The 71,370-nt window shown below is 36.5% G+C and overlaps 5 protein-coding genes, 1 long non-coding RNA gene and 2 pseudogenes across 10 annotated transcripts in view; 3 read left to right on the top strand and 5 right to left on the bottom strand.

Annotated features, from left to right (window-relative positions):
* LOC147542930 (putative inactive receptor kinase At1g27190 pseudogene) overlaps positions 1-1,263 on the bottom strand; it is a 4,545-nt pseudogene extending 3,282 nt beyond the window's left edge. Inside the window, exon 1 of the transcript XR_015223187.1 lies at positions 1,199-1,263. The product of XR_015223187.1 is annotated as a putative inactive receptor kinase At1g27190 pseudogene, transcript variant X1 (transcript). The remainder of the gene's footprint in view (positions 1-1,198) is intronic.
* A 13,626-nt stretch (positions 1,264-14,889) lies between these two features.
* LOC147542929 (putative inactive receptor kinase At1g27190 pseudogene) lies at positions 14,890-17,336 on the bottom strand (annotated as a pseudogene). The gene has a single exon (XR_015239780.1). The product of XR_015239780.1 is annotated as a putative inactive receptor kinase At1g27190 pseudogene (transcript).
* A 9,924-nt stretch (positions 17,337-27,260) lies between these two features.
* LOC147542928 (transcription factor MYB1R1-like) lies at positions 27,261-29,559 on the bottom strand. The gene is made up of 3 exons (XM_086636305.1): positions 28,818-29,559; positions 28,495-28,703; positions 27,261-27,838 (listed from the first exon to the last, which is right to left on the bottom strand). The coding sequence occupies exons 1-3, from the start codon at positions 29,122-29,124 to the stop codon at positions 27,425-27,427; spliced, it is 930 nt and encodes a 309-aa protein (XP_086492431.1). The 5' UTR covers positions 29,125-29,559; the 3' UTR covers positions 27,261-27,424.
* Positions 29,560-35,313: 5,754 nt separating this feature from the next.
* On the bottom strand, positions 35,314-36,482 carry LOC147542927 (uncharacterized). The gene is made up of 3 exons (XR_015224223.1): positions 36,223-36,482; positions 35,969-36,120; positions 35,314-35,894 (listed from the first exon to the last, which is right to left on the bottom strand). It is a non-coding gene; the product is annotated as an uncharacterized LOC147542927 (long non-coding RNA).
* A 1,280-nt stretch (positions 36,483-37,762) lies between these two features.
* Positions 37,763-42,840, bottom strand: PTAC2 (plastid transcriptionally active 2). Of its 2 annotated transcripts, none has more exons than XM_086673500.1 (4): positions 40,448-42,840; positions 39,118-39,432; positions 38,908-39,015; positions 37,763-38,445 (listed from the first exon to the last, which is right to left on the bottom strand). In XM_086673500.1, exons 1-4 carry the CDS (start codon positions 42,322-42,324, stop codon positions 38,115-38,117), a joined length of 2,631 nt encoding a protein of 876 aa, XP_086529626.1. In that variant the 5' UTR covers positions 42,325-42,840; the 3' UTR covers positions 37,763-38,114. The 2 variants fall into 2 exon arrangements, with proteins under 2 accessions (XP_086529626.1, XP_086529625.1); XM_086673499.1 differs by having other exon boundaries at positions 37,763-38,442; positions 40,448-42,609.
* Positions 42,841-49,974: 7,134 nt separating this feature from the next.
* On the top strand, positions 49,975-58,125 carry LOC147542925 (uncharacterized). The gene is made up of 5 exons (XM_086636730.1): positions 49,975-50,049; positions 53,490-54,078; positions 54,193-54,369; positions 55,395-56,762; positions 57,754-58,125. The coding sequence occupies exons 2-5, from the start codon at positions 54,064-54,066 to the stop codon at positions 57,787-57,789; spliced, it is 1,596 nt and encodes a 531-aa protein (XP_086492856.1). The 5' UTR covers positions 49,975-50,049; positions 53,490-54,063; the 3' UTR covers positions 57,790-58,125.
* A 2,635-nt stretch (positions 58,126-60,760) lies between these two features.
* LOC147542924 (Putative membrane lipoprotein) lies at positions 60,761-61,766 on the top strand. The gene has a single exon (XM_086635146.1). It carries the CDS (start codon positions 61,023-61,025, stop codon positions 61,638-61,640), a length of 618 nt encoding a protein of 205 aa, XP_086491272.1. The 5' UTR covers positions 60,761-61,022; the 3' UTR covers positions 61,641-61,766.
* A 6,181-nt stretch (positions 61,767-67,947) lies between these two features.
* The window catches only part of CCB4 (cofactor assembly of complex C), a 3,734-nt gene continuing 311 nt past the window's right edge, over positions 67,948-71,370 (top strand). The window contains exons 1-8 of one of the 2 annotated variants that reach the window (XR_015223686.1): positions 67,948-68,153; positions 68,228-68,415; positions 69,596-69,695; positions 69,813-69,886; positions 70,122-70,306; positions 70,425-70,495; positions 70,941-71,024; positions 71,171-71,322. Coding sequence is in view for 1 of the 2 variants with exons in the window: in XM_086636336.1 (XP_086492462.1) it covers positions 68,037-68,153; positions 68,228-68,415; positions 69,596-69,695; positions 69,813-69,886; positions 70,122-70,306; positions 70,425-70,495; positions 70,941-71,024; positions 71,171-71,257 (906 nt within the window). In the remaining variant the exon portion in view is untranslated. Of the gene's footprint in view, positions 68,154-68,227; positions 68,416-69,595; positions 69,696-69,812; positions 69,887-70,121; positions 70,307-70,424; positions 70,496-70,940; positions 71,025-71,170 lie in introns of both variants that reach the window. The other variant, XM_086636336.1, reaches the window with a different exon arrangement.

Below are 71,370 nucleotides of genomic sequence, written 5' to 3'. Positions count from 1 at the left end.
CGGAACTTTGATAAAGAGTTAAGTCTAGTAGATAACCAGATACAAAGGTAATCATCAAAAAGTGAGCAGTGAGATTAAAAACAAAAACAACATGGCAAAGGTGGAGATTGATGTTCGAAATTTTGTGTCGTCCATGATCGAAAGGTAAGTTGATACTTATATTAAATCTCTTATATGATAAACGATATGAACTCATAAGCCACAAGGTTAATCGATGGATCCAAATAAATCTAATTTGATTCCGGGAGTTGTAAACTTTTTGGGTGCAGTAATGGAAGTTGGTAGGGTGATATCGAAGGTTGAATTTATGTTTAGTTGAGATCGAGGAGATGTGTGAACCTAGGGTTAGGTCATTGGTTATTATGATAGGGATGAAAAAAACTGCTATTTGATGAGCTCTAAGCTCATCCACTATCGATGCACTGCTAATCGCTAAAAGAGGAAATAAAGTAGCCCTGCAAGACTGATTTAAAGGATATTTATGAGTCGAGATAGAGGTGTTGAAAGATTGAAAGAGAAAGACTTCAAGTTGGTAGCGAGATGTGGTGTTTGTTCTCTGTTGGCTAAAGATGTTTAATGAACCAGATCCGAGAACAGTGTTTCTATGGTTCGTATATAATAGTTGGAAGAAGAGAGAGATAATAAAGACAATAAAATTAAGAAAGTTAAAATTAGATTGACAACCCTTCATGACTGAATCATTGAGGCACACTTTAACCCACGAGGAGATTAAGCATAAGAAAGTTTAATAGGTGTAAAGTTGAGAAATTCTTCCCTGATTTCTAGATCCGTGCCAACTCCAACCGCCGATTCTAGAGTCTCACTGTTGCTGGTGATGCTTTGTTCTTGTCCTTTGTATTAGTTTTTTGTGAGATTTGATGATAAGTCTGAGTGGGTAGAGCTTTGATTTGGTGTTTTATGGATTTATTGAGGTATGCAGTGAGTAAAAGGTTAGTTGCATGTGAGATTTAGTGGTAGTATTGGTGGGATTTGGTGGATGTTTTAGTGGATTAGGGTTTCAATTTGGGGGAAAAGAGGGGGAGTTGATCTTCTGTTGTAGTACTAGGGTTTTTAGATTGCAGAATGGGAATCTCATTTCAAACTAGTTCTAATAAAAATGAAATTGCAGGTGGAATTCGAAAATCCACTGAGAAATTAAGAATTTTATGTTCTTGTCGGTGTCCCATTTATATCTTACTTCTTATTGGGGAGAACATTTATAGACAAAATCTCTAGTAGGGCATTTAAAAAATATTTTAGAGTTCGTTTGTTACGTCAGAAAATAGGTTGAGAAAATCGATTTTCCACTGTTTGATTGGTCTCAAAGTAGTGTGAAACTTAATTTTTGATGGAAAACGAAAGTGGGAAAATGTCTCAATTTTTTCCCCACGAAACAGATGTGAAAAGGGTTTTCTTACCCTTGACTTCACTTTTTACGACCCTCTTCCCATCTCTCTACCCATCTCCTCTCTTTCTCTCTCTCTTCCCGTTTAACCCTCTCTGTGAAGATCTGATTTCCAATCTATAGTGCTCCATCTGATTTTAACACTACCACAAAGAGAAAAAGATTAAACAGAGAAGCTGAAGAGAGAGTGAAAAAGCGTAAATGGTAGAGCGAAGCTTTAGTGTTTCAAGGAGCCATTAATTAGACGAATTATGAAAACCTCATCTATAAATTCCATTTCAACCGTAAAAAAATTAAATGGAGGAACAAAAACATCTTCTACTTCAACTAATAAATCCATAATAACAACAAATCTCTTCTTTCTCTCTTTAAACCTTTATCCATATTGATTTCTTGGATTGAAATACATTATTATATAAGAAATTAGGGTTAGGTTTTCTTCTGCTAATTGCACTCATATTTTATTCTTCTTCTTAAGATAATCATAAACCCAATTCGTATTTATATAAAAAGTGCATAACTGTAATGGAGGACTTCTTTGTTTCTTCAATCAGTGCCTTCACAAATTCTATAGAAACGAAGAGAGGGAAAGAGAGAGAGATAAAAATAGAGGACTTCTTACTGTTTTCAAAGATAAAAATGGATGAAAGATATGAAAATGGATGAGAGAGATAAAAATTCAGGAGAGAGTTAAAAACGGAGAAATAGGAGAATTATGAATTTGAGTTTTCAGCAAACCATATTGGGTTAAATTGACCCAAAGTTTCTAAAGTCACCAGACTTTTCCAACAACCATTCGAAAAACTAAAAAACTTGAGTTTTAAATAAGAAAGTCACTTTCTTTCCCATGAGAAAAAAATTCATTTTTACAACAAATCTTTTCTCACGCATCAAACGGACCCTTAAGAACTTTGAGGATAGTTATTCATAGACAAAATGTCTTTATAGACATTTCAAGACAGTAAGTTTGTAGACGAAATGTTTTAGAGACATTTGGTTCATAGGCAAAATGTCTTATAGACATTTGCTCCATAGATAAAATTTCCTGGAGACATTTCAAAATATTGAATTAGACAAAATATTTATATTATTAATATTACTATTATATAATCATTGAAGGAAATTGGTGGACATTTATTAATCATTATTGTCTAATCATATGAAATAATATATTGTACTAATAACAAAAAATATATTTTTCGACTTTTGTAGACATCTGTAGAAATCTGTGGAATTGATGAACAATTGGTAGACATTTATTATTTTAATATTATCAGTATTTTCTAATCATATGAAATGATATATTTATACTAATATTTCAAAAAAAAAAAATTATTTTTGTAGACATCCGTGGGTATCTATGGACAATTGGTGGACATTTATTATTTTAATTTATCAATATTGTCTATCATATAATATATTTGTACTAATATTTCAAGAATATATTTTTCAATGTTTATAGACATCTGTGGATATTTGTGAACATTAATGGACAATTGATCGATATTTATTATTTTAATATTATAATTATTGCTTAATCATATGAAGTAATATATTTGTTCTCACATTCTAAATATATATTTCTCGACTTTCGTAGAGATTTGTGAATATTGATGGACATTTGGTAAATATTTATTATTGTATATTATTATTATTATTATTATTGTCTTATCATAAGAAAGGACAAATTTCTATTAATATTTCAAAATCATATTTTTTTTCTTTTGTAGACAACTGTGGAGATTGATGGACAATTAGTGGATATTTATTATTTAATACAATATAATATAATATAATAATATAGTAATATAATAATAATAATAATAATAATAATATAATATAATACTAATAATATTGTAATATAGTTATATAATAATAAGATAACATTAAAATAATATAATAATATAATAACATACAATATAGTAATATAATAATTTTGTTATATTATTATATATTATTAATCTAATTTGATAATAATAATTATTTTTATTATTCTTCCTTACTGAAAAGTCCAAGTGTCCTTAAGTGTCTTCCATATTTTCAGAAACATTATCTCTCCAAAACCCTTCAAATTTAACTAAAATGTCCTTAAATGTCTACGAAACCAATTTGTCTTAAAATGTCTGTAACTTCATGTCTCAAATGAATAACAGAGACATTGAGAGACATTTGAAATGTCTTAAACGAATAACACAGACATTAGAAATGTCTCAAACGAATAACAGAAACATTTTAGGACATTTGGAATGTCTCAAACGAACTATAGAGACATTTGAAATGTCCCAAACGAATAACACAGACATTTGAGGACATTTAAAATGTCCCTAACCAATAAAACAGACATTAAGGGGGTGGTAGTGGTTCAGGACATTGGAGGACACTCAGAGACAAAATGTTCCAGAGACATTTCAAGACATTTCGGGATATTTGTCTGTAGACAAAATGTCTTTATGGACATTTCAAGATATTTGATTCATAGACAAAATGTCTCAGAGACATTTCAAGACATTTGGTTCATGGACAAAATGTCCTGGGGGCATTTTAACATATTGAATCCATGGACAAAATGTTTAGTAGATATTATTATTATTATTATTATTATTATTATTATTATTATTATTATTATTATTATTATTATTATTATTATTATTATTATTATCTTATCATTGAAGGATAATTGGTAGACATTTATTATTTTAATATTATCATTATTGTCAAACCATATGAAATAATATATTTGTACTCATATTTCAATAATATATTTTTCGACTTTTGTGGATATCTGAGGACATTGATGGCAATTGGTAGACATTTATTATTTTAATGTTATCATTGTGTCTAATCATATGAAATAATATATTTGCACTACTACTTTGAAAATAAATTTTTCGACTTTCGTAGACATCCGTGAATATCTGTGGACATTGATGGCAATTGGTAGACATTTATTATTTTAATGTTATCATTATTGTCTAATCATATGAAATAATATATTTGCACTACTACTTTGAAAATATATTTTTCGACTTTCGTAAACATCCGTGAATATCTGCGGACGTTGATAGATATTTAGTTGATATTTATTCTTTATATATTATTACTGTCTTACCATATGAAATAAAAAAAATTAAATAATATTTTTGGATATATATTTTTCGACTTTCGTAGACATCCGTAGATATCTGTGGACATTGATGGACAATTAGTAAATATTTATTATTTAATATAGTTAATATAATATTAATATAATAATATAATATAATATAATAATACAATAATATAGTAATATAATAATAAGATAATATTATAATAATATGATTTGATAATAATAATTATTTTTATTACCTTCCTTACTCAAATGTATAATAATAATAATAGTAATAATAATAATAATATAATTATAATAATATAATAATTATAATAATAATACAATAATATAATAATATAATAATAAGATAATATTATTATGATATGATTTGATAATAATAATTATTTTTATTATCTTCCTTACTCAAATGTCCCCAAGTGTCCATAAGTGTCTTCCATATTTTGAGAGACATTTTCTCTCCAAAAGCTCTCCAAATTTACATTAAAATGTCTCCAAAATCAATTTGTCTTGAAATGTCCCTAATCTCGTGTCCCAAACGAAAAACACAGACATTTGGGGACATTTGAAATGTCCCCAACCAATAACACAGACATTTGGGGAGATTTGAAATGTCTCCAACCAATAACACAGACATTTGGGGACATTTCAAATGTCCCCAACCAATAACACGGACATTGGGAGACTTTCATGTCCCCCAATGTCCCCAACCACTACCCCGCCTAAGGGACAAGAAATGTCCACCAGTGTCCTCAACCACTACTGCCCTCTTATAATTCGTGATTTAGTAAGGCAGAAGTACCGAAAGCACGGATCACGGTAACCTACATAATTCACTTAGGTGTTAAGAGATATACAAGACCAAGTCATATGGAAGTTGAAATTCAAATATTTTCACCCGGATAATTTGGAAGTTTGAATTAGTTGACAAATTCAAACTTCAACTGAATATCTTATTGTTGTTATTCACTTGTTTTGTAAATCTGAATAGTATCAAAATCTATTGTATCATGAATTTTAAATCAATGAAAAACAATTATCTACACTAGGTATCTTGTTTCTTAAAATTTCATTAGAGACCTCTTCTGAACAATAATTCGATGTGTCTTCTGATAATTAGAACTTTTAGTCATTGTTACTCCAATCATGGGAGGGAATCTACGTTGGTTTTATGTCCAACTCAGTCAGAAATTTATGCCCCCTATGTGTGAGATACAATATAAAGAGTTTGGAATCATCGTCAACTGATATGTCTTCAGAAGACAAGTGTTGGAGGCACAATCAATTTACAATTGATAGAGGCGGTTACATTTTCACAATAACATCGAAGATAATGCACAAAGAAAGGGCGAACGAGAGGTCTCGTTCAAAACAAGGTTTGAGTTTATCGATTTCTTAGAGAAGCCGAAGTTTGAGGTCTTGTTTTTTAAGAAACAGGGTTACCTCCTTCTGATAAAGAAATCGAGATTTTTCTGAAAAAGACAATTTTCAGCTTAAAGCCGGTAACGAGAAACTGAGAAGAAAGGATAAAAAATGAGAGAACAGTGAAATTTTAGTTAGACATTTGGAAGAAGAAGAGATCAAAAAGGAAAAGAAAATTGACCTTGATGATGACTATGATATTGGATGAGGAAGTAAAAATAAAGGTAAAAGAGTAATCGTGGCTTTTGACGAAGACAATAAAATCACGTAAAATAATCATAAGGTCATCTCTTTGTGATACCATGTGAAATTAATAAACTTGCAATCAATAACAACGAAGAACAATAGAGAGACTGATTTTGATAAGAAAAAAGTAGTCTTTGTTGATCTCTTTAATGAGTATATATTATAGCTTACATTGAAGTTCGTACATGAAAGAATGGTCGCAGATATTTACAGAACTACTAAGAGTTATTTACAGAGATGGCTATTTGTAGATACACTTTTAGTGTTTACAAATCCTTTGACTTTATCACAACTTATTAGGTATTTAGAATTGAACCCTATTTTAGAAATAAGTTCTTCCCTCCATGTAAAATCCTTCATCCATATTCTTCCCTCCAGAAATTCTTAAAACCATTCCAACTTTTCATATTTCTCTCAGGAAAAAAAAATTTACCCTCAAATACTAGTTAACTTCTAGAACCAAATGATGAGATATCAGAGGCAAAGGTAAGATTCTTTTTCTTTTTACTCTCCTTGCTTATTTGCTTAAGTTTTCAAAGAAATCTTGTTATAGATTTAGAAATTTACTGATCATAAGTTTCTCTTTAATGTTATAGATTTATCTTGATGTATTAGGGTTTTATGGCTTCTTGTAGTTAGTCTGATTATATTATGATTTTTATCTTCTTTCTCTCGAAATCTTGAATCATATATACCAATGAAAGTAGATTTCTCTTTAGGTATGATTTTACTAGTTTTAACTATGGTTTCATGGCTTCTTTTACTAAGTATTAGAGTTCCCTAGTCGGATTTTGAGAATGATTAAATATTTTGGTTGAAATTCATGGAAGAAGATGAGATTTTTTTTGCCATACTTTTTGTTAGTTTTTGCCAAAAAAAAATCGGTTTAAATTTGGTGGTTCCTGCCGAAAATCTATCTTTTTTTTATTCCCGTATTTTGCTTATAGTTTTTGTTGTTTTTCACCGAAAATTTTAAATATCTTTCTGGTTAAAATTTATTTGTTGTTCATAGTTTATATTCAATCCTATGTTATAGATCGAATTTCTTACTTATTATTTTATACAGAGGAACGAAACTCGAAACCCCTCTTACTAATTTGGGAAAAACAAATAAAAAAGTACTAGTTGAAAGAGAGAGACCAACACAGTCTTATTTGAGGAAGAAAGGTAAAAAACAACGACTTTAACAAGAAGCTACATTACAAACATTAGAGTAAACCCCGCCACCAGCTTTAGAGGAAGTCGTACCACCAATTCGAGAGGAAGAAGTCATAACACCAACTTTAGAGAAGGAAGTCATAACACAAACTTTGGAGGAGGAAGCTGCACCTTTGCCATCTTCTGCCCACACTTCCTCGACAATTGATGAAGATAATGAAGACAATGAACGTGAAGATATATTAGTAAGCAAAATGGTTGCAGATGGTAGAATTTTTGTAAAATCATAGACATAAAGAAAGGCGAAACAAGTCTTTCTATATTTTAGTAATTTTCTAAGACTTTTGGTGGTTCTAAACTTTTGGGGTTATAAGACAAAAGTGGGCTTTCCTATTTTTTTGTTATCAAATCTAAATATGTTTGTGATTGTATTATACTCTAACTAAATCACCATTACTTAGAATAATAACCTATTGATCTAACAATCCTAGTGTAAATAATCATGTCAAAATTTTTGCCATAAAACGGGGAAAACAACCATAAATTTGCATAAAGAACGACTTAACTAAACGTAAATGTTGAAAAAATAATTGTGGAACTGACCGAAAATGTTGAAAAAGTACACATAAAACTGACCGAAGTTTTGTGAGAAATTTTTTGGTACCGAATTTGTTTGATAAAAACGTTACCGAAATGTTCATCGTTCTAAGCATTATTTGACCGAAATTTTGGTCGTTCATAAAAGCGAGGAAAAAATTTTGACCTAAAATCTGAGTTCTTTTTTAATATAATCACCACAAATTAGTTTATCTTACCTCCAAAGTTATGTCTTCGCTTAGAATGTTGTTATATGAGTCCAATGAAGAGTTGTAGTTGAGTTCTTCAATATCAAACTCTTTCACTGATGAAACTTCTTAACCACCAAGCTTCTTCATTAATGCACCTTCTTCATTGTTAGTTTGTTCTATTACTAGTGTTTCTGGTAGGTGATTGTGAGTTGCTTGTTCATAGTTGTGGTGTTGATTGTTGGGTTGTTGGGTTGTTGGAAGGTGCTGGTGATGGGGTTTAGGATGATAAAATATTTTTTACTCTATAATCAATATATAATCGTTTTTTCAATTTGATCCTTATCAAAATTTGATTTTAGTCCCTCTATGCTCTGTAAATAACAAACCTTATCTACAGAGAAAGTGAAAAGTTTCTAATTTTTGGGCTCTATAAAGAGCCAAAGTAGCTCTGTACCAGCGGCTTGAAAGAATTTAAAAAGAGTTCACAAATACGAAAACACTAGATGTAGGGATTAAAGCTAAAATCTTCTTCCCTGTCCTTTCATCCTCACGGTTGGCCAGCTAGGAAGCTGCCTATAACCCAAACACAATAACTTCAACACCGACGGATAGTAAAGCTTCCTAGGGATTTGTTTGTAATGATATTATTGTCTTCTCTATCGTACGAACGAGTCTAAATTTGGCAGAGTCTCCTATGTAAATTACCGGAGCATGCTGGTGTCTATTTATGAGGCACGGGGTGTCACGTGATTTGTCTAAGTATGATTTATAATGATATTTTACGCCCATTCCAGGAAAAACTCGTATCACCTGTTCAAAATGCATTTGTGTAAGGACGCCAAATATCAGATAATATCATCGTGACACAAAAAGTATTTCATTTTATTGCTCACACCTTGTAAAAGATGGATCCTTCGCCTTTAAAGTGGATATGGTGAAAGTTTATGACCGAGTGAATTGGAATTTTTTAAGCGATTTTCTAGAAGGTATAAAATTATTGCTCATAGCCACCTATTAATCATGAATTGTGTGTCGATTGCGTCTTTCTTTATTTTGTTGAATGGTAGACCAAAGGGTTGTTCTCGAAGTGAGAGGGAACTTAGACAAGGATGCTTACTTAGTCCTTATCTGTTCATTCTATGCTCTGAAATGCTCACGAAGTTGGTTGTACAAGCTGAAAATATAGTTTATATAGCTTAAGGTTAACCGGTTGACGTCGAGTATTATCGAGCTTATGTTCGCAGATGGTCTCTTATTTGTGAAAACAACAGAGGCTAATATTTGTCAACTAAAAAACTATTCTCGATGTATATGCTAATTGCTTAGGGCAGTTAATTAATTATCATAAGTCTTCGGTTCAGCTTAGTGTTAATTGTGATGAAAACAGAAAACATATGGTGTTAAATATCTTGGTGGTTAAGAAGATGAAGAAGACGACACGTATTTGAGAAATTTTTTCTTGAAACCCAAACACAAATTTTCATCGTATGTTTTTCCTATGTAGAAGATTGAGAAGAAGTTGTCGGAATGGAAGAGAAATATTCTTTCCCATGTGAAAAGAACGATTTTATTGAAGAGTGAACTGACATTTACACCGATTTATCTCCTGTACACTAATTTGGCTCCAAAAAGGGTTGTTGATAAAATAGAAAACAACAAAGAAAATTCTAGTGGGGGCATAATACAGACAACCCTACAATGCATTATTTAAATTGGAAGAAATTGAAAGCAAGTGAAAAAGAAGGCGTTTCCATATAGAGCTAGAGGCGCAATGGTTGGAACTTCTAATAGCGAAATATCTAAAAAATATGAACTTTTGGATATATGCACCTAAGTCGCCCATGCCTTTTACTTGGAGAAGTATGTTGGAAATGAGACATGTTATGAATGAGGGCATGTGCTTCTCGGTTAGTGACGAGACAAGTACTCGAATTTGGGAGGACTCATGGTTGCCAAACCTTATGGGGTTCAAACCTGCTCTAAAACATGAAGAACAGGAGGCTTCGGATTTGAAGATACGGTGAATGAGCTTATCGATGAGGATTATAGGTGGAAGAAGAATTTGATTGAAACTACATTTGATGAAATTTCAGTTTGGGCCGCAGATTCCATTGAATGGATTAAATATTGAAGATAAATTGTTGTGGATACATACGAAAAATGGATCCTTCTCATCAAAATCTATTGAGAAAGACTTGCTCTCATCATCACGGACTTCGGTATTTCCAATGGTCTAACTAGGCATAGATTTTGAAAGAAACTGAACGTGGCTCCACGGGTAAAATTCTTCCTTTGGCGATTGTTACATAATGCTTTTCCCACGAAACTAAGGGCCCTTTGATTTAATGATGGAACTTCAAAAGTATGCTCTACGTGAAGAAGTAGAAGATATTGAACACCTCTTTAGAAATTATAAATTTGCTAAGGAGGTTTGGAGTTGTCCTCAATTATCACTTAACATGGTAGGTCATATGGGTTTCATTGATATAGTTAATGGGCGGTTCACAGGAGAGGGCACTCACTGCTCGATTAAGACAAGGATATATACCTTGTGGTCTCTGTGGAAAGCTAGGAATAAGATGGTATTTGAAGGGATCAATCTATGTAAATCAATAGTTGTCCGGGAGCTACAAACATGATGAATGACTTCTCCATGAATGAGACTGAACAAGATGATGTGGTGGACAGGGAAACAAATGAGAGAGATGAAGTATTGACTGCTCCCATGGTTGAAGTGACGAAAGATTGATGCCGCTTTTAAAGATGGTAAAGGGGCAGTAGTGTCAGTTAGAAGAACCGTGATGGGTCATTCACAACAACCACATCTAGAGTGGTGATGACGATGAATGTATTAGAGGTGGAAGCAATGCCGACAAGGTTAGCCTTACATCCAGCTAATCAAAGGTGTTGTCGGAAGTGTATTGTTGGAGGTGATGCCAACGTTGTGGTTGATGCTTGGTCAAATAAAAGTGAAACCTCTCCTTGGAAGATAAAGAACATTTTTCCAGATGTTAAAAGAGCAAGTATCTCCTCCGACACTTTACAGGATTCCTTCTCTCCGAAAAAGATGAACCAAGTAGCTCATATACTAGCAAAATTTGCGTCAATTTAAATTTAAATGAGACTTGAGAATTACCTAATATTCCTAATTGCATTGTAAGTTAGTTGGCGACGTACAACGCTAACATTATGGGGAATTCTAATTCTTAATAAGTATTAAGCAAATGGCCACCTTCGTAAAAAAAAATGTGATGTTATATCTGTTGACAACATATGTTATGAAATGCTGTATATAATTGTCCTGACTTGTTATAAATACTGACTAACATATATAATTATGTTGTTGACTAACATATATAATTACGTTGTTGTCAACATATATAACTACGTTGTTGTCGATGCATTAACCAAAATATAATTTGTTCGTTAATGGATTTGTTAAATACAGAGGATAATATGCATAACATTTTAATGTTGCGAAAGACATATTAAAAGATGCATTAGTCTAAATGTTTATGTTGAAAGCAAAATAAAAATTGCAAAAACGATTTCTTTCTTCACAAGACAAATAAAATATGTTTTAGCCAAAATGTTAGTGCCAGTCTATGTTTGTCAAATGCAAAACATTTTTGCAAAACAATTTTTGAGCAAAAACGATTTTTTTAGAAATTTATAAAATTGTCAAACTAAGATTTGTTCACAAATTTTCAAAAATGGTATACGTTGATTTTGAGGGTAAAGTTGTGCTTTTACAAAATGACTTTTTTTTCCAAATTTTTTCAAATTGAGTATAGTTTCTTGATATCCCTCAAATTTTGGGTTTATAAATTATCCTCCCAAAACTGCCATGCTAAAACCGATCAAAAGGTGGAAATCTTATATTGGTGTGTTTGGATGGCGGAATCATGAATCCGCGGATTCATGAGTCATTGGGATTCATGATTCCACGGATTCATGAATCCAAGTAATATTTTTTGACTTGTTTGGCAACTAAGAATCCTATTTATTATTATTTGAGTATTTTTAAACGTCTTTAGAAAAAATATGATTTTTGAAAAAAATAATTATTTTGAAAAAAAATAATGATTTAGTAGAAGAAAATATTTTTTTGTTGATTTTAAGTTTGAAATTTAGGTTCATTAATTCAAAATCCTAGCAAATCTACCAAATCATAGCGTGGGATTTTGGTCAAATACAAATTTTGGAATTAGGATTCAAGAGTCTTAGGATTCTTGGTAGCTAAACAGACCAAGGATTCATGATTCCTACCAAATTCCACTTTTGATAGGAATCCTACTTAGGAATCCTGCAACCAAACACACCATATGTGTAATTGTAATCCGATTCAGTAATTCAATACTGAAAGTAAGAACAACGGTAACTTACATAGGATTTCTGCCCAAAAATTACTTATTCTTTTTCGTTGCTTAACAAATTTCATTACACACATATTATAGCCAGAAATTTGATGTGACTTTCTATGATTAGAATTTTTTGTCTCCAAAACGACCCTAGATTCACTAAGATTCCGACCACCAAATAACGATTCCACCGTACAAATACTAAATGAACAAGTCAGGAATACCTCTGCAAAATTTCAGCTTAATCGGAAAAGATCTCACCGTCGGATTTTCCGAACAACGAAGACTGTGTGTGCTGAAAAAAGTTCTGCCCCGCTCTTCTCGACAACCTCCTTCTCTTCCCTCTTCTCTTGTGCGTTTCTAATTGTGCTCTCAACTTCTAATTAAGATTAAGGAAGTATTTATAGACTTCCCCTTAACCCTAATTCTACTGTCATAAGTAACGGACCCAAAGAAACTCGACTTGGGTCCGGATTTGGTTTCCTCATCCAAATCGAACTAGGTTTCCCCACTAGGAGGAAAACCCAACATCATCGTCAACCGATATCTGTTCACATGTTGGAGGCACAATAAATTTTGCAACAGGCGGATGCAGTTGTATTTTTTACAATAATATGGATGATAATGGCCAAAGAGAGCGGGAACAAGAGGCCGTATTCAAAACAAAGTTTTAGTTTATCAGTTTCTCTAAGAAACCGAGATGTCTCGAAGTCGAGGTCTCAGTTTCTCAAGAAACAAAGTTACCTCCTATAGAAAGCTTTGTTTCTATAAAGAAACCAAGATCGTTCCCGGAAAGACAACTGCCAGACTTGAAGTAAGTGAACAGAAACAGAGAATATGGGAGAATAAAGAGAAAATGGTGATTTTGTAGTAAAAAGAATTTGAAAAGAGAAGAGATAAAAAGAGAAAATTGACCTTGATGATGAGTATGATATTGATTAAGAAGATAAAGATACTAGTAAAAGAATAATCGAAGCTCAATAATTGAACTATTTTACGAAAATAATATGCTTAGAAGTTAGAACCTTGATATCTGCAACAGAGAAATGTCTAGTATGGAGAACTATAATGACCAGAATGCAGATCATCTAATTGTAATTTTACCTCCCAATTTAAGAAATAGGAACTTTCCTATGGAGCTGAGAAAAAAAGAGGGAGAAGAACAATGTCATAAAGGTCCATTAAAACTTTGACATCCAATATTGTCACAGAAATTTTATATGATTCTACCATATATATACTCGTAAATACTAAGCAAAGATTAGAGAGGCAGGTAAAAACAACAAATCCAGGGACATTTACACCCAAAGAGAATACATTTGGATGATACAAGCCCTTATCCATCATGTTACAACACATATTGAATCGGAAAAAGTAAAGCTTTGTCGGGCAACCCCTTTTCTCTCCACCAGCACCGCCTCCGTCTTCAAACACAACCACCGCCATCTTATCTCCTCTCATCTTCATATCATCTCTCTCTCTTTTTATTGTTCTGGCGAAGGAAAGGGTTCCATTTGTCGGAATCCCTTCGTCTGAGAAGAAAAGTGGCTCCCTTCCTAAGCCGAAGGAAAAAATATTTTCCTATGAGAAAAGGAGTTGGTTCCATAAAGATGAGAGGAGACAAATATATTAGAGTTTCCATAAAGGTTAACCAGATAACACATCTTCATGCATATTCAACTCGGCTTCTTCTTATGCTGAAAATAGGAGGAAATGGGATTTTGACCCTATGAAGGGATAAAAGCAGAATGATTTGGTGTCTATAAAGTTGAATGTTGTAGTACCGTATGTTTGTGAAACAATAGATCCGGCCCGTCTAGCTCAGTTGGGTAGAGAGCAAAGCTCTTAACCTTGTAAATAACATAAGTGGGGTACAAATAGAGCTTAAGGTTCAGTATTATTATTTTTTTCGACATGGACTCCAACAATCGTTACTTTCAATATGAGATTGATATATCATGAATACATAAATGAATTTGAATAAGCTCTATAACTACCATCATCACTTTCAATATGACATTGATATGTCATGAATACATACATGAGTTTTGAGTCATAAAGATCATAGAAAGACATTTAAGACTATCCTAGGGGCATGAAAGTCAATTCCTGGTTTTACTTTATTTGCACGCCTTGACACAATTCAATAAAAGATAGATTTCACCTCCAGTGTGAAACGAAACAGTGACCTCTGGGTTTTCGGAGTAAATGAACAACCAACTGGCCAAATAATTGTTGACAGGTTCACAATTATTAGGTGGCAGATAATACGATGAAAAATCTCGACTGTCCTGTACACGAGTTAGACATTAGGAAGTGATACACCATACCTTCACCTCAAAGCCGAGTTAGACAAATGCAGAGGGAGTTCACTGAAAGTAGTGAGGTCATTCATAGAACAAGTGTACAAAGTTGTTTCTTCTAATAATTTTATGAATGGTACAAAAGCTGAATATGTTTTACAAGAGAAACTGTTCTGATAATACAAGCTCATTTGCATGAAGTATGCACAAGAACTTAGCAATATGATTCCTGCAACTTTTCAACATGGACTACTAAAGCTACTTGCCATGAGCATGTTACAGACATAAAAGGAGCATGAAAAGCACCTTTTCATCTGAACATGGAACTGAAGTTCCGAGGAATGAGAACTACTAAAGTTCAAGTAGCTTTTACATCAGTTCTATACAAATCTATATATAGGAAAAAATACAAATGAGGTTTACAAAAGTAAAAACGAAAAACCATACCACTGCATACAAGTTTGACATACCTAGTGCATCAAAGAAGAACTTCGAAGTGCAAATATTTACCGATTGTCCTGTCTTTGACCCATGACTATTCTTGTTTGCCGTATACCAGTGGGAACTCGTCAACCTCTTCTGAGAAACCATGTGCTGCCCCAATGATCCTCAACGACTGGTAAGTCTTGTATATTGAAGACCTTTCCTTTGGCCTAGTTATAACACAAGCTTTTGCTATTGCCAGAACCTGAAGAATTTCTTCATCATGGCCCTTCCCGCAAAGAGACTTATCAATCACATCCTTGATTTGACCCAACTCAGAAAGTTGATAGACCCAAAGAACTAAGTTGAATTCTTCTTCACCATTACTGATTTCAAGAGGCTTTCGTCCAGTTACCAATTCCAGAAGCACAACGCCAAACCCATAAACTTGACCTTTCAATGTTGCAACCGTGGTGCTAGAAATCTCAGGAGCAACATAACCAAATTTCCTTCGAGACCCACTGATGAAAAAGCTCTCGTGAGTGACATCGGCATTAATGAGCTTCCGTAGACCAAAATCAGTTATTCGAGGTTCAAAATCATCATCAAGAAGAATAGTGTTAGAACTGACATTTTGGGGCCACATTGGAGGTTGGCAGCCATGGTGAAGCCAAGCCAGCCCCCTAGCAACACCAACACAGATCTTTAGCCTCGTCGACCAATCCAACAAACCATTTTCAATACTCACATCACCTTCTTCTCTATGCAACAGAGAGAACAAAGTCCCATTAGACATGTACATATACACCAAAAGCTTCTCATCTCTAACGACACAAAATCCCAAAAGGCGAACTAAATTGGGATGTCGGACTTGCCCTAATCTTAGCATCTCAGATCGGAATTCCACCTCATTAAGGTTACAACTATGGAGCCTTTTGATGGCAAGAGTTGATCCATCAGGAAGAACTGCCTTATAATAAGTACCAGTTGTCGTCGATATTATAATGCTTTCTTCACTAAAATTCGTAGTTGCACCCATCAAATCTCCCAATTTGAGATTCACAATAGGTTTCTTAAACAAAGTAACCTGAATTTGTCTATAAGGTTTCAATCTCTCTGCCCACTTACTATCATCAAATATGCCAATTCCTTCTCTTCCCCTGCCTCGACGACGGCTAGCCCATCGCCATAGTGGAAACGCAAACAACAACGATATCGCCGCACCTGCAACTTCGGCAACAATTATGACAAGTGGGTTTTTCTTCTTCTTACCACTACACTTAGACTCAAGATGACTACCACAAAGTCCTTTGTTACCATCAAAATCACTAGCACTGCTGAAATTCGACAGAAATGAAGGGATCTCACCGGATAAATCATTATTAGCAACAGAGAATGTTTTAAGACGATTAAGACTACCTAACTGGTAAGGAATTTTACCTGATAATTGATTATTAGAAAGAATAATTTTATTTAAGTACTTACAATTAAATAGTTTAATTGGGATGGGACCAGTAAGATCATTTCCAGAGAGATCTAGGGTAACAAGGAAAGGCAACCAATCACAAATTTGACGAGGAATCTTACCATAGATCTTATTATCAGAGAGATCCAGAGTTTGAAGGCTTGGGCAATACTGTAAAGAATCAGGGATTTCACCAGAAAGTTCCAAATTTTTAAGTTGAAGACTGAACAAACGATTCTCCCGATCATTCCAACAAGTAACACCAAGGAATTTACAGATGAAAGGCACAGTAGGATTGCCAAAAGCCCATGAATTAAGTCCACCCCGAGGATTGCCAAAATCCCATGAATTAAGTCTATCCTGAGGATCTTTGAGTGAGGTTTTCACTCCTTGAAGACATCGAATATCTTCTTCTTTAGGGATAGCATCAGAGAAGATGAAGAAAAAAACAAGCAATAAGAAAATCAGATGAAGAAGTAAATTGGGTTTCTTCACTAACCCTTTCATGATTGGAGAAGAAGAATACAAATTTTGTGGTGAGAAGACTACAGATATGAAATTTAGGATTAGGGTTTTAGTAACTAGAGTTTAGCGTGTTAAAGGTGGCGAATTGACTTGAAGGAGAGTAAGATGGGGTAGATTGACATTAAGAGAGAGAGAGAGAGAGAGAGAGAGAGAGAGAGAGAGAGAGAGAGAGAGAGAGAGAGAGAGAGAGAGAGAGAGAGAGAGAGAGAGAGAGAGAGAGAGAGAGAGAGAGAGAGAGAGAGAGAGTAGTTGTTGAATCTTGGTTGAATGGAGTTGATGGAGTTGATTCGTTGATTTCAAAGGAAGATAGTGACTCCATTGATAATTACCAAAGTACAATCTGGTTTGGACGAACTTTTCTTCTACCTTTTTAATTTTTCTAAATCAATATGAATCTTTTTTTTGGTTTCAAAACCAGACGAGGTCCGGCGAAGGGGCTCCTCCCCTTCGCCGGAGATAGAGAGAAGAGAGGGAAAGAAAGAAATAGAGGAGAAATAAAAGAGGGAAGATAAAAGAAGAATCAGTGGGTCGCGGGAGATGGTGGAGGAATCGCTGGGCATGGGGCTAGGGGTGGGAATTGGACGGGTTCGGTCGGGCTCGGACGAAACAAAGGCGGACTCGGGCACCAAAATTCCTAGCCCGCTACTAGTAGCCGGGCGGATCGGGCCGGACAAAAGTCTTTTATATACTGCCCGTAGCCCGCCCGTGCCCGGCAGCCCGAGCGGGCTCCGGCGGTCACGGGCCGGACGGACTTGGGTTTTAAACATAAACTAATAACAAATTTTGAACTAATAATAATAAATTAATGATAAACTTAAATTTTTCATTATATTCATATCTTAGATAACCCTAATTTCTTCTTCTACTTCATCATCTTACTAATGCTGAAACACCTACTCTTTTTCTTCCTCTAGCCAACAACAATTACCACAACCTTCATAACCCTAATTTCTCTCTCATTTTTGAAGGTCATCATCATCATCACCAGCCACCACAAAGCAACAACAACAATACCAAAATGGATAATAATATTGGTTATTTTGCTACTGATGAAAGTAACAACCCTAATAGCAGCAGTTGCTCAATTAGGGCAAAGATCATGGCTCATCCTTACTACAAAAGACTTTTGGCTTCCTACGTCAACTGTCAGAAGGTGAAAAAAAAACCTAACTTATAATTTGATCATAAAGCTTCTAAATCAGATGATGTCAACAACAACCCTAATTTTCTTTCTCTGCAGAAAGATACCCATAGATAAGCTGAAGTGATTAGGGTTGGGATTTAGGTTAGTCTTTAGGGTTCATTACTTCATTGTCTGTTAGAGTTAGAGAGAGAAAGAGGCGGAGAGAGGGAGGTAGAGAGAGAGGGAGGTAGAGAGAGAGTTTTAGGGTTTCATTTATTCTAGGTTTCTGTGGAGGAGGTTATTTATAGAGATAAAGGGGTAAGGTGTTTAAATCCAACGGCTGAGAAGAGACGCCCTATCTCAACCGTTGGATCTAAAGGAATTCACACGGATCGTGGGTACTCGGGCTCGGGTAGCGGGTGGGATTCGTCGGCTCGGGTAACGGACGGGTATAACGGGCCGGGACTCTGATTTGAGGTTATGTCCGAGTCCCGGCCCAATAAGTCCGATTCATCGGGCCGGGTTAGCCCGGCTCAGGGTGGCTACGGGCAGCGGGCTCTAACGGTCCGGGCCGAACGGGCCGGACCCCGGGGTCTCGGACCGTTTTCCCAGCCCTACATGGGGCAGGACATGGAGAGGTGTCGCCGAAATTTGTGGTTGAGGTTGTCGGAAGTAACTGATGGTGGTAGTGAGAAAGGAAGAGGAAAAACTGAAGGGTTATTTCCCAAATAGCCCCCAACTTTATGAACAGCTTCCTGCCTGGCCCCCTACTTTAGCAAAAATACCCATATGACCTCCTTTTTCAGTTACCGTTAACTAGTCATCATTTCTCTCTCTTCCATCTCATTATATTTTTTTTGGGTTTGAAGGTCGCTGGCCGGAAAATTGAGCGGCCGACAACTTTCGCCGGAGAAGACGATGATGTGGCGATAACGTGAGGTGGCAGAGAGAGGTAATGAGATGGAAGATAGAGAAATGATGACTAGTTAACGGTAACTGAAAAAGGGGGCCATATAGATATTTTTGCTAAAGTAGGGGGCTAGGCAGAAAGCTGGTCATAAAGTTGGGGGCCATTTGGGAAATAACCTAAAACTGAAATAGGTAACTCTAATTAAGCATATGTTCAAAATTACTTTTGTTTTTTTTTTTTTTGTTGAGGAGAAAGCAACAGACTCGAGAACTACATAAACGAGGGCTGTAATTCGACCGGAAGATCTGATCGAGCAAGCCAGGTCCAGTTTCCTCCATGCAGTCGACTCCATTTTGCCAGCTGATCCGCTCTGGTATTACCTTCCCTATAGACATGGGAGTAAATAAGTCTTGTGAAGTTTCCTTCCAGTTGGCGGATTCTGTTGACCAGCTTGGAAGTTTGCCATCCAATATCTGCTTGTTGGCCATTGAGCATCCGAACAATATTACTATTATCGCTCTCAATATGGAGGTACGCGATGTTCTTTGTAGCCGACCATTGAAGCGCTTTGACGATGGCCCATCCTTCGCATTCCTCTGCATTTTGACCTCTGAAGTTACATGCCGTAGCCGCTATGAAGGAGGCTTGATCATCATACACTACATTGCTAATTCCTGCAAACTCATTGCCCTCGACGAAAGAGGCATCGACATTAATCTTGGTGAAAGGCGCTGTCGGTGGGGACCAGTGGGAGTTTCTCTCTGTCGTGGGAGAAATGGTCGAATCCTTAGGTAGCGTTGGAGTGCTTTTGATCTGGTCAATAATCATCATAGGAGAAACTTTCGTGACTTTTATTTCCACTCAAAACTTTGTCGTTGGAGTGCTTTTGTTTCCACTCAAAACTTTGACTCTGGAATTTTCTTTACGTTCTCTTAATACCCAAAGCTTTGCACTCTGAAATTTCTTTTTATTTCCTCGTAACAGCGACTTCTATAAAACATATTAATCAATAAGTTTAATAAGGTAATACTTTTTAAAGGTTACTAAAATCTAATTAAACCTTTCAACAAAAAAAAATCTAATTAAACATTGGAAAAAGGATTCTAACGAAGTCTGGTAAGAGGCTAAGAGCTTCATGGGTTAAGCCTCAAGGGTTATGTGATGTCAAGTGAGAAAGTAAAGAGGAAGAGAACAACACCAAAAAGATTGAGAGAAAGCAATAGGTAAAAATGGGAATCTTTATCTTGAATCAATTCTGTTTAGTGGTGGCCAACGGGTCGTGTTGGCACGGAAACGGACCGACACAACCCGTTTATAAGGCAACACGACACGGAACGTCGTGTGCCGTGTCGTGCCGACCCGTCACGGGTCAAGCTGGTCGTGGCGGGTCTGGGATTTTAAGCTCACAGACCCGTCAACCACGACACGTTAGCAACAGAAACACGACACGCCACGGCCCATGACGTTCCTAACCCGCCACGGCACGCTAATCCGTTAGAAACGGTTACTTAATTTACGAAATATCACTGTTATTTTGTTAAAAGTAGTTGTTAATTGATAAAATTAATAGTTAATAAATTATTAAGTGATAAAATAAACATAGATTCTAAAGTTTAAAACAAAGATCACAACGTTTGACTTAAACATTATTTAGTGCTTTCTTTTGTTAAGTTTGGCAACAACTGACCCATTAACCACGACCCGACACAGAAACGGTTGGGACCGCCACGAAAACGGCATGGCTGGATCATTGTCATGGGGCGTTTTTGTGCCAAAACCTTGTAGTCTAGGCGCGACACGGCTCAAAGCTGTGCCTGGCGTGGTTGTGGCGTGGTTGTGGCGTGTCTAACACGTCACGGCTGTCAAACGGGTCGTGCCGCCACGGCACGACCCGTTGGCCACCACTAATTCTGTTGTCATTTAGATAAATAGCTAACTCAGATTTAGTAATCATCGTCTTAATGTATTCAATCACGAACTGTATCATATTTAGTGCTAATTAACAATGTCATTAAGAATAAACAAAGTTTAGTTGGTGTTTCCTTCATGAATGATGAATGTTTAGATGATATTTGCCAAAGTCATATATTTGAATTTAAAGTTTGACTCTAACTTGTAATGTTTTGTATAAAATACTCGATAAAGTTTCAGACAATGAGTTTTTAATTCACACTCCCATATCTGATTTAAATGACGTAAAATCAACCTGAATCGGTCATCCAGACTAATCGCACGCAGACCCTCTGATAAAATAACAAATTCTCTTAAATTCTCTTAAATCTAACCCGAATCAATAATAATCTGAAGTCATATTAGATCTAAAATTGAGAAATAGACAAACACCATAAGGCCTTTTCTAAAGAAGATGTTTTTACAAAAGAGAATAGCATCAAGTTGAAAATGAAGGTGAAACCAACACTTTTAGTTGTTGTGAAGAACTTTCTTGACTAAAATGTCGCCACTTAGCTAATTCAAACTCATGTATCCTCTATATGAAAAGCTATTTTATATGTGGAGGGGAACATAATTGGAGGTTTTTCACAACATTTTGACACTGTCGGCATTGTGGTCATTATTTAGATTATGGATATAGGAAATTTAGCATTACCTCCTCATAACAAATTGCTAAGTAGAAATACCCCTGTTTTAACTGGAAATAGGGATACTCTTTGTCCTCGCATTGTTTCATCGTCAGGGCACCAAAGAAAGTGTGTTCGGACATGATTTAGAGAAATGAAGTGTTTTACTTTCTCTCCCTGAATCCTGACGGGACATGTATCTCGGCTGGAATTCGGCCAAATGAAGTACCCGGCACAGCATAACCGTTGGTTTCTAATCACCAAACTATGTGGTCACAGTTCAATTTGAACATTAGGGTTCTCTATAGCACCATTTTTCTACTGGGTACAGATAGGGGATTAAGGCATAGAATCTTCATATTTCTTTTCTCCTATAGTCATGAAGCATGTGCTTCTTTAGGAAAAAGAAAGCAAATAAGACCCACCAAAGGAAAGACAACAAAAGATGCTTCTTTAGCTCAATCAAGAATCACTCATCAAAACCCTAACCATTTCATATCTTCTAACTGTGCTCTTCATTTCTTCAAAACCCAAACCATATATAACTTGTTCTAGGTACCATGAACTTCATCTAATTTAGTGATCATGGCCAACAAGGTAGTTAAGGCAACTTCAAAGAAAAACAAGGTGGTAAAGAGCAATGAGAACAAGAACTTATCATCTGTTTGTGAGAAATCCATGGAAATCTTTATAAACATTATTAAGGTATCATCTCTTTCCCTTGCAACTATGAGTCTTAGGACATCATCGACACCGATGACTCGGGTTTGGGCTAACCATGAGCCAACTGTGATTAACTTGAGTATGAGCCAGGGGTCCGTGGATGCTGCATCCGTACTTGCCCAAGATCCGGGTCGGTTCATGTCGAAAGAGCCTGAGAGAAAATTGAAACTCCCTTCATACTTGGTGGAGGATCGAAGTCGGTTAATAACGAAAAAGCCCCAAAGCAAAATGTCTATACCTCCTAGCTTAGTGGACGAAAACATTGATAACGCAGCTTTGAATTTTATTAGACGATTTCATGAAAAGAATCGAAAGCTTTCAAAAATCTCTTCAAGGGATATTAATTTACCTTCCTAATTACTGCGTAAAGTGTGTAACTATATTTAACTGGTAATCTTCACAGTCAATCTCGATACGTTTGATTATATGTCTATGTTATTGGTATTTGGAATGGTGTGGCATATTATCAATATTTACATAAATGTAAAATAAATGGAGTAATATTTTATGCGATTTCTAGCTTTTAGAGAATACAATTGCTTGATTCTTTATATTATTTTGAGTTGGGAGATTAATGTAACTCTTATTAGTTTGCTTGAATATATAGTTAAAGATTACAAGCATTGAGGTACTCTCTGTTTTTAATTCCCTTCTATAATTGCATCTAATATTATTTTTAGGTACCTAAACCAACAAAACCTATGAGGATGTTTGATTTTTTAGCACTTATAAGTGATAGCACTTAATAAGAGGGTTTTGATTTTTTAGCACTTACAAGTTACTACCACTTACTAAGTCATTATCACTTAGTAAGTGATATCATCATATCAATTTTAAGTGTTGTGGTGATCGTTTTCCGCCGCTTCTATGTGTTTGATTTTTGTTTTTATATTAATTTTAAATGTTATAAAATTCAGAAATTGTCTATTGTAACCTTAAAGTATTTACATATTAGCATTTCATACTAATTCATTAAACTCACGAGTTTAGGTACAAGAGAACTACGATTTATAAATACCGTGTCAAAAATATTAATCGCAAATGATTAAGAATTATGAAGGAGAAAGAACTTATGTTGTATCATGGAGTTTGGGTGTTCCGTGATTAGTGAACGAAGAGATGAGAAAAAAAATTTAGAAGTAAAACTTAAGTGAAGGATGAGTGAAGATGGGGAAGAGTCATTGCTAAAGTCGTAAAAGGATTGAGTATTTATCAATTGTTTAAGATTTTCTTTTTAGTTATAATTATATTGGTAATTATTATATTAAAAGAATGATAAAAATGTCTTTTTTAGCACTTATAACTTGGAGCTTATTTTTTTGCATTTACTTTATCACCACTTAAACGTGATTTCAATTATTAAGAGAAAAAAGAAACAACATAAAATTGTTGGTCCGCACTTAATAAGTGAAAATCACTTAATAAGTGCAAAAATCAAACACCCTCTAAGTGATATTCACTTTTGTAAGTGTTATCATCATTTAATAAATGTAATGTCGTTTCTTTTCTATCACTTATAAGTGTAATGTCGTTCGTTTTTCATCACTTATAAACGTTATAAAAAATGTAAATTGTCTAGATTATCCATGCATATAACTAATTGTATAGATTATCATTTTAAAAGCAACAATCATTACTTACGCACGCCCCAAATTCATGTGGAAGTTTGAGTTGTAATAAAAAGAGGCATTATGGTTTTAAGGGCACATTATAAGTCGCCAAATTATTTTTAGCAGATCAATGTTCGCATGTTCGGCTCTCTCATTAATTATAATGAATTTAAGGTATCTTACTTAAAAATATAATTTTTTTTTTTTATATCTTGTCATGTATTCCTAACGGCACATGACTGAAAAGTACATGAAAAATCTAACTACAATTGGAAACTTTCTTGAATATATTGGATGTCCATTGAGTGAGTTGAGTAAGCCTTGCCATTACATAGTCTTCTAGGTTATTTTATTTAAACAATCTATATACGAACATGGAACTCTTGTCTATCGAAATCGACCAAGTGATATACCTACCCTCAAATTCTAGATTTTTTACGACATTAAGCTTCACTCAAAGTTCCACGACAAATCGATCTTACATTACTCAAACCACATTTTATCAATTATCTTAAATTCTCATAAATTTAAAATCAAATATACAAAGTCCACCATTTATATATAAAACTAGAGGGAACCTTGTCTACCATAAAAGAGCAAAGTGGGGGCAGATTCCTTATTCAAGATATATCATAAAGAAAAAGTAGTTCCCACTACTCAGCAAGTCACATTATAAGGAAGGTAGATGGTGATAGGTGAACATAATTGGAGTTATGATTACCACTCTTCCACACTATCTTCTATCACTCAAACATTGTGTGTCAAACTCTAATTGATTATAACATTCTTCTCAAACAAAATCCCAATTATTAATTGAGTTACTAATAGACATTAGTCTTTAAAAAGTTCAATCACATGCTACTATTTCAAAAGAACCTACTTTTTTTTTTCTTTTTTATGAAGTTAATGGCATTCTTTTCTAACTCCATTAAAGACTTCTCTTATACCCACTTACCATTATTTTAACAACTCTCATTTGTAACTAAGTCCATCATGAGTTTGATTTCTCACCCTCTTTTTGCAGATGAAAAGAACTTCTCTCATGATTTTTACAATGAATGGTTGAGATAAAAGAATTTCTTTGATGATCTGTACAATGAAAGGTAGAGATAGAAGCCCCAAAATTACATCAAAATGACCATATGAACTGTTGGAATCGGTAACTAACTCAAAAGGAGCTGGACCGGTTTTTCCTTAATTTGAGGTATCTATATTCATCAGAATGTCGAGCAAGACGTCTCGTTGAATTCGTCTCGTCGAGCTCTTGACTTTAGACCTAAATTTTGTCCAAATTCGATTCCGTATGAATGAGTTATTACGAAATTAGTTTAATATGGGTACCATTAACTCTAAACCGAGATTTTGAGTTTAGTACCACATTTATGATGTTGGAAAAGCTTTATTTCCTTATATAGATTCTTCCATATATTTATGCTATGTTAAAATAGAAAGGTGCTTCGCGTGGTTTGTCGGCGTGGGCGCTTTAGAGGAGCAAGCACTTCGCGAGGAGCGATTGGAGCCTTTGATTTTACGATCATAGATTTAATCCAACGGTCAGGATGATTGGCACCCTTAAGATAGATCCATTGATGATCTAACGGTAAGCGTTCACGACGCCAGATCTTGATAGATCCGTTGGGATCTGACGGTCAAGATGACACCCGAAAACTAACAGTCAAATATGACTGGGAAGCATCTATTCGTCTGTAGGCACCTGTCTGAAGTGTCACTAATACTTCTATGATCGTAAGAACGACAGATGAATTGACTTCTTAAACTCGGAGCCTTTGATTTTACGATCATAGATTTAATCCAACGGTCAGGATGATTGGCACCCTTAAGATAGATCCATTGATGATCTAACGGTGAGCGTTCACGACGCGAGATCTTGATAGATCCGTTGGGATCTGACGGTCAAGATGGCACCCGAAAACTAACAGTCAAATATGACTGTTGGGAAGCATCTATTCATCTATAGGCACATGTCTGAAGTGTCACCAATACTTCTATAAATACCAAACAAAATCCAGCAAACAAAAAACGAAAATTTTAGGATTCAAAGTTACATGAGCATTTAGAGTTTAAGAAGTCAATTCATTTGTCGTTCTTACTGTTTGTTCTAAGTTCGCACGCTTTCAGAAAAACAAAGTACTCTTGGTCGTCATACTGAAAGGTAAAGTCGTTGTATTCCGGGAGACAGATATCTTACTGGTTTTAGTACTAATTCCAGGGTGTTCACTGTCTTAAGGAAAGACACAACCTGACTCAGCTTTCTCTCTCTAACTTTCTAATTTATCACTGTTTTCAATTATATTAGTTTTTCTGTTTAATCTGTTTCGAATATTACAATAATTTTTAGACATAAAGTTATCTCTGAATTTATTTCAGAAAGACACTCTAAAGGGTATCCCTGTTTTTATTAAAACAGGAAGACTAGATTCTTGTTTTTCCACAATTCCAGTGAAACAACATGAGTTTCTTTGAGAGCAGAAATTTAGACAAATTACTATGAATGTTGGTCATTTTTGTTAAGAGATAACCATGATATAAATAGAACAAATGTGTTATTTTGTCGACCTTTAGGTCCAAAAAATCCCAACCAATTTAGATGGACGCGCGAGATTGAAAGAGAAGTGAGCTCATTTTCTTTGTCCAAATCTTGTATGTTTGTTTAATCTTGTCGGAACTTTGATGTCCTGGAAGCGTAACAAGTCATCCACAAAATTAAATGATAAAATAATAGCAAAACAAAAGAGTAACAATAGAAGAGGCTACAAGTTAAAACTTATTCTGTCTAACACGAAATCAATGGTCTCTGTCTGTTGATGATTTTTTTCATATTGACAATTGACTCGTATTTATGGTTGTATAGGTCTACTTTTGTAGCCTCCATTTTTCTTTAATAAAAACACAAGTTGAAAAGATCTCCTTCATCAAAAAAAAAAAAAGTTGAAAAGATCTCCATCACAAGAGCACCAATACTTTTTTTTAAATGAAACATACTATTCTAATAACACTAACCTCAAACCCTACTTTCTTAATATCTTTTACAACCTCTCACTCTCTCTCTCTCTCTCTCTAAACTACAAACAAACAGAGAACCACACAGAGTCTCCACAAACAACCTATCATCTCTCTCTCTCTCTCTGACATTGTACATAGAAGGAATTAATAACCTAATCTATCTCTTCTCCAATTCACCCACTTCCATTCTTAATATTTACAACATGTAATATACTAATAACAATAATAATTAAAATTTGTTCTTCTCCAGAATTCAAGCAACACTAATAATACTTCCACCATTAGAATCAATTTCTCCAGAACTCAAGTTTGATGAAATAGTTTGAAAAGCAGAGTTTCTTGGTGAAGAAGATGTTCTTGATGATTCAGGTGATGAAGGTGAAGAAATTGAGAGTTTTAGAGATAAATGAGATGGACCCATTATTGATTTCTGTGTTATATTCAAGTTAGCCAATCTTGATGAAGGTGGAATTGGAAGAACAGGATTTGGACGAATTAGCTTTGGAGGCTTTGATGTTAATGTTTCTCCTCCTGAATTTATGATCTCTTCTGAATTCTTAACATGATCTCCCATTTGAAAACCTAATTTGCAGTTTACTTGAGATGGTGATTGAGGTGTGAGATCTTGATGAACATTACTTTCTTCTTCAATTGGTAATCCCTTAAACTGTTTCAACAAAATCAAATTAAATATCAAACTTCATTAACAACTAAAGATAAGGGTTATTTTGCAATAGGGTCACTAACAAGGATCTGTCAGCAAAAACATATAAAGTTTGTCCTTGAACCCCAATTAGTTGGAATTTATCTGTGTCAGTGTGTCTATACTCTAGCAAAATAACCCAAAAATTTAAAACCCCATAATCTAATTTTTGTAGGTTTTCTTGAAAAATTTAGAGTTCATTTGTGATAGAATAACAGATAAATATCTTAATAGTTGAGAGACAAAAGGCAAAAAGTTCTGCCCTAGACTGAAATTTATATGCGATGACCCTATGACAAAATAACCATTCTTATAACGATGAATTAAGGGTTAATGGTCTTATATCCTACCACTATCTCTGCACAATCTCAACTAGGGCATGTCGGTGAAATCTCAACCAAAGTATGTGATCGATTTTTTCTCTAAATCTTATCAGACCACATACTCCAGAAGGACATAGTGTTAGGGTTGATTTCGTAATAGAATCACATATAAGTAGTTTATCAATTTAGGGACAAAAAGGTAAAAAGTTTTGCCCGTAAACTGAAGGAAACTTATTTGTGACTCAATCGCAAAATATTTTTTTTCACTAGATTTGATATTATGAGTTGAAGAATTACAGTATCAGTAGTGATATCGAAGAGACTAGATCTTCGTCTTCTTCGATTAAGATTACTTCGACGAAGAAAATACTTTTGAGCATGACTTGCTACTTGAGTTGGAGTTCTTGTTTTGACAAAATTTCTTGAAATTCCTCTCCAATCTCCTTTACCTACTTTTTGTAACCCTAATAAAAACAATTTGTGTTCTTCTTCTGTCCATGGAACACCTAAATCATCACACAAACCACAAGAACAAAACCAGTCAAAATTCAAAAATCTTTAAAAATTTGATTATGAATTTGAAAATTTAGAAGATGAATTGAAAGATCTGAAGATTTTACCTCTTTTTCGTTCACGATTTTGAGCTGAATTATGAACAATATCATCAGATGCATAACCAGTAGCTATATCTGTGTTTGATTCATGAGATTGTTCATATTGAGATAGATTGTTCATACTAACACTCTTTCTAAATGATCCTTCTGTTACTCTAACACCGAATAGCATAAATCCACCGGAGATAGATCCATCAGAACCACCGTTGCCACCACAACCGCCACCGGCACAACCGCCGGTAACAGCACCATTTTCACCACAGGTGCGTGAGTTATGACCATTGTTTCCACACTGTGAACAATTACGCGACATCTTCTTCCTCAGTTACCTGAAGAAGTCAAGCTTTCTCTCTCTAGAAATCACCCTCTCTCTCTCTCTTTCTCTCTCTAAAAGTTATAGCTGAGCCACTGAAAAACTTGTATAGAAGGTGGAAGTGTTTCGTTGGTTGATATACCAGAGTTTTGCGCCCTTTTCATGGTTATTATTCAGTACGTTAAGGAGCATTGTAAGTTATGGTACAACATCTATAGAAGATTAATGGCCGTTAGATTAATAATCGAAAAACTAAAGTGGTTTTGTGTGGCTAAAGAAATGAACATATAAGCGAGACCCAGATGGAATGTGGGCGGTTCAGGTGGACTGACTGGATTTAGAGACGAAAATGAATCTCACTTATCTCTATCATTCATGTCTACCTAACTGAATCAGAATTAAGTAGCGAGTAAGTCCGACTATCAATTTTTTGTCAACAAATTTAGTATGAAAAGGAATTAGGTTTGGCATAGGGTAATGAAAGGGAAATTGGACGGTCTAAATATATCCAATCATTGGTTACGAATCTAATACAAATTGTAGTTTTGACGGTTTAGAATGAGTTGGTGGGTCTCACCCATTTAGGAAGAGATGTTGCAGGACCTATACATTGTAATGTTTGATTACATTTTGTGGTTCTTTTTACTGGAGGATTGTTATGTGAACGGTCCGTTCACACAAGATCTTCATTGTCAGCATTTTATACTAGAAAAAAGTCGAATTCTATGGTCTATTAGTTATACATAAAGACACCACCTCCATGTGCTATGAGGACTTGATTACAAACATTGAACTATGATACGAAAACTTGTTGGCTCATTTGATTGTTAGTAGTCACACGAGAGATCTTTGGCAGCGGAGTTACTTCTTAGTTATTTTAGTCATTGTTCGACAGGTCATGTGTCTTAGTATATTACAGACTATAGTTTAAAATGTTACTTTTTTATGAGAAATATATGAAACACATGGAGAGAAATATTCAAAGAAAAAAATTGAAAGATGAGCAAAAGATCTTAACACTTGAAAGGCTTGTTAAGAAAGGCTAGGGGCAAAGGATTTTTTTTTTTTTGATGTGAAGGGGCAAAGGATATGATATAATATTATTATGAGTGATTGGGTGGAGGAAGTTTAATTGATGGAAAGTGATGGAAAGAAAGAAAAGGGGTGGTGGAGGAGAAGAGTTCTTTAACCACCGTTCTCTTAGCATATTCTCTTCTTATTTGAGAAAGATTTCTCTGTCTCTCTATTTTTCCAACTCTCTCTACTTTCCCCTTTCTTTCTCTCTCTCTCTCTACTTTCATTTGATAGTGTAGCCTGTGTGGGTGGATAGGTAAGAAAGGATAAGGTAGTGTGGGTTCCCACTCCTTAACTTCACTGCAGAACCTTTTTCCATATGTGGATCTCATGTTATGGAGGATTGATGGTCCTGTGTTTGTGTTTTTGTGGTTATATTTAGACCTATTTTTTTCTCTATTATGGAGACATTTAAAATGGTTGGTTATTGATGTTGCTTATTTATTGAAAAATGTTACTCAATCCACTCACACATTTTCTCTAGTATATCCCGGATATACACCCATTTTCTCTAGTATATCCCGGATATACCCACATTTTCTTTGTTGCAAAATGTTACTCTGTCCTACGATACAAACATAGTTAAATTATACATATATGACCCAGAATAAGATAAAGTATCACATCTGTCTAACCCAGTCGGTGAACTCTACTCACTTGAATGATCAGGTAGAGTATGACTTCGATTATTTTATTTTTCTTGAGATTTCAGTAATAGTTTGTTTTGAGAACTAACAAAAATAACAAATTCAAATACTTAGCTACTAAAACTTAAACCGTTTTGTACTGATTTGAAAATTATTGTTCATAAAATAGGTATAATAAATATATATTTTTTTTAACTAACAACTACGGAAACTTCTGATTTTTCTAAATCTAACTTTTGTATCCCTAATATTTTTGTTTGGTGATGGGGCCATAACCGACCAAATAGCTCCATCAAAATACAACTCCTAACACCTAAGTCCTCTCTTAACAAAAAAAAACACCTAAGTCCTAACATTTATTTTATTTATGGATCTCTTACCTATTCTTATAAGAACCAAATAGATTTTGGGAGGTAAGGTGTTGTAGCCTTCCATTGTGAGTACCCAAGCTCTAATAATTAGAGGTATTTGTCCCCTCCATTGATACAAGCTCATACCAAATTTTGTTTCTTAGGAAGGAGTACTTTAAACGCCTGTATACTTATTAAGTTTGAGATCGCACAAGTAATATGGATCATCACACTAAAGAGTGCATCAAAACTAATTACTTATAACACACAATGAAACACCTTAAAATCTACCTAATAAGAACAGACAAATCTCAATCTTTTTACATAGAAATGTGATTTGCTGGTTGTTGTGTGATAATTAGGTGGAATTGTTCCATAATAAGATGTGAGTATGCCGAACATGTCTAAAGTATAATTATAACCTTCAATTTTTTTTGGTCTTCAGGATCTCTTATTTGGTTTGGTTGGTCTTCAGGATCTCTTATTTAGGTGGTCTTCAGGATCTTAATTTGTAAAGGATTGAGTAATCGAGGTTATTACGAAATTCTCACTAATGGATACTAACAATACACAAGCGACTTTAGATGAGGAGGGTTTTCTTGCGGAATTGGCTGCCTTATCCACAGAAGATCCAGAAATTCATACTATTCAGGGAACACAAGATGATGTACTAGTTTTTGATCATAAGCATCACTGTGTGATTAAGGTACTCTCGTACAAAACATTCTCATCTGAGTTATTGGATAGGAAATTGAAGAATGTCTGGAATCTGCCATTCCAGTATGTGCTGTCGGAATTAAAACCCAACTTATTTTTGGCGAAAATCTCCACTCTCGGAGAAATGAGGTTAGTATTATCTAAAGCACCTTGGATCATAAAAGATGATATTTTCTTGGTTGAACAATGCACTAGCCAAAAATCTCCAATTGATCATAAGTTCGAAACAGCTTGGTTCAACATCCAATTCCATGATCTCCCTCATACCTATTTGACAGCAAAAACTATTAATCTTCTAGCTAGTGGGATTGGTCCATATATTCCGGCGAAAGAGGAGGAAGTTCTAAAGTGGTCTTCATATGGTCGTTCAAGAGTCGAAGTCTCCATCATCAACCCCCTTCCGAAAATGGTTAGATTACAGACGACAGAGGGTAACTATATTCAAAGTTCACGACGCTTCGAACGGATTGGTAGATTCTGTTTCTATTGTGGGTTATTGGGTCACTCTTTGGAGTTTTGTCCACAAAGGCTAAAACTACTTGAATTGCAAGATAAAGCTTTATCTCATCAACAGTTAGATATGGTAAAGGAGAAAGCTAAGCCAAAATACCCGGAAAATTTTAAAGTTCTACAGAGATGGGAAAAACAAGGAGGACGACAATTACCGGAAGAGAGTCAGGTCTACCCTCCGAAACAAGATTCCGGTAAACCGGAAGGTTCGTCGGCACAGGGCAACCGAGAAGCCTCCAATGGCGAGTGGGAGACAAACCGGGAAAAGGTAACGGTTACACAAGAGCCAGGACCAATTTCCATTAATGAATCCAATGGTATTCCTAGCCCACAATTAAGAGGCCAGGTGGAGAAAAGTAACCGTTACAGGAAGTTCAAACAGGGGGGTCCTACTACTATTTCGACCACTACTCTGGCTCTTAATAATCAGCAAAACATGGAGGCAATTAATTCTCAAAGCATGGAAGGAGTGGAACAGGTTAGGAGTTCCCTGAAACGGTTGGCTAGAGGTAATACACAAGGTCATAATTATTACACAAAAATTCCTCGTTCCGATTCTTCGGAACCAAGTATTATGAGGGTCGTGGCGGCTGCTCCCCAAGAGCCGCAAGGCCAATGTTAGTCCTTTCCTGGAATTGTCGTGGGTTGGGGAACCCCGCGACTATATTCACTTTAAAACAGTTCCTCCGGTCAGTAAAACCTGATATTTTATTTCTGGCTGAAACAAGAATTGGTAATGAAACTGCAATTCCAAACCTAGAACAATTTAATCTTCCTCATAAAGTTGTGGTTCCGGCAATGGGAAGAAGTGGTGGATTACTTTTATTCTGGTCAAACATGGTAAAATTAACTATCACTAGTCAATCACCCAACTTAATTCACGGTGAGGTGGGAAATCATATTGATGGCCGTAAGTGGGAGTTAGTTTGTATTTATGGGCCTCCAAGGGTGGTCGATCGTGGTGCTTTTTGGAATTCTATGCAGGATGTGTTAGGGCAAATAGTTAATCCGTATGTTTGTTTAGGGGATTTCAATGCAATTACATCAATATCGGAAAAATTTGGAGGGTCTCGTTACACACCATTCTCGGCCCAATTCTCCACCTTTTTAAATGAATCCGGGCTTATTGATTTGGGCTTTAATGGGCCTGCCTATACGTGGTCCAACAACAGAAACTTCGGAAATCTAGTAAGGGAAAGACTGGACAGAGTGGTGGCTTCTGCTGATTGGGTGGGAGCTTTCCCAAATGCTGGAGTGTTTCACCTCCCTCGCTACAATAGTGATCATTGTCCAATTTTTCTTAAAACAGAAATACAAGGTTCAGTTGCTAGACCTACAAACAAATTTGAAGCTTTTTGGATAAAAAATAAAGGGTATAAACCAAAACTTGATCAAATATGGCAGTCTAGTGATCCGTCCCTGTTATCTAAGTTGGCTGATGTGAAAGATAAACTCAAAGAATGGAGCAAACAAACTTTCGGAAATCTAGACAGACGCATCTCCATGATTCGTTCCAAACTGGGAAATATCCAAAGACAACCGATAACCGAGCTAGATCTTCAATTAGAAGCAAGTTACCAAGAAGAATTACTACACTTGGAGGAATTGCAACGTACAAGGTTAGAACAACGGACACGACAATTTTGGGCTCTTAATGGCGACCGAAATTCAAAAGCCTTTCATATAGCCATCTCCAACCGTAGAAGAAAAAATCATATTCAAATGTTGATGGACAGTGAGGGGAATAGGATCACTAATGAACAACACATAGCCGAAAATCTAGTGGCTCACTTTCAGAACTTATTCTCGGCGGAACAAACTACAATTCCTCCACTAGAACTCATGGCCGAATATAAGAGGGTATCAGCCGATAATCAACAAGCATTGTTCTCAATACCAACAGAAGAAGAAATAAAATCGGTGGTTTTCAATATGGGGCCTCTAAAAAGTCCGGGCCCAGATGGCTTCCCGTGCTTGTTTTATCAAGAAAGCTGGAATATTATTGGACCAGAAATCATCAAATTTATTCAGGCAACATTCAGAACAGGTCAATTCTCAGCTGATATTAATGCAACGACTCTAGTTTTGATACCCAAATCCGATCATCCAACGAATGCCGCTGATTATCGACCAATTGCATTATGCAATGCCCTCTACAAGTTCATCACAAAGATCATAGCCAATAAATTGAGGCCTTTCTTGGAAGATTGCATTAGTTGGAACCAAAATGCGTTTGTGCCAAACAGGCAAATAGTGGATAATATAGTAATTGTACAGGAATCAATTCATTCTATGAAACGGTCAAAGGCTAAAGTCGGGGCTTTCCTACTGAAATTAGATATGGCTAAAGCCTATGATCGAGTAGAGTGGAATTTTCTCAAACAGGTACTAAGTGCAATTGGTATTTCAGGTACACTTCTCGACCTTATCATGCATTGTGTCTCAACCCCAACTTTCAGTGTTCTAGTAAACGGCAAACAATATGGATCTTTCGCTTCTACAAGAGGTCTGAGACAAGGTTGTCCGTTGTCACCTTATCTATTCATACTCATCTCTCAAGCTCTGTCCCTATTAATTGGAAAATTTGAAAGAGACGCACTCTTTGAAGGATACAGAATCAACCGAAAGGCACCAAAGGTCTCACATTTACTATTCGCAGATGATTTGATCATTATGGGGGAGGCATCGCTGAAAAATCTAAGGAGCTTACAAGTGTTGATGGATCTTTATATGGCTTTCTCGGGTCAAAAGGTAAATTTTTCAAAATCTTCAATCCTATTTAGTTCAGGGGTCCCAATGGACCTAAGGAATTTTTTCGTTAATGAACTCCAAGCACCTTACATGAGGGAGTCGGATAAATATCTGGGAGACCTAATCCTTAAACCAAAATCAAGAATCCAAACATTCCAGTTCCTGGTCGATAAATTCAAAAAAAAAGTTGGCGGCGTGGAAACGTAAATTCATATCTCAGGCTGGAAGAACAACCTTGATTAAGTCGGCTCTCAGCCCCATCAGTACGTATTTTATGAGTCTCTCTCTTTTACCAAAGGGGATAATCAGTAGACTGGAGCAAATACAGAGGAATTTTTGGTGGAATCATGAGGAAGATGAACGGAAAATTCACTTCCTCCCTTGGCCAATAATTCAAGGTCCGAAAGAACTTGGGGGTCTGGGCATCAGGCCTTTGGAGAAGGTTAATAAGTCTCTGGTGGCCAAACAGGCCTGGAGACTTATTACCTAACCTAATTCTACTTGGGCTCAAATCATTATTGCTAAGTATTACAAGTCTAATTCTTTCTGGAATGAAGAAAAAAAAGCAAGTGCTACCCCTCTATGGAATGCCATGATTGAGATCAAAGATGTCCTAAAGAACCAGTGTTGTTGGAAAGTGGGTGATGGCTCATCGATCATCATTGCCTCTGACCCATGGATTCCGGAACTTCCCAACTTCAAACCAATTTGCAAAGAGCCCCTGCCATCAAATATTACAAGAGTATCAGATCTTATTAATCAAGAAACATTCACTTGGAAATTGGATACACTTACAACATGGTTTGAGAATAGTACTGTCGAAGCAATTTTGAATATTCCATTATCGACAGTGTGTGTTATAGATAGGCTAATTTGGATGCCTACGTTGTCTGGTGCGTTTACCCCAAAGTCATTCTTCAAGGAAATATCATCGACCCACAGAAATCCTAGAGTTAATTCGGAATTTCCATGGTCAAAATTTTGGAAGTTAACAGACATCCAACCAAGGGTATTACAATTTATATGGAGATTTCTGAATGGAGGATTACCTGTGTTATCAAATATTGCGAGGGGGAATGGCCAAATTTCGACAACTTGCAAACTTTGTCAAAATGAACCGGAAACCACTTTGCATTTGTTTAATTCTTGTCCAATCTTCACAGAACTATGGAGTAAGGCTCAATCATTCATGGAATGCAACAAAGAAGATAATCCAGAGTTACTAATCAAAAAATTAATAGTCAATTATAAAGAAGACAGATTCAAAGTGAGGTTTGTTGTTTACCTTCTTTGGTTCCTCTGGAAAGAAAGGAACAACTTCATTTTCAATGGAGAGGATATAAATATCAATCGAATACTCTGTTTAGCCAAGAAGGTAGCTACATCAACGGAGGGAAGTGATTTAAATATGTCAAATGAGAAGGATTGTTGGATCCCGCCGCCCCCAAACACGATCAAGGCCAACTTTGATGGAACCTTTAACAATAATGGAGCTTCTGTTGGGGTGGTGATTAGAAACTCTAACAGAGAGATTGTTTTTCAAGAAGGAAGAAGAATCGAAGCACAATCGGCATTGATCAGTGAGGCTGAAGCTCTCCGGTTTGCTTGTCAAAAAATTTTGGAGTTAGGGTTTCAAAGAGTATTAATAGAAGGAGATAACCAGGTCGTCATTTCGGCAATATCGGACGGACAGGATTCGATCCCGTGGCGAATTCATTCGCTCATCTCGGAATCAAAACAGCTGGTGCATGGGTTGGCAACAGTTGGCTTCCAACGAGTTCCAAGGACGGCAAACGTGGCAGCGCATGAAGTCGCCCACGCGGCACTTTATTAGTAATTCAGTTTGCAGTCCGGTTCATAATTGTAACCATTGTTTCGGTAATAGTCCCTGTTTTAACTTCAAGATGTAATTTCATCAATTTTCTATTTAATGAAGTTAATCCATTTCCAAAAAAAAAAAAAAAAAAGATGTGAGTATGCCTTTCACTTAAGTTTAGGTTTCCCTTTAGTATCCTAACTAACAATAATAAAGAAACTTTAATAGTAGAACATGTGATTCATGACTTATTACTTATCTTAATGAAATAGGTCCACAATTAAACATAAGCTTATTGAGATTTCACCCAAATAGGGTCAATAAAATTGGCAATATTTGCTTTGGTCCCTACAAAGTTTAACTTTATATCCTTGACTCAAGTGTGTAGACAACCTTGTTTGTGTGGTTGTGAATCATTCATATGTCCAAATTACTTCATTAATGGATTAGTTGATTCTATTATTGAACACTTCTTCTCTAAGAAATTAATAGAAAGAAATCTTTATATTATCTCAACTTGGATTAATTATAATCTCCACTAGATTATAGAAAAGTTTATATTACCTAACACTTTAGAGAGTGAAATGTCACCACTTACGATGGTGTTTCTTTTTATTTCAACATGTCGTCGAAGAAAAATCCATACAGTATTCGTGAGAGGGTTGTCTGCAAGTCGAACCCATGGACAACAACCCATCACGACAATCCTCTCATGTGAGACCGTAAGAGGATTGTATGTACAGACAAATCATTGGTACTAAAGAAAGCCAAAATGAGAACACTTTTAAAATTGCTTCAAAATATACTGTACAAACTACAAATACATCTTCGAAACAAAATTGCTCATCCAAGACCTAGCAGAGTAACCAAAAATCCTACCCCTTTCTACTCTTTCCTACATTTTGTCATCTGACATGGCTCATGAATCTGGATCAAAGAACACCTACCTACTTCAATTGTTTACTACTAACCAAATACGCCCTCATTTTTGAAAATACACAAAATTAAACTTTAATCGGCATCAGCTCCATGAACCTGTATCAAAACTTGCTTCTTATCTTTCTTCGCTTACCCATGAAAGTTTATTCCGAGATGAGAGATTTTTCGAGCTACAAATTGGTTCATCTATACTGTGGTTGTCATAAACTTTGATCTTTCAAGGCTAGTTGCTGATTCTGGATTAACATATTGGTCGTTGTTGAAATCGGTTTTGGATGATAGAGTTCTAGGATCTGGTAATGAAGAATTAATAAAATTACCAAATGTTACAGATTCGGATGAGGTCTGGGCAGAGCCTGATAGAATCCGTTTTAGCTGAGGTCGATGACAGATTATACGGCCTTTGTTCCACCCAGGAAAACAGAAGGAGGTTGACACATTATCGTTCAGAAACGAGTATACGGCTTTTGCTATAGGGAAGTCTCGTGTTATTGTGCTCTTCTCCATCTCCCCTCTTCTGAATACAAGAAAGAAAGGACTACCATCCATTAGTTACATCATTCGAAGAATGTTCATCACAATAATAGCACGAGAGAGAGACTACATAAGTTTAGACTTTAGAAAACTTATTTGCTGCTCATGTATCATATATGACTACAGTTTCTTATATGGAGGTCATTCTTAACTCTAATGAGGGCACTAAAAGATTATAAACAAGAATAGAAATAAGAAAAGAGGAAGGGAAAGGAAGTGCTATCGACCGGAGTGGACTAGCTTGAGTCCCGTGAGTTACTTGCCAGGCCCCTGACCCAGGAGTTGGATCATGGATCAGCTTGGGCTCTCCCCAAGCCCGAGCTGATCCCCGAGTAACTCGACCGATCTAGGCGAGTGCAACTGCATAGGTCATATCTACGTATATATACTTCGAATGTCATGAACATAGAAAATCGAAAAGCAGTAAAAATTAGGAAAAACATACACTACTATAACAGATGCTAGATGAGGGAGATCCTCTTTGGATGTGAACATGTCGTGCACGTCTTTGAGCCAAACAGATGTGGCAGTAAGAGCACCACCTACTGACATCCTGCCAAACAAGCCGAGTCAAATGGTAAGAAGAGTTTTAGTACGTTTTTTGGTGGCCAAAGCCTACTCGGGAAAAAAGATTTAAGAATAAGAAGTATCGCACCTATGAACATCTACAGACCAGACTAGCTTGCTTTTACGAAATAACTCGGGGAATAGACCTCGTTTTGTTGCTTCATGGAGCACTCTTGCAGCTCGTGACTTCTGACCTAACCACCAAAGTGCCTCTAGAAGTGAATTATAGAATCTCAGTCCTAATCCACAACCTTCGGAGGTGAATTTATCGAATACGTACTCGACCATCTGCCAGTTCGACTCATCATCATAGTCCCCCTTTATCATACGCCCTATCACCTGATGAGCATTAGATACCCTGTTTGTAATCATCTCTTCTAGTAACTCGTAAGTGTCAGCCCATCTGAAATTGTATAAACGCAGTGATGAGAACCAATTTAACAAGAAAATGAGCACATATAATCGCAGAGAAGCCAAGTTTAACATGTGTGTGTGTGGGGGGGGGGGGGGGGGGGGGGGGGGGGGGTGTCACATCCTTTGATGGAAATATTGTTTATATGCAAAACTGCCAGGTTTGGTGCGCATTTTGGGTCTCTGATTTCACACGCCACGAGCAGAACCCCCACCTTCATGGTTCTGACATAGCCCTGGAATTCAGATTTTCCGAGGGGTTATCTCCCATAGTTAATTCAATTCCACTAAAACATAGTACCCTCAACTTCAGCTCTTTAAGTGTGAAGCGAGAGGTATTTCAAGGTACAAAAAATGACTACTCTGGTCAATGTCTCTCAACGAATGCTCTACATAGGGTTTCAGTGATTTGAAAGTGTCAAAGAAACTTGCGTGATACATTAAAGTCCATGTGAAAACAAAGAAAGTTCGCAAGTTGGTAAAGGAATTCCATAGATGTTTTAATATAGAATGCAAACGTTTTAGTTGAGTATATCCTATTTGTTTTCTTTCTCATCCGCACAGTCTACAGGCTGAAAATTTTAAGATATATGTTTCTCAAGTCCATGAACATAACTTAAGCGTTCTGGTTTGACAACTCTTTAGGGAGCACTAAAATAAGATAACAGAAATGTACTAAACACAATGATGTCAAATTAGGTTTTCTTCTTTTAACTCTAAATTTTACTAAATGGGCTTATAAAGAATCAAGCATATAAATGATTTCGAATGAACTTGGAACTTCATATTAAAAGAGAGTGTCAATCATTTTCATCTAAAATTTTATTTCTTGAAGTAAGAAACGACATACATGATTACCAAGGGATAGATAAATGGACAAGCAAGCGTGGGTTAGGAAAATAATAAAGTTAGTACTTCACACAAAATCATATAATCTCCTGCTAATTATTAGGATTTTCAAAGAATTAATTGTGAACAAGAGAATAAAGAGAAGTTAGAAAGCAGACCTGTCACTTTTCGCATAGACAGATAGTAACAAACAGTAGCACATGACACTCGGCATGATTCCCGAAGCTTTAATTTCCTGAAATTGCTCCTTGCTCTCCTCGACAAGACCTGCCGAGCAATAAACACTTAAAACTGCTTCAAGAGTCCACTCATTCGGATCACATCTTGCCTTCTCCATCTCAACATAAGCCTTTAATGCTTCTTCAAACTGACCTCCTTGTCTAAAAGCTTCAATCACTCCATTAAACGTATAAGTATTTCGTGCGACACCCGATTCACCCATTCTCCACAATACCGCTTCACATTCTTTATAAAGCCCGCCCCTCCCAAATGTATGTATTAACGAATTATATGTTTCAACAGTTGCGCGACTCCCAACTTCGTGCATCGTATTAAATGCAACAAGGGCCTCTTCATATAAAGTAGCCTGCCCAAAAGCTTCTATAACTCCTGTATAAGCTTTAGAACTAGGCACAACTCCTTTCTCACTCATGTGCAATAATATCCGTTTCGTGTCTTCATGAAGCCCACCTTTCCCACAAGCAAATATCAATCCCTCATAAGTTTCCATATTCGGTTCGACGTTTTCCTCGACCATATCATGAAACAAAGTAACCACTTCTTTGAAATAACCCCCTTTACCGAAAACTTGTATAAGTATGTTATAAGTCGTGGAATCTGGCTCAGTATTACTCACTTTCATCTCAAGAAAAAGCTCTCGAACTTCATCGTACCTCCCATTTTGACCGTACAAATTCAACAAAATACTATAAGTTATGGCATTAGGTGTACAACCCGCCGCTTGCATCTGCCTAAAAACACCCATAGCTTCGTTAATCAAACCAGAATCAGCATAAGCTTCTAATAACACATTATAAGATGTAATATCCGGCAAATTACCTTCCGCTTCCATTTCTTTTAAAAGCTCGGAAACTTTCTCGAGTTTCCCTAATTTACCAAAAGTTTCAACAAGATAAGCATGGGTAGTAATATCAGGAACAATTCCAGCTTCATTCATTCCCCTAAAAACCATTTCGGCTTCATCACCTAAAGCTCTACTAGCACAAGCACCAAGTAATGTATTATAAGTAACCAGATCAGGTTGAATTCCATCATGTCTCATTTGTGCAAATAACCCTAATAATCCTTCCCAATCTAACCCACCTCTAACACAAGAATTAATAACAGTATTGTAAGTTAAAATACTAGGTGAAATTCGTTCTTCTTTCATTCTATCAAGAAGTTCAAGAGAAACCTTATACTGACCATTTCGACCATAAGCATTAATCAAAGCAGTGAAAGAAAAAACACTTCTTGATACACCATGAACAGGCATTTCATCGAACACTTCCGAGCATTTATCGAGTAATCCTTCTCGACCCAAAAGACCAATCATGATTGTGTATATATGTTCATTAGGTTTACACCAAATCTGTCTCTGCATATATTTGAACAACCTAAGTGATCTTTGCCAATCTCCCCTTTGAGCAAATTCTTTAAAAATAAAAACAAAATCATTAAGAGAAAGTTTGTTTTTGAAAACATCAAGACAACGAGCTATACTTCCTCTAGGTGGTAAACTACTAAGTTTGTTAATTAGGGTTTCTACATCATAACTATATTTGCCTTTTTCAACTGTAACTGATGGGTTTCCTAGGATTAATTCTTTGGGTTTTGCTCTTGGTTTGATTGAGTTGAAGAGAAGTCGACGATTAGTGGAGGAAGGAAAAGAGGGTTTTTTATTGGGGAAAGGGAAGATGTGAGAAAACTGTTTTCTTCTGGTAGTTAGTTCTCCGCCATGGGAGGTAGTTGATATGAGAGAAATAGAAGCTATGGTTGTTGGGTTAGAGATAGATAGAGAAAATGTTGGGGTCATTTGGTGGTGGTTTGAATTCGCATGAGATTTTGAATTCTTATTGTTTCTCTCTCTAACTGACTAGTATGGGGTTTCTCTGGCTAGTTAGAATGGAGTTTCTCTCTCTAGGTTGGAAGGTGAAGTTGGATTGGAGAAGATGAAGAAAGAAAGAGAGGTTTGAAGATGGGGTGGGAGTAGGACACGTGGGTTTGAAGGTTGTGGATAACAAAATTGAAAAGAGTGAACTTTTGGTCGGAGAGAAGAGTGAAAGAAGACTAGCTACTCCAAAGAGGAAATCTAGGCTTGGTTCTTAGGGTCTGTTTGATATGTGAGAAAAGTGGGTAAGAAAACCGATTTTCGTCTGTTTGATTGGTCCTTAAGAATGAGAAAACTGAATTCTTATGGAAAAAGAAGTGGCAAAAAAGGTTGTTTTGTTTTCCCACAAATAAGGTGGGAAAACCGAACTCCCACCCTCTCCAAAGACGCGTTCTCTCTCCTCTTCTGTCTTTCTATCTCAAACTCTCATATCTCTCCCTTATTCAAAGATCACTCTAAATCAAATTATTTCTCTCTTTTTCTACTATTTCTTAGAGAGAGAGAGAGAGAGAGAGAGAGAGAGAGAGATGAAGTACATATGTGGCATGTATCATCCACAAAACTCTCCATTTCATCCCCTTTCTTACTATCTTTGTGGTTTTTGAAGAGATGGTTGAGTTGTTGGAGAATAACATAAAGAAAAGAAAACCCTTGCCCCTTTGAGAAGTTGAACATCTTAAGCACATGATTAAATTAAGAGTTAATTCCTATTTGGCCTCCTATTTTGTGACCAGCTTCCTTTATGAAGAGAAAAAGAGGTGAGGTGGAGAGAGAGGTGAGGTGGAATTCATATTTTTTATTTAATTTAATTTAATTTTGAAAAAATATTTATAAGAAGGGTAGTTATGACATTTACATTAAAAAAAAAAGGGATCATATTTGAATTTACAAAAAATAGGGTGTCATAAAGGAAGCTGGTCACAAAGTAGGGGGACAAATAGGAATTAACTCTTAAATTGACTATCGTTGAATTGATCTTTAAACTCCTAAAACCTCAAATTCCAGATCTTCTTTGGTGAATCAATAACATAACCATAAAAGATGATACAATCATCAGATATTTAAAGCTTGGTGAAATCAGATTGTTGAAGTTTGGTGAAATCAAACTTGCTTGTCTTTTATTATTTTGAATCTAAACCCTGTTATTTTCTTCTTCCGTCGTCGTCATCAACAACAACTTGATTAAAATCCTAAATAAGATAAGGAATTGATACAGTCGATAGTGATTAGAAAGGGAAATTCTGTAAGCGCCCACATAAGTGTTATCGCAATGCAAATTCTTAACTAATTTGGAGCGCCTATAGTAGAAAGATAGGGCGCCTGTAGAACTCATCTGATTAGTGAGCCTTGATGACTGAATGGCCCAAAATCCAAAATTACAGCCACCCTAATATCCAATTTCTGATATTTTTAAAGACACTTGCCAATTTTCTTATCATGCTTACCAAACAGATAAATCTTTACTTTCACATAAGAAAGAATTGACTTTCTTTTCGATTAGAGAGAAGTGACTTTCTTTTCCACCATTTTTTACGTAACAAACAAACCCTTAAGATCCGCTTGACACATGGAAAAGTGTTTGGATGTGAAAATTAAGTATTTTTTGTGGGAAAGAAAATCATCATTTTCGAATGTGGAATCAAATTTTAATGTTTGTTAAGAATGTAAGAAAACTAAGTAAGTTCTTTCAGAAAACGATGTACTAATTGGACTCATGGGGTGCCTTTAGATTTTGCTATTTTGTTTCTCTTCTCCAATTCTCATCTTCCCCAATTTCGGGAAACTTTAAGAATCTACTTTCTTCCCCAAATCAAAACCTTAGGTTTTGGGGGGAAGAAAACCCTAGGATCTCCCCCAAATCGAACGAGATGATAAAACCCTAGCAGAATCAAGCAACCTATGAACTTCCTCTTTCTCTTCTCCTTGGAATCTAACAATCCTAACATATTCCTAAATTGAGCATAGTACTTGTGAAGTTACATACGAATTTTGGAGATATAAGAACCGATATACCTTTGGATTTCTAGTTCAAATTTGAACAACTGTAATAACCCATTTTGGTATTGTAATTTCATAAATTTGTTCTTAGTTCTCTGATTTCTAAGGGAACATAACCAGGGGGAGCAGAAAGAAAGAGTCAGAGTCGAGTGAGTAAGAGAGTGAGGGGAGGAGAGAGTGCAAAGTGTGATTGTGGGAAAATAACTTTCCCATGTGTTAAGTTGCTAAAATCTTTCGCTAGATTTTCTTACCTTTTTTCTTACAAGAATTAGGATTTCACACTCTTTTGCTTGTACCAAACAACAAAAAATCGATTTCTTACAAAAATCTATTTCCCAACCTGATTTTTGGAGGTATGACACAGACCCTAAGAAAAATTATTGGAACAATTTAGACATCAATACATCATGAGAATATAACTTGAATTAGATGAGTGCCTATGTTGTCATGGATGCTTGAGTTTTTAAAGATCACTGGCAAAAAGATAGGTAGAGATACTAGGAGTAGTAAGAGAATGTTTATAACTTTGTATTAGGACAATTATATGTGTATGATTACCATTTCTTTAAAAATTTCCACGTAAATGATGAGAAAATACAGGGATTTGAGATCATTTTTCTTTAGCCCTTTGGTAAGAGAATATTTTGTTCCTGCTAATCCATTTAATATAAAAACAAATGATTGTTGAGGTACACAGATGTATGAGTTTACAAAAGGTGTGAGAGGAATATTTAATGATAAGATAAAGAAAATTGTCAAAGGCTTTTGACATGTGGTCTTCCATATAAGCTATCCAGGATGCCGAGCCCGGACTAGGCACCCGAGCCCGCCCAGTTTCCAACCCTAGTTGGGAACCCACATAAAAAAATATGTTGACATTTACAATAAAAATTCCAAATAAAATTATCCAAAAGAACTTTCAGGTTAATCAACAATTTTTATATGATTTTGTAAGTTGTAATACATAAGCTGATTGGCTTGAAAGTTCGAAGGAGCATTTGGATATCTTGTCTTTGGAATGAAAGTGATATTGGTGTGAATGTGTGATTTAATAATGGTTAATTGGAGAACATATCCTTTGAATTTTTTTGCACCATTTATCACATATGACTGGTATCATTTGAGGTCATAGAAGTAAAGACATCAAAGATTCATTGTAAGGGAAATTTCTACGACTAATTGTTAGAAAGATTGTGAGTCTTAGACACTCAATTACAACTAAAGCCGAATATCAAACAACACGAAGATGGGTAACTTTGAAGATATTTTACACTTAAGAGATGAATTAATTACAACTTATTCTCTCTAAATAAGGAGAGAATAATTATAAACAACCTCTCTCTTATATTAGGAGAAATAATATCAACTCCCTCTTACAAAAGGAAATACAAGTATTCTGAAGAAACTATATTTTCTCTTTAATACTAACACATTTTCTCTTGTAGGTTTATGAAGATGGAAGAAGATGGATGATGAGCCATGAAAATGTCTCATCTAAATCTTTTAACTCGGACTAGTTAGTCCATTTCGAGCGGTTACTCTGATGATTTGCTTGTGTTTATTTCTCAGGTGTCTTTACCGGATTCAGTGTGAAAAACAGATAAAAACGGGAGAAATGCACACCTAGGGGTATTATGGTAATTTGGAGATTATGGTAGTCTGTTGATTTGGTCAATATTGGTGTTCGGATGAGAAATGGAGTCGAAAACAAATCCAGCGGTGAAAACGGAAGTCAAATCGGAGTCCGGACGAGAAAGATAAAGCAAGTCAAAGTTTGGGTCAACATCAATTGATAATGTGCTAGAGGACACGTGGCATTGATCTAGTTGGGTGGTGTGGTTCAATCTGACGGCAATGGTGAAATTTTCGGTACACTGTTGGGCCAAATCGGACTCCCTCTAGTATTTTCCAACTGCTGCCTCCATGTGAAAAGATGCAGGATAAAACAGTAGGCCACATAGATCCAACGATCCTTTCTCGGACACGCGCGCGAACAGCTCCATCGAACGACCATTCCACTTTGGACGCACACTAACCCGATGCTAGCTTTGATTTTTCTTGGGTGTTGTACATCACGTACACCGGACTTCTAAACATATATAAGCGAGAATAATCAGCTGATTTACCTGTCCACATTTTCATTGGCGTCTTTAGATCAATTGTGGTTGATGAAGACCGATTGATCACATAGCACGTGGTCTTAACTACTTCCGCCCAAAAAGATTTGGCCGCAGTTCTCAACATTGTTCTTGTTCTTTTCAACAAGGTTTTGTTCATCCGTGCTGCCACTCCATTTTGGTGTAGAGAGTACACCAATGTGAACTATCTTTTGATGCCTTCTGTTTGACAAAATCTATCAAACTCAATACCAGTGTATTCTCCTCTATTGTCTAACCTTAGCCACTTGATCTTCTTCTCGGATTCAAGTTCTATTTGCGCTTTGAAATTCTTGAAAACTAAAAAAACATCTCCCTTCCTCTTTATTTGAAACACCCAACATCTCCTGGAGTAATCATCAATAAAAGATACAAAGTATCTTGCACCTCCTAGAGACATAACCGGTGATTGGTATACATCAGAGTGAACAAGTTCGAAGATAGTCTTGCTTCTAGCATTTGAACTATTGAACTTCAATATGTGCTGCTTACTAGTAACACAATGCTCACAAAATGGTAAGGAAACCTTTTTGAGTCTAGGAAGAAGGTTTTGTTCGACGAGAATATTCATATTGTTATGATATGTGCCCGAGTTTTTGGTGTCATGGATTTATTGACTCTTCTATCGAACTGGTTGATGCAACTGACACTTCTCCCTCTTGTTGTGTTTCTCCTTGAAGCATGTACATATTAGCAGCTATCTTTTCTGCTTTCATGATCACAAACGCACCTTTGACCACCTTCATTTTCCCATCTTCAATATGGATTTGACACCTGAGACTATCTGATTGTCCTAAAGACAATAGATTTTTCTTTAGACCTTTAACATGTCGTACCTCCTAGATCGTGCGAACGGTACCACCATACATTTTCAGTTTGATGCTACTAATACCAACAATCTCCACAACATGATCATCTCCCATGTACATAGATCCTCCAAAAGGGGCTCGTATTGATGGAATCATTCTCTCTGAGGGGTCATATGTCATGTGGCTCTTGAATCCATAAGCCAAATTTCAACAAAATTTCTTCTTCTTTCATGAACTGACCTTTCCTCGTTGTATAAAATTTCGCCTTCTTCTAAGGTACCCGCTACACAACCTTAAGCGTTTGACAACTCAAGACTTTTTTCTTTTTTCTTCTTGAGATTCCAACACTCCCTTTTATAATGCCCTTTCTTTCCATAATAGTAATACTTCACATTGTTCTTACTCCTTGATTTTGATCTACTTTGTTTTTTACTCCCACATGAGCCGCGTTCTATTGATTGTCCTCTCATCATTGTCAAAGCTTTAGCTTGTTGTGAGCTTTCTTGTCTATCTTCTTTTTTTTTTTTTGCGCCGATTTTCTTCTTCAAGAACTGCAGCAGCAATATCGTGAAAGGACAAAACTTCTGCATTGTTTCTTCTAAATACTTGTTTTTCCTTTTGTAAGAGAGAGATTATAGTATTTCTCCTAGCATAAGAGAGAGGTTGTTTATAATTGTTCTCTCCTTATTTAGAGTGAAGTTGTAATTAATTCATCTCTTAAGTGTAAATCGCTTGAAAGGTGTTCAACTTCGTGTCGTTTGATATTTGGCTTTAGTTGCAATTTGGTGTCTAAAACTCACAACCTTTTTAACACTAGTATGTAGCTAGGGTGGAAGGTGGTTTAAAATCAAAACCTTTTAAAAAGAATTGACATCCCAAAGAAAAAGAGAAGAATAAACATACTCTACAAAATCAATTGGAGCTACTTTGGTAGTCTCAATGACTAATCAAATATAGTTCCCAAGGACACATTCAATGTGATAAGTTGCAAATTCAATATCTTTGTTGACGCCATTTTTTAAGGGTCCTTGTAAAATTATGAAAAAAGATGTTGTCTTTATAACAATTAACCGTTCATCATTCCAGAGCGGCTAGAATCCAGTTCGAGTACAATCCAGTTCGGTCCGAGATAGGCTAAAAATAAAGCCCACAACTTGGCCCTGAAGATGGTGGGAATCATGTCACTTCCCTCCTTATAGGCACTCATTTGTGAGAGTGTTTCTTTGTACTTTAACTTCTTCATGTAATTCCTTTTGGCTTTGCCACATCAATGAAGTTAACAGTTTCCAAGAAAAAAAAACAATTAACCTTTCATATACCTTAATTGGTTGTACTTATTTAAATGTTTATTTTCAATTTACGACGTTTAGTATGAATTGGTAATATTCGATTGTTACATGATAGAACTACACCCACCAATGTTCTTTCACATGGGGCAAAAAATTATAACAACTCTAATTTGAAAGCAACAAACTTTATTTAAATCAAGTAATGGAACTTATTAAATCATCTCTTTCAAAATGTAAAATTTTGATCCAACACCTAAAATTAGTTAGGTATTTTTGGTGGGTAGGCCAACGGATTAGGACATCAAGAAGAAGCTTTCAAGGTCTCATCATGACAAGTTGGGTGTTTGAAGACTATTATTTTGGGGAAAAAGATAATTTTCTCCAGTACAAAATTTTAGGTGGAAATATTTTACCAAAGTTTTTGTTTTCCAAAATTATAATCAAGTTTTTTTTGTTTCTCCCATGGTTGAGAGAAAGAGAGAAAATGGTACAGGTGGTGGTTAGAGCTAGTATTCCGAGATAGAAAGAGATGAGGATTGAAGGTTGATGTTTGGAGAAAACAAGAAAAGTTTCACAGACATAAAGTATTGTAGTGTAAAATTTTTTATCCAAAGATGTCTCTTTCACTCTCGTATGTTTGCCTCTTCTTTTTTATTCTCTCTCTGTCTCTCTCTATCTCCTCCTCAACTGAAACCCCAAGGCTTTGGTTCTAGCAAATTGGTTCCTCGATCAATTGGTTATCTTCCTTCACCAAGTTTGAAGTGATATTACTTAACAAATGATTCTCAATTTCAAATGGTTAGCCCCATTATTTCTCAATCAGTTGATAGACTAAGTTCTTGTGCAAGGACGTGTTTGAGGGGGTGCGACCGGTGCGATCGCACCGGGCCCCCTCAAACCACATAATTTTCTCATGGAGATAGGGGCCTCTAAATGCCGAGTAAATATATGTTTTCAAACATAGCTATGGTAAACCTCGAACATAACTAAATTGGTAAAAGAATATCATTTTTTTTCCTCTCATGGAGATAGGGGCCCCAAAATTGTAACATTGACTATGAGGTCTCATATTCAATCCTCTCACCAATCAATTTTTTGTTTATTTTATCAACTCATTATCATCTCAAATTGTTTCAAACAACAACTATTTTCTTCACAAAAAACAACTTTCAGTTATTATACTAAGTTATGGATAAACAATTAGTCCAGTTTGTATGTTTATGAAGTTGAATAGTTATTGCAATATTCTTTTCATGAAAAAAGTGTTGTCAAATGTGTATGGTGTTTGCATATAAATATTTGAGAGGAAAAAATACACAACTTAGATTCATCTGAGTTAAACTTTTTCTCTTATCATACTTAGTTCAATTAGGGTAATTACTAAATGTATAATACTAGGTATAGCCCGTACCTTCGGCACGATAAGATTCGCTTTCTTGGTGATCTGAAAATTCTGAACAATAAATTAAAATATTTTTGTAGATACAACTAAAATAGAATACGTCAAGATGATCAAATATCACGTGAAATATTCTCTAGAAATTCAAGGGGTTATAAAGTGGCAGCAACATCTACAAATAAGAGAACATAACCTCCCTAATAAATAGGGTAATAGGAGAAACTTTGTGCAATTGATGGGGTTTAAATTGTTTGTGAGGTCAGGAGATGTAATTGATATTTATGTTCAATCTGATTATATTTTGGTTTATGTCATCTAATTTTAGTCCTGATGAGGTACTAATGACATTAAAAAATAAAATTAAGATTGCAAAAAACCTAATAGACTTCAACTGTTTCGTTTCTTAAGGTATAAGAAAGCAAGCATCACTTTACATAGTTAACACATAAAACTACCACCGTCTATCTAATCAAACTTTACTTACATACCAAGTCAGTCTTTGGCATCTTTCTTCTTCCCTTCTGTGCCTCAAAACGCATACACCAAATGTCTTCAAATGAATATAGAAGGTAAACTCATAGAATCACTTTGCTTACTCGTCTATGTGACTGTGTCCATCACTCTTTGTACTTACCTGCATACCACACACCATCCATTCAGTTGAACATCAATCCGTCTAAACAATCAACCTAGTGCCGAAAGTAAAGAGAAAAAGAGCAGGGGAAAGATTATACTTGCTTCGGGTCTAATCCATACTCATTGTACTCTAGAAGACTGTCTTTGTGCTCAGAGACGAAAATTCGACCATAGACCCCTTTAAATCCATCCTTTCATTGAAGTGCTCAGTCTTGTTACTTCCTTCATTTGCAATGACTTTGTATCACGTTTTTTCATATGGTAAATGATGATACACATTGACAGTGTCACCAAACTTGAGAAGTATTGTTAGTATACATACCATTGGTGGCGTAGTAACCTAGATCTAAAACTCATATGAACCCATACCTAGCAGCCTCGGCTTTAGTGTAATGGTAAATATTGGCCTTCCAATCTACTCATTCAAGACCCACATTTGTTACACATAAATGTTTAACATTTTTGGTCGAGAGAATTTAGCTTGTCGCACCTTATACCCTGACAGAGGGAATCAACAAATTGTTAGAAGAAAGCCCTTGTTCAAATGCCTTACCAGATTGGAGCTTTGTAACCTGATGCACAACACAATCACCAAGATAAATGTTGTAGCACACTAACATAAAACACAAACCTATATAAAGGTATAGATATGGTATATGGATATACATATACAACAACATATATCTATAGATATAGATGTATAAACGCGTAGATATAAAGAACCGTAATCCACACCACATCACAAGAGAGCCTTGGGAAGCTTTTTGATTTTATCGTATGAGGTGCACGCTTTTGGTTCAACAACAAATGCTTTCTAGTGATACACCATAGCTCTATAATATCAGAACAAATGAGTTGCTAGTAGTTTCTATTTTATACATGACAAGCTCCTAACTTTCAGAAGTTTCTAGGAATGTAATACTTACCACACATTCAAGTTTATCACGTTCATATATAGGTGAGCCATCTTCCACTAAAATCTAAAAAAAAGATCGAGCCTTTTGTCTTCCTGCTTTGCTAGATTTTATTTTCTCAATGAAGGGGTGCAGAAGCTACATCTTTTCAGATGAAGATCAGTAAGCATCGCCATAAGCAAGTCAGTGGAAGCCTAATCCCATATTCCCATCTTCATAAGCGCATGTATGCACCCAACCAAATTTAATTACTAATAATCCAAGATTATATATAAAAGGCTATTGAATTTGAATTGTTTTACTATTTCTTTTGTTTATATTGGTTCAGATTTCTATCGTAATTTCCGCAGATAAATAAAACGACCTTTGCACATAATGAACCAAGTAATTAGGAACTAAAGAGAGTACTAACTTGATAAGATGGTGAGTTGATAGTTCAGAAAGCAAATGCGGAGCTTTTTCTTACAAAAGAACAAAGTTAGTGGAAATTATCTAACCGAATAAAGAAAAGATATTATGAATGAACTTTCTATACCTAAAAATATTTTCCAGTTTATGTTTCACGACAGAGTCGCGGAAACAAACATTTTTATTTTACTTATCTTACAACATGAATATACATGTCTACATTATTTATATGACGACTTAAAGTTGCTTAAAACGAACATCTTTTAGCTTTAAACCATAAGTTTAACGATGATTCTACCATATCTCAGCATCTCACCATACCTTTGTCATTACCTTCTATTTAGAGAAACATATTTTGAAACATGTTTTATGGATGTCATCTACCATATTTGAATAAAGGCAGACATAACAATAACTTTCTTAAATTGATAAGAATTGTCTGTACAAATAATCAGTAATAGGATCATTTAGGAAATTAATCAAACACTTTGCACTCAAGAAAAGAATAAAAACTATTTCACCTTTTGAGTATGTGCTTCTCATATTCCCAATTGAGTTTCAGAGAGATTGGAACATGCAGTGTTGTGCTCTCTAGGCTTGGAGCTAAAATCCCAGATTGAGATTTCAAGAATTCATTTTCTTCTTCTTCTTCGACTTTCCAAAATAGACATTTAACCAGGTGTCTTCTTTGCTTGAAATGGGATGAAGGGTTTTCAAGATTTCCCAATGTTAGTTCAACCGTATTCAATTGAACTATATAGGTATACATGAAATCACAAACATCAATATTCAAATGAATGGAGAATGTTGCATATTTCAATCAAAATAAGAATATTCATTACAGCTTAACATTTATTCATACTTGAAACAATCAATGGAGACTTCCTAAAATGAGTAAAAGATAACAACAATCCTACATTTGGAGTTGTTGATGAATCAGGAAAGAAAATAAAAAGAGAGAAAAAAAGGGAATTAAAAAAAAATGAGTAACTCAGGAAAAGAGTTAAAACAACAAAAGAGAGAAAATAAAAAGAAAATAAAAAGAGAGAAAAAACTTCACCTTGAGATTGAGATATTTGGAGTTGTTGATGAACCAGGAAAGAAAATAAAAAGAAAATGAGTAACTCAGTTAAAACAACAAAAGAAAAAGAGTAATAATCAATATTGAAAGCTTGTATCAATGAGGGGACTGAAAATTGAAGATGGAGAAGGGGGATACGCGTTAGGGTGGGAGACATGTAAAGAAGATGAAGAGGAAAAGATTTGGGTGAAGAGTATCTAGTTGTTGCTCTGGTTCAGCTACCCAGAATAACGTTACAGCATATTGAAAGGGTTGATGGATGTGATGGTCAGGATTTGGGTTGAAATGAAACGGATGGTTAAGATTAAAAGATGAAGGTTGTCCTTATCAGCTTCCAAGTCACCACCTAGCATTTATTTTGTCCTAGTCAGCACAAAACAAGTTCTGTTTTGTTATATAGATAATGTGTGAAAAACATTTACGTTTTAACATCATTTAATTAAGGGCCTCAAACATTTTTTTTTCTAAGCGGGATTTCCAAATTTTCGGGCACGCCACTGTTGTTGTGTTTGGTTGAGAGAGTGGGGTGGAAGGAAGTTCCTCTCAATTGTCAAACTTCTTCACTGCAAGTTTCACAGTCCAACTTCGAGTTAAGACCGTCAATCTTTCCAACACGAATACCGAGGCACCAACTACTTCTCTTTTTGAGATTTAAAATTTGAAAACTGTCAGAAAAAGATAAGCGCTAAATGGAAATCCACGTCACCTCAAAACTTGCCTCTACTAGAGCGCCTAAATCGATTATGCTAAGCGCCTTTAGAACTTCCCATCTTTTATTACTCTGAAAGACTAATCGAACTAACTTCACCGGTCATTTAAAGTGGCATTAACGTTAATATAATCATAATTAAAGGGTACTTAAGTAAATTAAGTTCAATTTTCAGTTCATAACAGACAGGTTTGGAAGAAGAAAGGAAAGGGAAAAAAACAACCTCCTTTCTTACTCTAGTCTCTAGAGAGAGAAATAGAAGGAGATGGATGAAGACGAGGTAAAAACCTAACCACCAACCACCACCACCACCACCGCCGCCGCTTCCACCACCACCATCATCTATATCTGTCTAGATTTGGGTTTTGATTGATTGATGTTTCTGATTTTGCAGAATTTAGTGGGTTTAAAGAAAGCATATGCAAGTATAATCCTAAATACAGGAAAAGAGGCGGCAACTAGGATTATGATTTCAGAACAAAAGGCGTTTCGTTTTCAACAAGAACTATCTTCTACTAAAGAAGAATCACTTAATATGCTTATTCGTTTGAAACAGATGACTGATTTTAAGGTAAATTTTTTTTCAAATTTCATGAGATAGGTTTTATTCAAACTGGGTTTTTGATTTTGTTCTGTTCTGTTGATATGATTTGGGATTTTGTGTTATTTTTACTAGTATTGTTATGTTTTTCTCAAATTTAGGTTTAGAGTGAGATTATGTTTTGGGTGATCATTTTGAAAGGATTATTAGCTAGGTTTCATATTTTATGGAGTTCCTTTATTGTTCATGTATTTGTTGTTGAGATAGGCTTTGGTATAATGTATGTTCAATTAGGTATTGTTCATGGGAAGTGAGTTACGGATTAGTTACTACATCTCTCGCATTAGGTAACAACTCGGTGTTGAACTTTATTGTTTACCGATGTAGCAGGATCTTCGGTTAAGCACTGAGATTGCGTTAAGTTTTTCCAATCGAAATTGAGTATCGAGAAAAACTGTCGAGTAATATTTTTCGAATGGAGAATCCCCATGTGAGCTATGTTATTGATTGTCAGTACGTTGTATTGTTATGGAGTTCATGGAAGACTTGGCGAAAAATGCTTGAAGCTATCTTAGTCATCATAACTAGCTCGAGGGATTACACCTAGGAAGGATTTATTTCCTCCTATGGGTTTATCGGACGTTCATGCCTCTTTTGATATGTCTTTAGTCGTTTTTTTTTGGAATTGTTCAGCGTGTCTCGAACCCTTGACCTCTAGGGTGGAAGATTATACCTCTTACCACTCCAACCAAGGGTTGTTGACATATGTCTTTAGTCGTTATTTTGTGTTTATCAGACGTTTTTTATTTGCATTTCTCCATATCGGAACTCTACAACTGTTAATTCCTCGTCGAATAAAATGAGTTGGTTATTGTGGCTGTGTCAAGCTTAGATGTGTCTTGTGAACACTTTTTAAACTCTCAAAGCCATGGAGAGAACTCACTAGGTCCAGAATTTGCAGCAATATTGCATATATGTCACGACTTCCAACCGCTGTTGTCACATTGTACTTGTTATACTTGAGCTAACATCGGTCTATACTTCTGACTAAACAGATTGCTGAATTGGAAGTTACATGCTTCAGCCAAAGAAGAAGGATCGAAGAGCTTGAAGGGGAGCTCCACAAGACAAAGGGGACAGTTTTCTACCTCAGAGAACAGGTTAAAGGAGTCCAGAATGAGTTGGAGAAGAAGAAAACCAACGAAGTGCCTCGTTCTGATGAAGTAAAAGAGAGAGGTCTTCACAGGAACATTGTCACGCAGGTGAATGAACCAGCTACTCCTGATTCGGTTTTATCACTCCTTCCAGATTCAAGATCTGAATCAACTAAGGGTAAACCTCTTGATCAGGGAAATACAGAAGATAACTGTCATAATGTGTCTAAAAGTGCAACTATGCAGCCTGAATCCTTAATCACTTTTCAGTCAGAAAATTGTTATGTTGGCAACCCTGATTTAGACTCAATAGTAATGGGAAGCAAAGAGCCCGAGCCATATAGAAATGGGTGTACCCAAAGAATTCGTGCAATTGAAAGGAATATGCTGAATAGTGTATCGCCTCTTCCTGCACAAGCAGATGATCAGTCCACAGTCATAAAGAATGAATCTATCAGTACAGAGGAAGAAATTGTTGAAGAAGTTGGTGCACAACCGTCTTCACAGGACGAGACAGTGAGGAAGAAAACAACTGGAGTGGAAGAAATATTGCAGCAGGATAGCAGTGGTGATAATTCTACAAGGTGCTTCCATAGAGTTTCTGCTTGGAAAAAGAAACCCAGATGCGGACCTGCCAAATCTAACTCATGCTCTAACCAAGTTGCCAAAGGTTGCAAACCACCCCTACTTTCTCGTTGCAAAACTTACCCATATCCTGAAACTAGTGAAGATGTATCAGCGACAACTGAAGATAATGTGCAGAAAACCTCAAAGTTGCCAGTATTGACGTTGAGTGAAACTGATGCGACTCCTCAGTTAGTTTGTGTGGATGGAACTGTAAGTGATCGTGAGACTATGTCTTCTAGCGCTCAAAATACTGTAAAAGAGGATAATGTTTTGATCGACAAATTAGATTTGAAAAGACATGAGAGGGAAGTGGCAGACAGTTCAGGGGTTCCAAAATGCAAGCTGAACCTTAAAACAGTGACGAAGCTGTCAGTGAATGATGATTCAGTGGAGAAGAAAGAATGTGAAAAGCTGAATGCTATACCTAGTCAAATAGTGAATGATAAGCCTCTGATGTATACATTTCGAAGAAAGCGTAAGAAGGGGACATTCAACTGCTCTGGTGGGAACGAGCCTATTGAGAAAAACACTGCAAAGAAAAGATCAGGGGAGAAACAAAGTGTTGCTCCAGAGCCACAAAAGTCTAGCTTGATAATCGAATCTTCTCGAGATAGTCGGCGGCTGGCACAGGTTGCTCGTCAGGTTGGTCAAAATTTATTTCTGCATCTCTTTCTCGATGGTTTCACATGGCTATACGAACATCTTTATGTTTTTCCTAATTCCACTTTTTCGAAGTAGTAGTTATATAGGGGGAGAGTACTTTCGGATTTCAAACCCACTGAGTAGTTTCAAGTACTTCATGCCTGCATTGACTTAACAAAGTGGCTTAGAGACTCTTCTAATTGAGGCCTGTCACTCCGGTGCAGCGGAAAAACGTCAGCAGAACTCGAAAAACTGAAACTCTCAAAGAGAAACTGCTGAATTTTTTAACTGAATTTAATGTCTAAAAATTGTAGAGGAAGCCCTTTATATAGTATTAGGGTTTCACAATCTTAAAAACTTCTGATCAAATGAACTTTTAAAGAAACCAAATAAAATAGATATAATCATAACAAAGGCTGTTTTGAGGGCCTAAACGATGGATTTAGACCCTAAAAGTGGCGGGCCCCTTGCATACCTCGACTCTATAGCGGAACGCTGTTTCACGTTTACGGACCAAATTTTGCATATCGATTGGCAACTTTGGTTTTGTCAGTTTTACCCTCTTTCATATATTTTTGGTTACATCAATTTCTTCCACAAATTAATCAGCCTAAGCACCTACATCACGCTCCATGACTTAAGAATTTGGATCATGAAGATACCAAAGGGTAGAAGAGCAGAACAAAGGAGTCTTATCGCTAGTTGCCTAGTTCAGTATTTGTTTATCGAAGGGTCTAAAGGTAATTTATCTTGAGATTCTCGTAGAACCAACTGAGTGATCGTTGGTACTTCGGTCGCTGCGACAATCTGGTTGTATATTTAGAGTGTGAAAGCTCTTCAGAAAAGTGGAAAACATCTCCGCAGAAGCCCATTGTGATTGGAAATTTTGTTCTCTTTTCTCCACACTGCCATTTATGATTTATCTACTAGTTAAAATCATCGTTGTGCTTCAGGTTTATCTATTAATGTTATTGAATTCCTTATTTTGCAGCTCATTTCTCTGTCTGAGAAGCGATGGTGGTCGTAAAACTGTCTGGTTATCCTTTGAGTCAGGTTTAAGAAAGGTGGACTTGAATGAGAATTTAGGTCTTGATAGAGGGGATGTTTCTTCAAAAAGGTTCGTCAAATTCCGGCTACTTAAAAAACTAGAGTTTGCGCTCCTTTCTGTTAATGTAAGTGCATTATTATCAAATAAGGTATATGATTCTTATTTTTCATGTTATATTGTTTCTCTTCCATACAATATCTGAACAGATCTTTGAAGATCATTTCTTCTCTTTTCTGAGTAAACATTTATATCGGGGGTTGTTAAATTACAACTTTTTCTTTACGTTATAGTAAAGGTTCAGCTTCTAAGCAGAAATTCCTGGCAATGCTCATGGTGCTAGAGTTTCAAGACTTGGCAAGAACTGGTTCTTTTGTTTTGCATCTCAATTGTTTTGATCAGACTGATGGCGAGTACACTTGGAGCTAAATGCTTCTTTCACTCACCAAGTAAAAGTTACTAACGTGACACTTTGTGAACCATAGATTCGAAACATTGAGATTCTGTATGAGAAGTGAATATTGTTACGTGGTTTCGAACTCATCATCTTGTACTTATTGCATACTAGGAGAAAGTCGCATTTCCCAAAGACCCAAACTGGTTCTATCTCTCTCTCTCTCTCCATTTCTGTCTTCTTCATAAGTGAATGAATACAGACTTGCTGCACCCCTCATTGAACCACAGTTTGTAGTGATTGGGAGGAAGAACATCCTGAATAATAGAATAAGTTTGCAATACTTATTCAAATTTTATTTTTGTAGTCCCTCGAGTGATTTCAACTAGACTCGTTCTATTGGAACAAAATAAAGGAGACAATTTTTACAGTATCAATGACTAGTACCAATGTTATTGAATTATATGAAGCAATATATTGTCGTATAGCTGTCGTAATGGTTAACAAACAAACCAAGAAAACAATAGTGTTTAAATTAAACAGTTCACAAACATAAAAGATTTATGTAGTTCCATTGGTTAGACTTCATGTCGAGCAACGACGCGATGACTTTCACTAAGAATGAACGACAAAATTACATAAATTTCCCAAGGTTTAGTACCTATAGACTATAGTTCACTCAAATTCTATTACTCAACCGCCTCTAACCGTTAATCCTGGTACGTGCAATGAAATATAAGTGGGACTTAACTTTTGTCCCGAATTTTGACTTGGGACAATGAACAAATATAGTTTTAAAATGACATTTTATCTTAAACACCTTTGGGTGAAAATGAGGAGTTAGATGGTGGCATCCCCCACCTGGTCTGGAAGGACAAGCACCACCAGAGGTCCAGAGCATATGAAGAGAAGAAGAAAGAGTGTTTGTCACTCACTTTTTGTGACATGTTGGAGGTTTTGTCGATTCTTGGACCAGCGTGCTCTTCAAACATATATATATATATATATATATATGCCCTCTCTCTCTCTATATATATATATATTATTTCTCTCTCTAGTCTCTTGTCACCAATATTGAAGTTGCAGGTGTGAGACAAAATCATTTAGGTTGGGGCAGGCAATAATCAAAACTTCAAAAGTATGCCTACTTTAAATCTTTCTCTCATCACTCTCTTCACTCTCACTCTTCCTAATTATTCACTTTAATGACAGCTTTTGAAATTTAAAACTAATCAGTTTTTAATCACTCTTATACTTAAATAATAAGAAGATTTTGTGGATCATTATGTATAAACTTTTAACCCAATGTTGATATTGTTTTCATTCTCAAATGGACAAATCAATCTCAGCTTATTACTTGTGTCTTTGATGGACCAAAGTTTGTTCTCATTTCTGTCTTCTCCATTTCAATTACCATAATAAAACATATAGATAGTTATTTTCGAATACCAGAACAAAACATATAGACAATTATTGTTCGAGGGATCTCTAGTTTGTGAGTAATTTTCCGCCTAGCATCAGGGACGCTATCAGGTTGGACTGAACACACACAGATCACTTGGGTTATAACCACTAAGTACTACCAAGAAGCTGCTAACAATTAATGTTATTTAGTAAGTATTATATGTGGGAATTCTTGTGAATCGTGACTATAGTGAAGGTCACTACGGCTAGGTCGAGGGGGGCCATGGCCCCCTTCGGCCTAGCTGTAGTTCCATCCCTGCCTAGCTTCATCATTTATCCTAAATACCCGGATGAGTTCTTTATCGTATTTTCAAAGCATTAACTAGAAAGTTAGCATTTATCTTTCAAAAGTACCCCTTTTTTAAAAAAAATTACATTCTCGTGCAGTCCTCTTGATCTTCTACAACTTATAGTCGTCGACCGTGAAATATTAATTTTTTAATTAATGCATTGGAAATAAAAAGGGAGAATCATCTTAGTGTTTAGCATAAATTAGAGGAATAGGCGGAGAACTAGTCACAAACTAGAAAATAACCCTAAAGTGTAAGTTTGGGATTCTTCATCATCTTACAACTCTCTCTACCGATGTACCGGAATCAGATGCGCAAATCGGAGTTCTGCACGCCAACGGTTGACGGCGAGAAGAGGAGAAGATGAAAGAAACATCAGTTATATAACTACCCTCAGATGGTTAGTGGCGACTGTACCAGAAGCAGCCCACCAGTTAGATCAGACAGCTCTAGCGGCACTCCAAGTGGGCATAACTTGTCTTGTTTGTCCGGTTATGGTTGTGTCTTTGTTGTTTAAACTTCATGTTGTAATTCTCGTTAGCCTATTGGCCTTTATATGAAGTTTGATTTCCAAAAAAAAAAAAAAAAGTTTGGGATTTCTTAAAATAAGATGGGAGGGGGATCGATTCTGTATAGTGAAGAAGTATGAATAGCATTACTTAAGGGGAACCAACTTTTCACACTATCACAAGTTGTCTGTTTGTCTCCACCATTAGAAGACTATAAATCATACTCCTCCTGTGAACTCCCACCTCTCTCTCTCTCTCTCTCTATACTCTCTGTCTCTCTCTTCTTCTCTCTCATCACCATAATCATTCACAGATGGCGTGTGAGTGAAATACTGAAATGGGACCAAATTCACGTTATGTCAGCATCAGCATCAGGTGCACTTTGGTATTTAATTAACACCATTTTGCAGTTCTTTGATCTTACCCACATTCTTCTTCCTCCAAACTCAATCTCTATAAATTACTCAATTTCAAAATCATCCCAAACTTGGGCATCTCATTGTTTCTGTTTTAGAAATCCAGAGAGAGAGAAAGAGAAAACAGAGTATAGAAGAGAAGATGAAGAAGAATGAAGAACAAATAGAGACAACAATGGCAACAATAGGATTAGTTCTTCTTTTAATAGCAGGTTTAAAACATGTTTTTGAATCATTAATTCAACATTGGCGTCGTCCATTATTAGTATTTCTTCTTCTCAATCTTGTTCTTTTAAGTATCTTATTTACATCAATTCGATCTAATTCGTCAAGTAAAGAAACAGAGAAAACTAATCAAGATGATGAAATTAGAAGTAAGAAGAAGATCAAGATGAAAAAAAAGAGACTACCCACAACTAAAAACATCATTACCAGCAATGGGTCATCATCGTTATCATCATCAACACCATTATTATCAATTCATGAAGTAGCAGAGGGTGAGAAGATAAAAACAGAGACTAATTTGGGTAAGCAAGAAAATGAAGAAAAATTTGAAGATAAATATATTAATGGAGTTTCTAGTACTAATAAGGAAGATATAAATGCTAGGGTTGAAGCTTTTATTGTAATGTTCAGGCAGCAATTAGCTTTGGATGCTCTTGATAATGGCGGTAGAAGAAGGTCGACCAGTTTTCGTCCAACAACAATGGATCAACAACCTTCCTGGCCTCCTGTTAGGGCTAGGTCTAGTTTCAGTTGAGTTAGTTATTAAGATTATCTAGCTATTACTATTAGTTAGTAATTGTTTGTTAAGGGGATTTTTAAACTTAAAGATTCCTAGTTTGTATCTATATTTAATTAATTTAATGAAGATTAGTGAGCAAAATTAATTATTCGAATTCGATCACAATTTTGTGCTTTTTACACTATTTGACACATGACAATTTTTGTACTTATGTTCCACCGTTGGTGTAAGATTGGAAGTCGAATGTCAGGAGACGTTACTCGAGCTTTCAGTCACTCTGCAAAAGTTACATGCTTAAGTACGGTGGGAATCAAAGCAGGTTGGGTGACAACAGGCTTACTCTTCACCAGGTTGCCTCGGTCGAGTTATAGAATTTTATGCCCATCAAAGTTATCGCCCCGGTTTGGGCAGGTACTTTCAAAATCGTAGTGTCCAAAATTCTTTCAAGACTGTCAAATTCTTCAGGTTTATCAGTTCTTAGACGATCCAGACTCGAGTTTACACTATTTCAGAAGGAGTGTGCCTTTACCCGCTACTCAAGAGAGTGGCACATTCAGACGTTGTCGACGTGAACACTTCAATACAATGAGTAGTAGGCCAAAGAAGACTTGGATGTGATCTTTGAAAAGATGGGGAAGATCCTTGAAATCAAACCCAGAAGCTTGGGCTTCATCAACAACAAGGTCATAAAAGTTCACTTTCTATATGATGTTCGCACACCACTCCTTGCTGTCATCAACCTTCTCTTTGCCGACAGAGAATGCTCCATTAATATTAGCTATCAAAAATTTCCCGGAGCAATATGTCAATCATGTCGGATCATCGAACACCCTCTCGGCCATTGCCCAGAACCAGAACCAATCCCCAACTCCGATGACGAAGACGACTCCAGTTACGAGCCGATGGAGGACACAGAGGAAGACCATCAAAACCCTAGGCCAGAAGAACCTATTCTTCGGGCACCTCCACCATCACCAGTGAGGGCCCATAACCATGAAACCCTTCGGATTAACACCAGTGGAAAACGAGTTCGAACCAACTCCTCACCCCTCTCGATCAGTTCCTCAGAGGACTCACCCCCTTCATCCCGTATGCATGCCCGTTTGGTGGATGACATGGAAACCAGGCACCTTCTTGACCAATCCAATGCCATTTACCAAAGCTTGGAGATGATCAATGCTCATGAAGTGGTGGGGGTCTCTAGTCCACCCGTCTAGTCCAGCCTGTTTCCTTGTTTTTAGTTATTTTTCTGCTTTTGCTTGGTTGGTTGTTAGTTTTCTGTTTTTTGTCCTTTATTTTCTGTTAGTTATCTCCTGGTTCAGTTGCAAGAGTCTGGTCCCCTTTCGAGGGTGATAGTGTGGTGGCCTGGCCCCACCTTTTGTGCCTCTTGCGAAGTGAACCAGGACGTCCAGGTTTTGTAAGCGCCCCCACCGGGGTGCCGTTAGATTTATTTTGCTTTTAGTGGTTATTGTCTTTTTTGTTTCGGTTTAATCCTGTTGGTGCCTCTAGTCTTTCGTGTGCTTGTTGGTGGACCCTTCTTTTTCTTTCTCCCCGTCTCGCGGCAGTCCCCGGCCCTTGCTGTTTTTGAAGATGACCTCTTCTAGTCAAACCCTTTTGAGAAACCCGGGTTTCACCCTTCAAAACCTACCAAACCCGAGCCCCTTAACCATCCTGGCCTGGAATGTCCGGGGGTGTGGAGGCTTTTTAAACCGAAAACACCTCTGGCTTCTCCTCAAAGAACACAACCCTGACCTTCTTTTTCTGTCCGAGACAAAATGCATGAACATGAATCTGGACAAGCTCCTCAACCTTCATAATAGTTACAAGAAGGTAACAGTTGAACCAGTCAACAAAGCAGGGGGTCTAGCCCTCTTCTGGAAAACGGATATTGACCTCTCGATTCTACAGACTTCACAAAACATGATTCACGTGTCCCTTCACTTTCAAGATCAGGCAAACAACCTACTCATCACCGGGTTTTATGGCTGCCCCTACAACAAAGACAAACAAAAACCCTGGGACATCCTTAAAGAAGTATCCTCAGCCCAACCCACTCCTTGGATTGTCATTGGTGACCTGAATACTATCATGTACCCGTCTGATAAAAGCGGTCCCCCTAAACCTATCCCTCCCTCGGCTAGGAAAATTGTGTCCAGCATTCAGGATATGGGCCTTCAGGACTTAGGCTTCAGCGGCCCACAATTCACTTGGTCCAATAGGCAATTCCATGGTACACTGATCCAAGAGCGTCTGGACAGAGCGCTCGCCAACTTGGACTGGCTTACTACTTACCCTTCCTCCAGCATCACTCACCTCCCAGGGGTGGGATCTGATCACCTACCTATTTTACTTACCACCCACTCCTCTTCTTTCTTGAGTGCAAAACCCTTCAAATTCCTAAGAACTTGGATGTCCCACCCACAATGTCAAGCCTTTATCCTCGATCACTGGTCCAGGGACAACTACTTGATTCAGCAGAAGCTTAACCAGCTAGCCATCAAACTTTCTCAGTGGAATAGAACGGTCTTTGGCCACATTGAGAAAAAAATCAAACACTTAACCACCCTGCTTCAGACTTCGAATAATCCTGTGGGTGTTCTTCAACTCACAACCCAGCTGGAGGAGGCCTACAACCTGCAGGAGAGTATCTGGAAGGAAAAATCCAGAGTAGCACATGTTCAGCTGGGAGATAGAAATACAAAATTCTTCCACGCCAAAGCAATTACCAGAAACCGGAAAAATCACATATCATACATCAAAAGAGATGACAATTCTTGGTGCTTGGATTCCCAGGAGATTTCTAATCTCTTCCTGACAAACCTTCGAAATATCTCAACCACGGCCCACCGACTCCCCACTAGCACTATCAAAAACCTTTTCACTACTCAGATTTCTGCTTCACAAAATCACCTCCTCATCCTATCTCCCAACGAGGAGGAAATCAAAGCTTCCACCTTCTCCCTGAAAACTGATGCTGCTCCAGGCCCGGATGGTTTTCCTCCCTTCTTTTACCAATCAAACTGGGAAACCGTCAAACCAGACATCCTTCAGCTAGTCAAAACTTTTTTCACCACAGCCACTTTACCTCCCGCTACAAACCACACCCACATCTGTCTCATACCTAAATCCAAAGCCCCTCAAACCACAGCTGATTTCAGACCTATCAGCCTACTAAATACAACCTATAAAATCATCACCAAAATCCTGGCAAACAGGCTGAAAACTACCCTCCCAGACATCATATCCCCCTTTCAGGCGGCTTATGTCCCCGGTCGCCAAATCACAGATAATATTATCATCAGTCAGGAAATCTCTCACTCCTTCAAGAATAAACGTGGATCGAAGGGCTTTTTTGGCTTGAAATTGGATATGTCCAAAGCCTTCGATCGGGTTGAATGGCATTATTTGGAAGACATTCTGGTTAACCTAGGATATGACACACAATGGATCAAAATGATACACGCCTGCATCTCCTCTTCCTCAATGGCAGTGCTTATCAATGGCAGACCGGGCCCAGCTTTTAATGTGACTAGAGGCTTAAGGCAGGGAGACCCACTGTCGCCTTTCCTGTTCGCCTTAGCCATGGAAGGCCTGAGTCGCCTGCTTGACTCTCCTGATAGTCCTCACAAATTCATCGGTTTTTCCACTGCTCGAGCCACCTTCAAGATAAACCACCTTCTCTTTGCTGACGACTGTATTATTTTCGGGAGGAACACTCTGGACAACATCTCCAACCTCATTTCCATCCTATCAGTATTCGGGTCCGAGTCGGGTCAAGTAATTAATTACAACAAATCGACCATCTTCTTCTCCAAAAATACTCACCCCAAATTCAAAAGGATCATTACCAAATCACTGAAAGTTCATCAAGCTTCGAATTTAGACAAGTACCTTGGAACCAAGCTGTTCATAGGGTCCCAAAAACAACAGACCTTCGAACCTCTGCTGGCTCAGATTCAGAATAAGCTGTCTAAGTGGCAAACTAACCTACTGTCACAAGCTGGCCGCACTGTAGTCATCTCGTCTATTACCGCGGCGGTTCCCCGATATCAGATGCAATGCTTTGCCATTCCCAAAGGCATCAGCAAACGCATAGAGACCATTCAACGGTCATTCTGGTGGGGAAAAACAAAATCCATTCACACTATTAACTGGGCATCAATCTGTCGTCCTCGCAATCTTGGCGGACTGGGACTTAGATTACCAGCCATCGACAATGCAGCTTTTCTATGTAAACTTGGCTGGCGACTTCTCAAATATCCTTCAGCACCCTGGGCTCAACTCCTAAAAGCAAAATACTACCCCAAAACGGATAAACCCACCCCCCCAAAACAAAATCACTCATGGGTCTGGAAATCGCTTGCCGAACCCATCGGAAACCTCTCAAAACTTATCTTCTGGAACATTAACCAAGGCACCAACATCAATATCTGGCAGGACTTCTGGATACCTAACCACCCTCCACCGCTACTCAACCTAAAAAATTGTCCCCTAAATACAGTTGATCAACTAATCGCCAATAATTCTTGGAAGAGAAACCTGCTGCAAAGATACTTCGACAAGGACATCGGCAACGCGATCCTTGGCATCAACCTTCACCCCTCGGAGGAGGATGAAATGGTATGGACACTCACAAACTCTGGGCAATTCACTATAAAATCTATGTATAGGCATCTTAGTTCTGACTCCGGAACTCCGGAAAAGGTAGATTGGGCATTCATATGGAACATTGGGACCATCCCCAGAATCAAACTTTTTCTTTGGAAATGCTGCACCAACAGCCTTCCGGTAAAAGACAAAATCGGTAGATACATTGGCAACGATCATACATGTGCCTTTTGCGACAATCGGGAAACTGTTACCCATATTCTTCTCCACTGCAACTTTGCACGGGCAATTTGGTTCTATTACAGCATAAAAACGGATGAGATTGGCTCCGTGCCGGAATGGATTACACATTGGGCCTCGTTGGAAGATGAAACGACCGAGCTTCTGGCAAAAATTATGTGGTTTATATGGAAAGCTAGATGCGAGAAAAGTTTCGGCAAGAAAAACATCCAGCCGAAGCAGACTATCCGGCAAATCCAATGCTATATAACAAACATCCCTGAGCAATTTAGAGCTAAAAGGAAGGCAGACCCGCCTCAGTGGCAACCACCTCCACCACCTTTTCTCAAAATAAACGTGGACGCCTCTTTCAAAAACCACACTACGCCGGCAGGCATCGGAAACATCATCCATGATGCAAACGGTGATTTCAGGATGGCTAGAGTGGATTGCATCAGGGGACAAACGGCGGAAGAATGCGAAAGCATAGCTATCCTTAGAGCTGTCACATGGGCGGAAGAGCTACATCTTCAACACATCATAATTGAAAGCGACAACAACAATCTGATAAGGCATATTCATGACAGAAACATAGCTATCAACTGGCAATCAGTATCTAACATCGAACAAATCAGAGCTCGAATAAACCACTTCGAGCAAATCCGATTTCAGTTCAGTCCGAGGAAAACGAATGGCCTGGCTGACGCTCTCGCGAAGTGGGGACGGAAACACAGGATTCCCAGAACGTGGCTCTCTATAGACAACATGAAGTGGGATCTTAATTTGTAGTGCTTTTGTTTGTATTTCTTCTTTCAACAAAAAAAAAAAAAAATGAGTAGTAGGCCACTTGAACTTAATGAAATTTTGAGAAGCTCAACCATCATAAATGAAGGTCGTTTAAACATGTGATCCTTCTTTACCATCTAGTTGAACCACTTTCATTCGCTCTCTGTTCTTAATGGGTGGACATTTAATAAACGAGTGATTTTGGGAAAATACTAACCTGTCAGGTTCGGGCATGATTTCAGATAGCACTTCAAAATTCGATCCCGACCCATTTATTTCACTAGGTCGATTGGGTTGATCTCACATTCAAGTTTCAGATCTCTCTCCAATGGACTCGGTCTGCATATAAAACTTCATTACCTCCATTGTCTCATATGACACTAGTGCATAGAAGATAAATGACCATATAACTTCCACAAAATATGACATGATTTTCGAAAATAACACTTAAACCATAGAGACTACACAAAAAATGAAATGCACCGTAAAGGTAGTTATCTCTTTCAAAGAATCGAACTCACACGATCTTTTGGGATTTTAGAATATGGTAGAGAGAGGCCGAACAATAAACCAGAGATGCACCCGTTTGCAAATTAATGTGTTTTTGCATGATGTATAAAGCAATTAGGCAAGACATGATGATTGATGACCTCTCAAATTAATGTAAATGAAGTGTAAGATTAAAACAAATAAAAAGGTATAAAAATGTAGTTAAAACGGTTAAAAGCTCGGAAGTTGGTCTTATCCGCTTTAAACCCCCAAATCCAAACAAGAAAGAAAGAAAGGCGCGTTTGATTGATGGAAGCGGGAAGCTTTCTTCTTCTCCCTCCAATTTCATGTTCCCCAAAAATCCCCGTCTTCCACCGTTCCCTCAACACTCTCTCTCGCTCCGTTAGGGTTTCTTCTAATTTGCAGGTACTCATCCTACCCTTCCTCTATTTCTCTCTCTCTCTATATAGCTATGAACACCTCTAAAGTTCTAATCTTAGGAAGGAAATGGAAAAAACAATGGAACTTACAAAGGGCCAAAGCCTAAGCAAGATTTTTTAGGTGATTGGGTTTCTAAGAACGACGATTTTGTTCGAAGCTTACCCATTTATGTTGGAGGTTTCTCTCTCTTGGCTGTTCTACTCAATCGCTCTGTTTCAGGTATCGCCCCTGTCGCTGATGCTAGTAGGTAATTTCTTACTTACTCAAGGGTTTTTAGTTCTGTTTCCAGCAATTTGAATTGTGGGGTATTTTTTAATAAATTGGGGGTTCTTATGAAAAAAGATAAATGATATATCTAAATTAGGATTGTTTTTGAGTCGTTGATCTTGATTGATCGATACGAACGAAAAGATGATTGTACTCACTATATTCATCTTCATACTCATCTAAGTTTGGGTATTGGAAAATATCTCAATTGATGAGTGTTTTTTGTTTATTTATGTGATTTTTTTAATGTTGTAAAATTCATGAACTATATGGGTATGTTGTGTTATTAGCAAATGTTACATAAACAAGATCGATTGTGAATTCGATATTGAGTTAAGTTTCATTGATGTTGATGTGTTTTTTTAGAGTAGATGGTCAATTTCTAGTCTCACAAGAAAGAAGATTAATGAAAGTGAGATCTCTCACTAATTTAGTATTCAAAGGTAGACTAGGTAGTGCTTGTGTTAATTCTGAGTCAGACCTGAAATCTGACTAGATGTCTGAATTGACTCGAATCAGATTTGAGAATGTTGATTTTTGTGTGACTCGTCTAAATGACTGATTTGGGTTTAGTTTGGGTCCATTTGAGTCAACTGATTTAGATTTAGATGAGTCATATTCATGCAAGTAAGATTCAGACAATGAGAAACGAAAATAACACACAACTGTACAAAAGAATGCTACAAATGATGTACGCGTGAATTGAATGTGCATAGCTCCCCATGGTTTTGCATGTGGCATCCTTAAACCTCCTTTTGTAGTTGCAACATACATCAGTTGCATTTGATATCTGATTGATGAATAAATAGAATGTGGTATAACAAGTTATGTCATATGTGAATACAATCGTTATTTTTTTCAATTGCATTTGGTTCATCTTTACATATATGTTTTCTTCATTTGTTCGAAATATTAGTCACTAGAAAAGTACCACATTTAGTGATTTCGTTAGAAATTGGGATGCCTTGGCTGGCTTGTAAGCCTTTCTTGGTACAATTTGTGTTTTTTTCAGTAGTAAGTTTTGGTTAGCTTTCTTAGAGAGGTGATCTTTTACCAATGAATCTATTTGTTCTTTCCCAAAAAAAATAGTCACTTGAAGAACAATCCATAGTTTGAGATAAAAAATCCATAGCTTGATTTTACATTTTAATACTTTGTAGTTCACAGTCAAGAGCGGATCTGTTGACACTTGGTTTGGCTGTAACCAATGTTCTAGCTGGGCTGGTCTGGCTGTCGATACGGCCAAAATCTATATCTGTGGTTAGCCTTCCATATTTTCTATTCGAAACATATTTTTTTAACCTCAGTTTGATGCTTTTTTACTTTATTGGTCTTTTCTATTGTCTCCTAGCTTTACTACTCAACTCCTGGTTTCAGGTACATCCTCAAGGTGTAGATTGTGAAAGGATATCTTCAGAGCTTCCTCACTTTGTGGCTTCTGAGTTAATATGGTACTTTTCTCTTTTATCCATATTTTCTTGATCGAAATTATCAAATTGAGCTCAAGATGAAGAATAATAATTTCGTTAGCAGTTCAAAACTTCCTTGAGATTTCTAGACAGATCTGCTACTTTCCTGAACCCCGGTCATTCAGATTATCGCATACTCTTTGATCTTACTCATCAAGATGTCGTGATGGCAGCTTGATCTGGTCTGGTTAAAGTAACTTCCCTTGATAATCATCAGGTTTTGGGAGTCTCTGTCAGATGTTACATGCTGCCGGTCTTTGATAGTTGTTTACGAAGGAAGTTTTCTTCTGCAAATTGGGGTGGCAGCTGAATCATCCATTGCGAAGGGCGAAGCTATAGTCGTAGATGCCCCAAAATTGATGGAAGGGCCACTCTGTAAAGGTGTATTGAAATCTGGAACACGTACGTTTTGCTAATATCATGACCTTGTTCACTTCAGTCTAAAATGATTTTGCTAATCGTGAATGGCTTCCCAAATTATAATTTCTTGCTGAATGAACTGTTTAGCTATTGTTTGCAGAAAGCTACTTGGCCAATTTGTCCCTTTACCCGGGGAGGTCGGAGCTGCCATTTTTACCAGCAAACACCCAGGTAAAAATACATAACTTGATTTTGATATGCTGCTATAAGTAAATGACTAGAACTACTTGAGGTTAGGTCGATGTGTAACAAAAATTTCCATCTTCCGGGTTCTCTCTTCTCCATAACTCTTAGTTTCCGTGTATCAAGTAAATCATTAAAATCTCATTTTATGTTAAAATGGTGCTAGTGTCTTAATTGTATGCTTGGCTAGGAGATAGTACAACCCTTTATCATGTAGAAGCACATTTCTAATAGGAGGAAAAAACCATGTAACTTGAACTTCCTCTGAAACTTATCTTGTTATATTTGGTTTTGGTGTTGAGCTCTAAGCTCGTTTTCGTTTTTGGACTATATTGTGAAGAATCACCATGCTTTAGAGTTTAGAATGTACTTAAAGTTGATCATTTATGCATTTCTAGTAGCCCCTGATCTGCTTTTTTCTCTTTTCATTTAGGCAGTCATCTTGCAGCCGCTCGGAAATAAAGGGATCGCAATAATTGGTGGTAATATCGTGAGAGGCTTCACAGCTTCTGACCAGGTACATATTCATTATATCTCTTTTTCAACTTCTCATAATCTCATTTTCTATAGAATTCAGGACTTCTGTTTATATGAGGCCATCATTCATGTATTTGTATAACATAAAGATTTTCGGGCAACTGATATTTGTGTCGTCTCTTACAGGCATGGATTACTCTAATTGGCGAGAAATTGGACGCCACACTTTCAACTAAACTTACCGTGTCCGAACTTGACAAAGTTCAAACATAGTATACTTTTTGTACATCTCTTTGGATTACTCTTGTCCATATAGTTCATGAAAGCTGATTTTTGAGGTAAACTCCAACTACCCTTTACTCCAGTAATATCAGAAAATTAGTTTC

This window comes from Eschscholzia californica, unplaced genomic scaffold (assembly GCF_041429995.1).
Source record: "Eschscholzia californica isolate CP2 unplaced genomic scaffold, dmEscCali1.0.p SCAF_4, whole genome shotgun sequence".
In the NCBI taxonomy this organism is placed as follows: domain Eukaryota; kingdom Viridiplantae; phylum Streptophyta; class Magnoliopsida; order Ranunculales; family Papaveraceae; genus Eschscholzia; species Eschscholzia californica.
This window is presented reverse-complemented; position numbering and strand designations above follow the sequence as displayed.

Excerpts from the sequence above, each read along its gene's own strand:
- LOC147542928 (XM_086636305.1), bottom strand. The coding sequence starts at position 29,124 with ATGTCGCGTAATTGTTCACAGTGTGGAAACAATGGTCATAACTCACGC. Across the intron at positions 28,704-28,817 it reads AAATCGTGAACGAAAAAGAG|GTGTTCCATGGACAGAAGAA; the intron begins GTAAAATCTTCA and ends GTGATGATTTAG. Across the intron at positions 27,839-28,494 it reads TCGATATCACTACTGATACT|TTTAAGGGATTACCAATTGA; the intron begins GTAATTCTTCAA and ends TTGTTGAAACAG.
- PTAC2 (XM_086673500.1), bottom strand. The coding sequence starts at position 42,324 with ATGACCCCAACATTTTCTCTATCTATCTCTAACCCAACAACCATAGCT. Across the intron at positions 39,433-40,447 it reads GTCTATGCGAAAAGTGACAG|ATGGGCTGACACTTACGAGT; the intron begins GTCTGCTTTCTA and ends ATACAATTTCAG. Across the intron at positions 39,016-39,117 it reads TGGTCTGTAGATGTTCATAG|GATGTCAGTAGGTGGTGCTC; the intron begins GTGCGATACTTC and ends CTTGTTTGGCAG.
- LOC147542925 (XM_086636730.1), top strand. Across the intron at positions 54,370-55,394 it reads AACAGATGACTGATTTTAAG|ATTGCTGAATTGGAAGTTAC; the intron begins GTAAATTTTTTT and ends CTGACTAAACAG. Across the intron at positions 56,763-57,753 it reads TGGCACAGGTTGCTCGTCAG|CTCATTTCTCTGTCTGAGAA; the intron begins GTTGGTCAAAAT and ends CTTATTTTGCAG.
- LOC147542924 (XM_086635146.1), top strand. The coding sequence starts at position 61,023 with ATGAAGAAGAATGAAGAACAAATAGAGACAACAATGGCAACAATAGGA.